Genomic DNA, 69337 nt, shown 5'->3' on the forward strand with positions numbered 1-69337 from the left:
CCTTCCGGGTGAAATAAAAAAGAGAGGAAAAAAAAAGAAAAAAAAATCCTCCACAATTTCACCATGTTATTAGCAGGCAGTAATACCATCGCTGCTTCCGAGAAGAAAAGAAAATGAAAAAAAAACTAAACAAACCGTGCCACTGTGGGAAACATTTGGGATTTGAAAATTGATCTAATTGAATTTGCCTGGCCATACGCGCAAAGATCATATAAGTGAGTTTTTACAAACGATGTTGCACAAAAGTCCCCCTCCTCTCTGTCTCTCACACACTAAACAACACAGTATCTGACCCACACACTGACCCATGCGCGTTACCATTTCCACCTGACACAGAATCCTCTTCCTCCTCCTGATTGCAGCCCAAACTGAACACACACCCCACACGCACACACACACACACGCAGGAGCAAACAAAATGCCCTTCTTAATCTAAAACGCCACTGTGCTTGTTGCTGCTGCTGTTGTTTGCAGCCTAATTTCTGCTGTAGGCTAAACGTTAGTCCCGTAATTACAACGCGAGCAGGTCACTCGAGAAATTTAGATTTTACGCACGTGCACGCGCTCAAGAACACTCAGGTGCGCGCAACCTCGTGCACACACGCACACACGCAGGCCTTCAAATCTCACTCACACGCACTGTATTTCCCCACTATCCATCTCTCTCAAACACAAGTACGCGCGTTCACACACACACTCACACTAGTGGGTGCCATTATATCGAGAGCCCCCGTTTATTTCCAACCGAACATTTTCCACTCAGCTAGTTTCCCCCCGTTTTGCAAATCGAGTCTAAATAATGACAGTTAGCTTTACTGGACAGCTTCAACTGTAACACTCCACAATAATTATTCTCCAGGATTAGGGCCTCCATTATCATAATCTGGACATTGACAATTACCTATAATTTGCAAAGATGCGCTTGGTTCTTGATTGCAGAGGGCTTTTTTTTCCCAAACTCGCCATCACTAAACAGTGACAGTAATAACAGCTAATTTTGCAGGCAATATATAAGAGCTTACCGGGGTGTGCAAACACTTTCCCACCTGGATTTGCTTATTCAACCACCAGCAGTAAAACCGTGCAGAGCTTGTACAAGCGCAGAAGGGTAAGGATGAGTCTTATATTTTCTGTCCTGTGACTAGTCCTGATCCTAGACGAGGCTGTTGACACTATAGGATGTATATACTCTTCAGTTTACACGTTTAGTCTGTGGCAAAGAAATTGGAAACATATTGCATTTGCTTTTTTTTGCACTGGAGAGAATATTTGGATTGTGGTTGTGTTTATGAAGCTTGTTCTGGTGCTGCTGAGGTGTGCATGTTGAGATGTGCAGTGTGATCTTGTCAGGTGCTGTAGGAGCTTTTATATGAAAAGCCTGCTGTATGGTACATCAGCTACTGCTAGAGCTCACAGAGCAAGAAGTGACACATCCCTTTTTGCAACCCCCCACCCCCATATCTGTCACTCAGTTGCACTTTGCATCTCTATCTATCTATCTATCTATCTATCTATAAACCGATTACCTTGAAAAAGGAATGTAAAAACATAAAAAAATAACTATCAATCTTATTTTATATTTGCTTTATATCTTAGTGTTGAGCTTACTTGAAATTTAGCTGTATTAACTTAATCCGGTGAAGCTGTTGTAACTTAAAAATGACAAGTGAAATTACTTTGTTCTTTCCAAGTGTTAGCAACTTCAGTAAACCATGTTAATCTGACTTAACTTGATCATGACAAAGAGGATTTTGCCAATTATGAATTTAGGTGATCTGCGAGTTCTGTTTTAACATGTTTAGGAATAGACAAATATGATTGACTAGTATGCAACGAGCACAATACAGATATATAGCACAGTAAACTTGGTTTACTGAAGTTACTAAAATGTAGAAAGATTGATTTAAATGAATTTGTAATTTTTAAGTTGCAATAACTACACAATTAAAGTAAATATAACTACATTTAAGTAAAATTAATAATTAGATATAAAGTAAACAAATTAAAATTAATAGTTATATTTACTTACATTTTTCAAGGCTATCAGTTTCCTAGATGAAAGTAAAATGAACTTGTCAGATTTTACAGTCTATCTATCTATCTATCTATCTATCTATCTATCTATCTATCTATCTATCTATCTAGTCTTCTCTGATTTTGCTCATCAAAGCCTTTTTCCATTTGCAAAAACATGATGAAACATGTCACTTCTCCTTGCTGAATAACCCAACTGCGTATTTATGAGCTTTGTTGATGTTTACTCGACTCCTGCCTCGGGCTCCCTGCAGCCCACAGATCAGGGTGCACATGGCCCACGAAGCAGATAGGCCCCACGTCTGGGGGGCCCCCAGGTAGACTGAATGTGCGCCAGTGGGACATCCGCGACTTGACAGCTGCATGAAGCTTTTCAGCGTTGTAATTTCAGATAATATCCCGAGCGCTCACTCTTCTCGGCAATTTGTATGTGAATAACCGAATAATTTTCCCTTTTGTTCCATCTGTGCTACCTCAAATCCAAATAAAGATGCCTTTTAGTATTAAAAGTGGTAGAAAATTACAGGTAATTATCTTTGACGGTAAAAACGCTGTAATCAGCGGGCTACATCAAAAATTACCCTAATTATGCCTGCATTTATGAGAATGGAAAAAAAAGCCTCACTTGGATAAAAACCCACAAATTGTCCCAAATATCTCCTTCATATTGAACGCCGCTGCAGCTGGCTGCTTTGTTCAACATCGATCCCGTGGAGCTTGGCATTTAACGGCCTGCATTAGGACGGAGAGAAGGGAGAAAACATTTTGTCAATACTTCTAATAATTGAGGGTGAAATGACAAGATAAGCTGGACCTGGAGCAAATGTCTTTCGAGGTGAATGTAGACAGCAGCGGGGCAGGGTAAGTTAATTTCCTCCGGTGTTGAGTGCATTTGATAAATCTATATACTGTGGCGTTCTTCATCACTGCACTGAGCGCTTTTGGATTTATTTAAAATGTTTAGAAATGGGCTTTTCTGAGAACTGTGTCATTACCTTATGTTCATATTGTCTGCTTGAGGCTCGTACACACCAGGGGGACGGGAAATAGGCCTGTTATAATTTCATGTTGGCCCAATATGAAGCATAAAAAGGCCTGAAGTGATATTTTTTGGAAAATCATGCAACAGCAGGCGTCTGTTTTGAGTCACGGTTTACTCAATCTGACAAAACATAAAAAGTGTATGTACAACTAAAATAGCAGATTATATTTACAGACAGACAATTTGCTTGGTTTTGCATGTTGGAGAAACAACCAAAATAAAAATAAAAAGCAGTCAGGAGTCCACCATGGCTAAAAGGCTCTGTGCGCCACGGAGAGAGTTAAGCAGTCTTTGCCCCCAAAGTGGCTAAAATGTCACTGATAATATTTGGTATATTGACGTTCAGATGTTGACATGAATGAAAGCATAACAAATATGCGAGCCCACTGAACAGCCATGTACGCTAAAAAAAATGGTTAGTTCCCTTTGTTTGTGTCATCACACCGAGGCTTGGCTGCGTTTTTGATCCTCCACGAGGAGCAGCCTACCTCTCCAGCATCCAGTCTCTGCGCTGACACAAATTGTAGGCTACGTTGGGAAACTGCATGGCGGAGATCCGGAGGCCTCCAGACAGCTCACTGACCTTTTGTTGCCTCATCAGTCTATCTCTGCATTGAATCTTGATGTGGGGAGGAATACCAGTGAGAGTAGCCGGGCATGTAGCTGTTGGCCGGCATGTTTACTCCTTTGGAAGAGGCCGAGACGTCCCAGATCGGAGGGATGGTCGGGGAGCGAGGGGAGAGCGACATGGAGCCCGGCATAGGGTCGCTCTCGTGCGGGTTGCCGCCTTGCTTGAGCAGCTTCTTGAACTTTGACCTCTTATTCTGGAACCAAATCTTTACCTGCATGAAGAGGAGGGTGCACGTGATTAGCGTACAATAAAGAGGCAGTGTGGCGAATGTTGGTTAGTTTCTGCAAAATTCGCTATATTAAATGCAAGAAAACAAAACACACAGTCCAATAATAATAAAAATGTTAATATTTATTAGAATTATATACATGATGGTGTCCGCGAATTAATGTACAAATCCAGGGTGCAAATTCCTCCTCACCTGGGTTTGTGTCAGTCCTAGAGAGGCAGCCAGCTCGGCGCGCTCCGGTAAAGCGAGGTACTGTGTTTGCTGGAAACGGTGATTCAGTGCTTGAAGCTGCAAACTGGAATAAATTGTCCGAGGTTTGCGAATCTTCTTGCCTTTTCCATTAAAACGAATTTCCCCGTTTTCAATCACCGTCGTTTTCTGCTGCTCTGCAACAAAAACAACCAATGTTATTATAAAAAAAGAAGCCTGGATACACCTTCAAATTTTCATGCAGGGAAATTCAAACGTGTCTGAATATTCCGTGAAGGTGGTGATAAATTCACATGCGCTGAAAAGTCTAAAAAAATAAAAATAAAAATGACTCGATAAACGCTGACATCTCACATTGCCTTTAAGCGCCGTTGCAGCCACAATCCTCATACGCTGTCATATTTAGGATATTGCTGGTAATGACATGTCAATTAAATGCTAATTACAACATTCAAGGCGTGCGGGCTGCCTAATTTTCACGAGTAGTTGGTGAGGATTGCACGGTCGTGGTGATCACACCCCGGGCATTAAAAACAGGTTTTGTGGGAGGTGAGGGGAAACGGGACAGCAAAACAGGGCTGAGGAGGCTCGAATTTAAATCCGGTGCCGTTTTACGCACGGTTTTCTTCGCCCCAGCTACGTTTGAAAGATCATCCGTCCGAATTTGGAGTGGCCGCGCGGTGACTTGGGCATGACACCAACACTGGCGGGGAGAAAAGGTTTGATTCCCAGCTGTGGGTGCTAAAAAAGAAGGTATGTGGTGCTGTCAGGCACATGACGAGGTGCGTTTTTCCACTTGGCTGGTGAAAAGGGGGTCTCTTACCTGTGCCGTCTAACCTTGTCTGTCCTCCCGTGTTGTTGTGATAGGATGGCAGGTACGGGCTGTGGTGCGGATGGCTCACGTAGGGGTAGGGTAACGACCTGTTGTAGGTGTTGGTCCCGGTGTACGCGGTGTTGTCGTGCTGGTGGTGAGCGTGTGAGCCGGAATGGAGACAGTGCAGCGGGTAGTGGCCGCTGGCCATCGACGGGGAGCTCTGCTGTGAGTGCGACTGCTGCCCAAACTCCATGAAAGCAGACTTGGACGAGTCCTGAGCCTCCAGACCGTCAGCCATCGTAGTCATGGTCATCATCGAATTTTCTGCCTTGAGAGCACTCACCCCCCTCTCTCTCTCAAGACCAAATCGGTTTTCTCTCTCTCGCTGTGCTGTTGTCTCTCTCCCCCTCTCCACACGCGAGCAGATATTGTCCTATTAACACCCGAAAATTTTCCACACGCGTCTTTATTTTCCCCCCTTGTCGTGTGATATTCTCACTCAAAAGTGGCGGAAGCTAGGCATAAGTTAAGGGAGAGATTTTAAGGTGGATTCTGTTAAAATTGAGCCCTTGCTTCCAGACTTGATGCAGACACTACAAGTAAAATGGTTTGTCTCCAAAGGGCAGCGCCTCCCGATTGGTCATCCAACCCAACGTCATCAGTGCTCTGCGCTTCACGGAGACTTGAGCTGGAGTTAACCCACCTTACCAGCTCCCACCACAACTATGGGGGAAATAATATATGGTGGGAAAAAGACGCATAATTCCTACAGACAAGCTTCACGCGTAAAACCAGCTCTTTTGGAATTGCCCGGTCGGTTTTGTTTTTTACCCGAAACCCCCAAATTACGCACGACGCGCAACATATAGCGCGCACTTTGATTTTGCCTGATGAGCCTATATGTGCCTCTTTTTTTTTCTTTCAGCCTTTAACTCCTCCTCTCCTCAGTACTTAATTACTTATAGGGAGGCATTTTACAAACACCCTTTTTAAAAAACATTAGAATTAATTTTCAAGCTAAATACCTAGAAATAAATTACAAGACTGGAAAAAATATCAATTTTCAAGTCATCTGGCATTGTTTAAAAATATTATTTTAAAAAATAAATTCACCAACATGTATAAATGAATGTTCAATTATCCCAATTACATTAAATTTGAACATTTTTTAAAAATAATTGAAACTACGAGATTATCTATTTTGTGGTTTGAACAACAGGTTAAATAGCCTTGGAAATATTTCCTTTTATTAAAAAATGGCTTACAACTCCACTATTTTTTAAAATTAATTAATAAATTAGAACTTTTACTTTTTCCCTACACAATAACTGTTCATTAAATCACTTTTTTTGGCAGTGTAGAATTTGTGTGGCTTAATGAGCAGTTCCCTCTTTAAGCCCCCCTCTGCTCTGGAAAGTAACATATATTATAACTGTTCTCTTCCCCTGCGGGCTACTGACCATATGATTAAGGATCTCCAGACAATTGAAAATACAGTACATGTGACACATCAAATAACAATATGCCTGAGGTACAATAGGTTATTTTGCACATAGAAGGGTGGATACCGTGATAAACTGACAGTGTCTTTTATCCCCGTTGTAATATGAGGCCTGATAGGGTCTTCAGTATATGTAAATTATACAGTTTGCCTCTGAGGGCTGCGATGTTCGATTCGCATATAAGAATAAAAATGCTATTTCCGCTAATGCAATAGGTATTCAAATGCTTTGCAACACTTTCAGAACATTTTTTGTCGCAATGTAGCATTTCGCCAAAAAAAGAGGGCGATGGAAAATAATTATGGTTGCAATCAAGTTACAACGAAAACCTATTTGATTAGCGGCCACACTTTACTCAAATTGCAGCTATAAAATTAAGAACAATTCGCCTGTAATGATTATGGACTGGATTTATTTTGGGAGGGTGGAATAAAAGTGGATATAGCATAAATTATCCCCTAATTATACGCCAGTGTCGCCTCAATTATCCTCTTATCAAAAATGGTTGTCTAAATGCAGCGTTTAGTTTCAATTTTCTCCTTTTCTGTAACAAGAACTTGGTACCTTGCTATTATCGTCAGCTACGGTTGTTATTTACTTTGTGGGATTTAAAAAGTGCACAACCCAGCCGGATAATCATTTTACAGCAGCGGACCAAGAGAGGAGCACAGAGGCTGGGATGTGAGCCGCAGCACATCCACAGTGATTTGTCCTATGCGTCCAGACTGTTAGATTAATTTTAATTTATTTTAAAAAATCAGGGGGCTTTCGCTGTCGTCAGGAGGAGCTGCAGGTAAGAGCTTCCTTTGAATGCTCTTTTCTGTTCACTGACACTGATGAATGGATTTTATTGCCTCTGATAAATTCTGTATTTGAGTGAGTGGCTGTGCAGACCTCAGCACACCTTGGTCACCCCTCACTGATCTAACATAGTGGCCAATTCCCCTGCCCGTGTTCCACTTGGACACGCAGAGGAGAAACCAGATCCTATAGCTTCTCTAATCGCCTTTGAGTGCTACTACAAAGACATACATGCTTCGCAGTAGTTGCTTCCCCCCCTCGGGCTAAAAAGAAAAAAAAAACTCGATTAAGATGAGACATCTTCATTCTTTAGTTTTTTAAAAAAATATTATTTTCAATATCGTCCGTGCGCAGGTTTATTAAGTTAACTGTGCCAAAGTCTTCGCAGGCGTGTTGGGGAGGTTTTTCTAAACGCACTGAGATTAAGTGAAGTGGTGAAAGGACGGATTTGTTTGAACAGAGAGAGCATGACATATTCGACCTTGCTTGCTTTGGAAATGTTTAAGATGTAGCCCTATTGCACGCATGATGACAACCGTGTCTGATTGCAAAGCACATGAAGAAACCATCGGCCTGCACCGGATATTATCAGTGGATCATTTCATTTCGTTTAAAATCAATTGTGCAAAAATGTTTTGAAATGAGACCTTATGCTCCATCATGTTGCACTCTGCCCCTATTAGGAGCTCAAATCCTTTTTTTCTGGTGAGAAATTATTTAATATTTCACATCGTCCAAAAATGTCAATCACCAAAAAATGAACTGCGTTCAGCTGCAAATCTAGAAATCACTTTGTCCCTAAGTAGATGATTGACCTTCAGCACAATCAATGGCCGTGGCGGTTTAACAGAAGTGGTCTTTATTTCCAGCTGTCTTATAAACGCTGATGAATGACTCTCTAAAATCACTCTAGGCCTGGGATTTCCCTGACATCCACTGTCTGCGTCGTGAAAACTGAGAATAGTTTTGTGTTTTGAAGGTGTAACCTGGCGTTATTTTATGGTTAACACAGTCACTGTCTGTTTAAATATTATTAAATTTGTCTTGAACCGTAACCCGAATTGGTAAAAGGTCCTTTACGCACATATAACGTTGTAGATTTATGCACACATTGGCACGGGATCAGTTTAAAAAGATATAAAAATATACTCCTCTCATCTCTCTCCTCCTCTGTCTGTGTCACTGACTGTTTTTAACTCCGCACGTCTTTTCTTGTCTCTCTGGCCACATGTGTTAATCACATCTGAGCGTTAACACTGAGTTCCAGCAAGACACAGGTCATAATTGTAGCGAGAGGCTGGGCGTTTGCGGTCGGTTCCCTCTAACAGCTATTGACTGGCTCGCATGGAAAAGCCACCTCCTTGGCTGCTCAGCTCAGGAGATCCGGGCGGTTTTTTGGGGACGCTGAAGCTTGTCACTGCAGACAGAGACCCGGGAGGCACTTAAACAACATGTCTCCCTTCTCTCTCCGCAAACAGCAAAAGCCACTGGCGCTTCACAGACAGCCAGGCGTCGACGCGGCTCTCCATCTCTGCCGCGTGAAGGGCGGGAAGTGGCGAGTGCAGATGCATACTCCACACAGCTGTCAGTGTAACATCGTTCATTGTAACTAGATTCAGAGGGAGCACCCCCCTCCCCCTCTCTTTCACACACACACACACACACACACACACACACACACACACACACACACACACACACACACACACACACACACACACACCAGCCCAAAATGATCACCGATCAGCCTTTAATGCTCCAGCAGAATTCATCCGTGCCCAAATAGTGGCGCGCCGCTTTTACGCACATAAATTGCGCACAGCGTACTAATGCAAACCCACTTATGCGAAGCTTTGATGTGTTTTTGTAAAAGCGTGCAACTACAGCAAGAAAAATTAGTGCGGTTTTGTCATAAAGAAAACCATGCGCTCGCGGGGCAGACGACTGTTTACAATAAGTTTTGCATCATAAATTAGGATAGCATTATCTCTCCAGTAAATAGCAAAATTGGCATATGCATGGCCCCAGGTGCACGCGAGGGCCCTCAGATGGACCCAGCATAGCGTGTTGGGAGTGGAGTTAAATGACCACGAATAAGCAAAGGGCCTGCACCACTGAGTCTTCACAGCCTCTCATAGACTAATGGATTTAATTTGGCACGACTGAAGCCGCACTGGTCCCTCTCAGGGCTCGAGTCCTAATTAAGACTGCTTGTTTCTCTTGTCGCCTTCTCGCGCTGCATGTTTAGGTCCAGCTGAGTGATGGCGTTGCTCAGTTTCCTGCAGCGGTCATATGGTTTTTATACCATTTCTGAAATGGTGAGACAAACGGAGGCCAATAGAAATCCATTCAGAATAATCATGAGCAGCAGAAGCTATGGAAATGGCATATTCTATTATTTATATTATAAGACAATAGATTGAGATAAGACGGATGTTGTTGAAATGATTGTACTCTTGGTCAGTCTTCACTTTGATGAATTATAAAGTAAACTCTATGAATAATAACAAACTTAATGAATAATCAAATAGACTCGTTGACCCTCAGTTGTCCTCACTTGAATATGTATTTATTACACAAATCTGATCAGAGAGGCTTTTGGCACAACACGTGCATGGGCAGAGACATACCAAAAACTTAAAGTATCATACAGTACATTAAACACCTCATACAAGATCTTGCTCTTGTTGTATCCTCACATTCAGACACCTGGAGACAGTGAAGGACTCTAAGGTCCTCAAAAATATCTAAACCCATAATCATACATCTACATACAATTATTCATGATATAATTAGCATAATTTAATAGTATAAAATAATAAGAGGAAGATATGGATTTTGTCTTAAATCGTCGTCTCATAATGGGATTTTTCACACTACAATATTCTAACTTATGTATATATTTTATCACATTAGGCGCAATGCTATATAACCTGCCGAGCAATATCTAAAAAAGGTGATCTGAATTTTATGTTGGTGACAAATAAGACTATAGCGCCGAGCCGTGCATTGGTCCCCTCTCTATTTTCCCCTCTCTCGACTTAATACGCGACATTATTAGGTCTGACAGCACAGTGGTCGGTCTTGAAGGAGAGGATTTGGTCGATAGATGACAGACAGGAAGGCCAGCAATCATGGGCTCTTTTTTTTTATCAGAATGTACTGTTCGATGCCGTTTATCCCTGATGATAGAAAATTGCTCTGTTGCCAGGACGCTGCCGCCGAAATAGAGGGCAGGAGCAACATTTCCATTTTCCTGTTTGAAAGCCATTGAAATGAATTAGTAAAAAAATGAAAAAAAAAAGAGTAAAAATGAGAAAGAATCCCCTGGTAAACAAAGGAGAGCAAACAAAGATACCATTTTCTTTCTCTTTTTTTGCCGAGAATCCACCCTCCTCATTTTGCCCCGTTTTTTTCTCTCTTCCTGCAGGAGCAGAGTGAGGGTTTTACTTCAACAGTTGCAAATCACATGCTTGGCTTCTAATGTAGTCCAAGGCCCGGGCCTATACTTCAAAGACAATCATTTATTTCCCAACCTCCTGGAATAATTGGAGCGCCTTTTCATCTGTCCTGACCGAGGGAAAAAAAGAGAGAGGGAAACATAAGGAAAGAATACTTGACAAGGATGAGCATTAAACAAACTCCTGAAATATTTAATCATTAAGCACAAATGAACAGTAACCTGTTCTAGTGCGATCAACGGAATGCTAAAGGACGAAATCTGGTTTTATCAGAATTTACAAAGCATTTGGACTCGAACACACGATACAAAATTATATAGTCGTCAGGTTTTTGCACAGTTTGCTTATGGTTTTTGTTATTGTCAATTGTTTTGCGTCAAATTCTTATTATTATTATTACTATTATTATTATCATTATTATTATTATGTTGCATGCTGTTATCGCTATAATCGTCATCGTTGTATTTATCACATCACCAGTTGGTTTAAAGTGTTTAAACCTTGTATTTGGCATCATGCTGCAGACAGTCTTAACGAGTAAATAATATAAATAATAATATAAATATTTAAAAACAGAACTGAATATAACAGAAATCTTATTGGGAGGGCATAATGTCAAGCTAGATGATCTTTTCTGAGATCTCATTGGCATTTTTCCAGTTAATATTATAAACTGCAATCTGAGGATTATTTATCAGTGATACAGACAGATCCTGTGGCGAGGCCATCATCAGTACACGTGGTGGTGGTGGGGGGGGTTACTGTGTGTGTCCGAGCAGGCAGGTGGTTTAAAACCCTCCACAGTGCTCTGAGCGCGCCTCTAGCGCGCGCCACGCTCTGCATGGAGCCTGATAGATGGAGAGATGACACCCGAAGCACTGGATTATTGTGAAACCTGGAAAAGGGATTTAATGAATTGTGCAAGGATACTGAATGTCCCACCACAATGTAGGAGCATAATAACAGGCTGGCATTTTAGGGATTAAAATGGCTGGACTCTTAATGAGGTTACAAATGCAAGGGATAAAAGGATGTTTTACTAAATAATTGAGAAATCAGTTCACTATACTACACAATTCTTCCTTTTACACTATATGCATCCTGTAATATTAAAGATGTAAATAACTAAATAATGCTTTGTAAGGCCTACTTGTCAGCACATTTTATGGGATAAGCCTGCACAAACATCTTAATCTTTACAGGATAATAATGACACTGAGACTTAAAATTGGAGCATATGTTGGATGAATAAAGCCACAACTGACCAATTAAAATCTCACTTAGACCAACATCTAAGATTCATCTGCAAATGCAACCAGATAAACCTCATAAAAGAGGAATACACACTGAGAAACTCATTAGGTGCTTTAAAATGACAAAACACAGACTGCTATTTATCTTTTACACGATTTTACGTTGATAGAAAAACACAGGAAAAATCCTTTTTATATGGAATATTTTGTAGATTTCACACAAGAAAGCGCCCACAGAAAACATATCCTCAATGCACACAACAGTAAAAACTAATAGTGTGTGTGCTTCAACAGGAAAGTCCTGGCCCTGAATGAATGCCCCACTGGAGGAAGTGCTGCACACAATAGCCAACACTGACTGCAAAATAAAAGAGCTTGAAATTTAAGAGCACAGTGTGAACTGGAGTGGAAAAAAAAGTGCAGAGAAAGGGAGTCACACCTGGTGAAATGTGTTGAGGTGGATGGGATGCTGCTCGGGTTCTCATGAGCTGTGGGCTGTAGGAGGTTTGTCAGGTGATAGCTTGTGTGTTACACCTTAAGAGACCCTCCTACCTGAAACTGCATTTCAGATCAGGCTGGGTTTTGGTTTGGTATCTGCCCTCTGTAGTCATCGTCTTGCTCACAGAAAGGTTGGTGTAACAGAGGGAATCGCCTGATATTTGGGTAAAGCGAGGCCTGCAAACAAAACGTTTGAGTCTTCACATTTATTTGTGGTTATTTTGCATGAAATTGAATAGAGAAGGTGGAAATGTTCCTCTCTTTAGGCTCACAAATATCTAGTTAGTAAGAGTGCAAAGACCTAATATCTTATTCAATGAAATGTCTATATTAAAAACTTCTCGGATCACATATGAAAAAGGTTTTTCTTTGTTCCACAATGTAATTACCTACAAAATAATATTAAAGCTGCAATTTGTTGCTTTTACAAAGATTATTTAGATTAGGAAACATATTTTACACATGTCTATTACATATATTTGTACTCAAAAACAATTAAATAACCTTTTTTTCCCCCTCCACAGCTTCTACCTGCATTGTCATTACCGTTAATATTATTGCTATTATTATTATTATTAGCTGGCACTTGATGTTTATTTTGTCGCTTCTGTTGTTGCTGTTGCTGCTATTATCATAATCACCATCATTACATTCATCACATCTCCAGTTCGTTTTAAAGCGTCTAAATCTTGCATTTGCTATCACACTGCAGCTAATCTTTATAACACAAAAATGCAGAACTGGAAAAATAGACGTATTAGAAAAAATGAATATAACAGAATTATCAGTGTAGGGGGATTTAGAAAACAAGCACAATGTCAGAATCTACTCACCACTGAGCACTGCACAGATGTAAAATCCCTTAAATAATGCCACAAGATTAAAAAACCCATAAGGAACTATATTGGCTACACTGATGCACATATAATGCAAACCTTACTTGTTTTTGAAATCAGAAATTCTTGCAGCTAAAAACTAATAACAACAAGATCACCCTTCTTGCAACTTTTCAGGGAAAAAAACCCCACATTTTTGGTAAGAATAAAGAATCAAAACAATTGAAATGTGATAAACAATTTTAAAATTAAAAAAATGTCATTGCAGTAGAATATGAAATATTTAATTCATGAAATAATAATAATAAAAAAACAACCGATTAATCTACCAGGATCATATAAACATTATTCTGGCCCTGATAATTCAAATATCTTCCATATAAACTGCAGCGAAACACTTGTAAGCAGGACAGTCCAGGGTCCTCTTAGTTAACAAACCGCAGCTCACAGATCAGCTTAATAATTTGGCCAGGAGATCATGTCTATAGCCAGCCTCATAATATCACAGTTATTAATTTGTTGGCTGGAAAGCCCTCAGAGGCTTTATTTTCATTTGCTCTGAACTGTCAGATTGAAGTGGGGAGATTTTTTAGGACTTCGTCCATTTCAGTGAAGTGAAGGTAGCCAATTATTGTCATCATTGCCCTTGAAAATCTGTTACGCCTCACCTGAGGGCTCACTCAATCAAAGAGACTGAAGGGGGCGATTAACAGATGACTTCTGACCTTTAATCCATCGCAAAAAATCAACCAAAAGAGCTAGATGGCAATCAGCATTTTTCCTTCACTTTCATGTTGCAAACTTTTCTTATTGCTGACATCTAACCTTGGGCATCATAATGGCAGCCCTCGGTTTGGGACCTTGAACGTTGTCTTCCGTCATTATTGTTTGGAAATGGACTGGCCTCGTTCATGCTTAACCTTGAATATTTTTGAGTCCATCAAACAGACAAATTACAGTTTGTGAATCTCTTTTTATGAAAAATGTGTCAACAAAAATGTGTAAAACTGTGGGGGAGAACGGGGTTAGTTGTCATACTTTTTACTTTCATGTGAATCCCTCAAAAACTGTATATTTAACACATTCCCCCCCTATTTAATGTGCAATGTTAGGAATCGAGTGACCTTACTCACCTCAAGCTTTTTTTTTTTTTTTCAAAAGATGTGTAGTGTTAAATATGTCTTGTGCACTTGTGATAACCATCCCCAAATGTGGGGTTGGTTGTCCCAGTGTTATTTTAATGAGAAAAAATCATTTCAATCTTAAAAAAGGCTTTGAAAAATTTAATTTAATTTTTCTTATTTGTATGCCACAACTTGCATCGGAAGAACATAAACAGGAAAAATCATTATATGTGCATTTTTTAAAATTCTGATATAACAAGAACAATACATGTGACAGCCAGCCTCGAAGAGAATGTGATCCTCAAGTAGGATTTTTTTTTGCTGTCAACTTAACTAACAACCACATTTTGTAGCCTAGCTAAAAAAAAAAAAAAAAAAGGTCTAACCTATAGCTCTCACATCATCTGTTTTAATGGGGTGGTAATCACCAGAGGCCTGTGCGATACGATATTACAATACTCAAGTCACAATACATTATTGTTGTGATTTTGAATGTGTTTTGTTATGCTGAGTATTGCAATAACATATTTTTTCAATTTATATTCACTTGCAGATTATATTCCAAATGGAAAATTCTGTCAAGATCTGTATTTTTTGTAATAAGATAAAACATACATTCTGTTAATGATGTAATATCAGTCATGTTTATTGCAGTAAATTGTATCTAGTGGACTGAAAAAGCAGTTGATTTATTAATCGTAAATGTTTAATTTGTATTTGTGATATATATGTTAGAAAAAGATACTTGGCATTTGTGTATTGATACTACTGTATCAGCTTTCCCCCCACCCCCCTACTTTCTAATAATAGGCGTAATAATTGTTTGATTATGAATCCACTGTGTGAAAAGCGTTGAAGACAAACACAGAACACAGGAAAGATACTAAGTCTTACTCCTGAAATGACCCTGTAGGTGACCTCTGACCCAAATCTATTTAGTCCATCTATTTAGCGTGTAAAAACAATGATTAAATGGCTTATACGTTTTAATTAATGTACAGTATTTGTTGGGGGTGGAATTACTAGAGGCCCCACAATACAATATTATCACAATACTTAAGTCACGATACAGTATTTTTGCAGTTTTAAACGTTTTGTGATATATTGAGTATTGCAATATATGACAATATATTACCTTTTTCAACCTTTTTTTATTATTCTAGGAGGCTATGTTTAATTTGTATTTGCAAAATTAACAGTTTATAGAATAAAAAACGATAATAATAACGGCATTCATGTATCGATTCAGTATTGCCACACAAAAAGTATCACAATACTATGCTGTATCGATTTCTACACCCCCCCCTCGCACCTAGTATATTTCCACCATTGTAATGTCTCCTCTGAAAACACATATATATTATATTATTAAACTCTTTTTTAACTATAATGTTTTTTAATTATATCTGCTTACAGAACCATAATAGTGTGTTGCAAAGCATAAATGTTATATACTGTTAACAGATGGTAAATATGGGAACTTCATGTAAATTGTTAGTGCTTTGAGGTCAGATGATTTAAATTTTAAATAACTTAAATAAGCACAAGGTGTCCACAAAAAGTTTAACCCTTTAAAACCTGGATAGACATTCCTTTTCTTGCACAACTTCAGACGCCTTAAGCAACTATTTAAACCTTTGAAATGTGATTTCGTTCAAAAACATGGAAAAGGGCAATCAATAACTTGGTATGGACTGTCAAATAAATGAAAAATTATCAAATGACGAGGGAAGGGAAAATATATAGAAAACTATATTTATAATTACAGATTGCATTTAGATTACAGAGGAATTATTATTATTATTTATGTTTATTCTTTCATTTTTATTTTAGCACTGTTTTCAGGTCATTTCTGTTTTTGCTTTGTCACTTTTCTTTCCTTTTAGTTTTTTGCTAATATCAGGTAATGTTGTGGCAACTTTTTACAAATGTCTTGTGATTTTGGGGTCATTTTTCATAGCCTTCTTCCCATGTTTTTGAAAGAAATCAAGCCAAATTGCTCAGGTTTCCAAGGGTTAAAATCAAACCATCAATGTGCTTCAAGCATCAAGAAATAACCATCTTTGCAATGGCACCATTATATCTGAAACTACTGTATGCCTGTAGTTCATTGTACATTCTGCCAGGCTTTCTCTGGTGTATTGTTGGCCTGGCATCAGCAGCTTCCTCACCTGGGGGAAGACAAGCACCAGTTAGTCAGGCAGGCAGGCATGTCCTGGTGATGGCCTTTACGCTCATTTATTTCCACCTGAGTAATTAAAATGAGCACTAAGCGGGTGCTGTTTTTAATTTTAACAATCAGCACAAGGTGAAATTGATTTTTGCAGGAAATGCTTATGAATAACTTTTTTTCTCTCTCTCTTTGTCTCCCTGTTTCCCCCTCTCCAATATCTCCCCCTGGCTTTTCCATCACGCCCACCTTCCTCTCATGCATGTCCAGCCATTGGTCTCCATCTCTCCTCCATCCCGTCCCCTTCTCTCCTCTCCATATTCCTCTTCATACCCACTCTACCCCTCTCTTCCTCTCCCCTCAACCGCGCTCCCTCTCCCTAACCCCACACCTCTCTCCCCCTTTTCCTTCACCCACCCCCCCAATAGGTACGCCTTCATCCCCTCTTGGCAGCTCCATCTCCTCCTCACCTCCCCCCGTCATCTCTCCTCCCTCTCCCTGGTTGGTTTCCACAGCTGTGGTGAGTGAGGGGCAGATGACCGGAGAATTGGCCCCTGGGAGAGCGCTGAGCCATCCTGGTGCTATTAGGCTCGTGGCTAATAATAGGTGTTTCAGACCAGGGGAAGATCAATCAGGGGGAATCATGGGGAATGTTCGGAGCAGCGCTTTTTACACATCGGCCCAGATGGATGAAATTACACTTGTCAGTTTTTAGTTGCATTACTCCCAAATTGGTTGTCTACTCTTTTTTTCTCCCTCCCTCCCTCGCTCTCTCTCTCCTCTCCTTTCTCTCTTTTTGCCCTCATTCATGTGTCAGTGGCCTGCTAAAGGGATTCAATGGTGAAATCCCTGTCATTTTTGTCTTTTCTCTGTTTAGCCCTCAGCCAGCAACTCTGTAGCCTGCATATGCACTTAAAGCGAATCAGTGTAGGATCTCGTCTTATGGCTCAGGCGATTTCCATGTTGAAGGCAAGTGTGCAGCTGACATTCTGTATGTGCTCTTCATGTTCAATAAAACAATTTGATTGATTCTCAAACACTTCAAACAATTAAGCAGGTCATAAAAGACTCATTAAGGATTTTTAATTTGCCACCAGGATGCTTAGGATGCTTTTGAGGTGGCCAACTAAAACCATGGACTCCAATAACTAGTAAGCTAGACAGTCATTGTTTCTTTATTCTCAACAGGACAAGACTATTTTGATAATTTTTTAATTATTTCATGGAATTTTTCAAGCTAAAATGCCAGCTTGTAAGTTGAATATTTTGGGGCTTTTAGACTGTTGGTCAGACAAAAAAAGAAATTTGTGGATGTAATCTTACACTCTGGGAAACTGTGATGCACATTTATGCATTTTTCCATACATAAACTAAAGGACGAATTTAGATTAACCTTTCTGAGTTCTGAGTGTGCAATAAATACTTGGAATTATAATACATTTCGGATTCCACAAATTTGTACTCAAAGTAATTGTCGTAGTTGCAGAAAAATCTTGTGTATTTTTAATGTATTTAAACCTGTCAGCTGCAATGAAACCTTCCTAGTGTCTCTTACTATTTGAAACAGAATAAAATCCACTACACAATCCTCCCTCTCTTTGGTGTTTATTTAAACATGTATTGATTTGTCAAATGGCAGCTTACAACTGAACTTGTTGCAGAAATTTTGGAAGGAAGCACACGAACAAAGATTTTCAGGAGGACAAAAAAACAAACAATGAAATGATGCTGCAGGGGGTTTAAATCAGGTAGAAATCAAGGCTTTGAGCAGCGCAGTGCTTCTTTACTATGTTCACTCTAACACTCCTCTGAAGATTGATTGATATTGGCTCAAAAATGTTTAAAAAGCTTTACGAACACAGTAGCTCAGAATATGATACCAGAACCATGCATGTGGTAATTGAATGACCTGAACTGTTGCAGAGAGACAACAAGCCAAATAAGGTGAAAGGGGCTTTATGCCTGGCAGTGCATGCAAGTCATACAGCATATCATCTAAACCCCCTTAAGCTCCTGATGTGTTACATGATAACTAGCACAGCATGTCAGTCTCAAAAGGTGACTACGAAGGCTGAGAGGGATCATTTTGAGGCAGCCACACAACAGCTATTTGTGTCAGTGATTTCCACTTCTGACTAGGCGTTGACAGACTAAAATGTTTAGTGTTTACAATGCTTTCCTTGCAACTTGTCCTCGCATTAACAATTTCCCCTTGATGTGGCGATCAGCTAAAGCCTCTGGCTCAAAGGGGGGGGTATGGCATTGATATATTAAAGTGCTTGCTTGTGTTACTCCTGTGGAAGACAAGCGGCTACTACACCCTGCCATCAAAACACAAGCATGACAATCACAGCAGAAGATTGGTTGTGTTGCTAAAGTAGCTGCTCTGAATAGCTCACTGGGGAGACATTTTTTACCCCCACTGGAAATCAATACAGCTCCCAGATGTTGGGGTCTCCCCGTCCACGCAGCAGCCCTGATGCAGAGATGTTCCCTCAATGTCTGATTGCACAAGGAAGACTGGAAACAGAAAGGCTTCTTTGACTGAAAGCACGGTGACCATGGGGGAGGGAACGAGGGCCTCTGTGAGAGTGAGTCTCCTTAGCAACAGGAAGAAAATTAACATTGACATCCTGACTTCCCAGCAAAACTCGTCCCAGGGCTTCTGCTGGATATTTCCATGGGGCGAGCAAAAAAAAAAAAAAAAAAAAGCGATGTTCAAAAGCTGATATAAAGACACACACTCCCTGCTTGTCTTCCATTTATATTGAAATGAGTTTTTTCCCCCTCAGCTCGGCTCGTGTGTAGTGAATACAGAGAGTCCTAATGTATGTATTTTGCTCATTTTACTGTGTCTGGCGTTTCCGCGCCTCTCCTCTGTGACTCTGTGTTTGCCTCCTGCTGTGGTAAACACAACATTGCTATGATAGCACATGCATTTCAGAAAGCTCAAAACACTACCGAGGAGCCGAAACATTCATTCTCTCTCTCTCTCTCAATCTCTTCCCCCCTCTCCCTCTGCCTCAGCCAGTCCTCTCCCTCACTTCCAGCCAAGGTATTCAGCTCCCATGATTGCAAACACGCATAATGACAGCATCTCCCGGGGGCCAGCGGAGGTACCCCACTGATGCTGAGAGACTCTATCCTGTCGTCACATTGCGGGGAATTTGTCAGCAGTGCACAGCGGAGCCTGGTGAGCTTTGGCAAGGCACAGCCAGAAGCTGGGCTGGCTGTTTTTTGTTAATAAAATGAAGTGCAAATTGTGGCGGGCTCGTATGCATTGGAACAGCTCACTGCTTCCTCCCATTACGAGGCCAGGGCGAGCGCCATGGAAGCATAAGCGTGAATACATTATAAAGTAATGAGGAAACATCCAGGAGAGGGTCACGGGGGGCGTCAAGCGGCTCCAGAGGCCTCACCAAGAGCTTTCAGTATGCTCCGTGATGGATTAGTCATTCGCGTTTGAAGAGCGAGCGAGAGGTGGAGTTCAACAATGTTACACATAGCAACAGTTGCTAAGAGTTGCAGCGAGCGAAGCCTATTCAGTTTGTGAATATGTACAGTTGCAGCAGGAATATAGGTGAATAGAGATAGAGCTGTTTTGTGTATCAATGATGATGATGGTGACATTTCTGACAATGCCACACAATATTCATGAGCATGGAAGCACTGCTAGGACCCATGGGTAGTGGAGGGCATATTAATGTAAACCATTCGTACCATAGCAGCAGAAGAGTGGTTAAGAAAGAATATTTGGAATTCGAAGCAAATCTTGCTTTGTGGGTGTAAAAATGACATCACTGTCCCTGCCACGGCTGCAGCTGGAGCATATGAGAAATGGCCCCCCCAAAAATGAAACCCAAACAGGCTTGGATACAAAAAGCATGTTCTCGAAGGGGTACGGGAATAAAGAAAAATAAATGGAAAAAAATTATTATAATAATAAAAAAGAATACTCTTAACATTCAAAAATACACACCAGCCAAAAAATACTGGCCCACTCCCAATGGTCTGGGGCAGTGATGCTCGACTTACAACCCGCAGGCCGAATCTGGCCCCTCAACCATTTTCTAAATCACAATAAAAATGAAATGATTCACATTGGGAATTATTTTTGAACTTTTAGTATACATAAGGTGCCAGCGTGCATAAAATAGCATCAAAATAGAGCTTTGTTTCCACTATCTTTTTTCTCTTTTTAATTATTTATTTCTTTTTAAAACTTTTTTTAAAATAGTATTATTATTAAATTTATTATTATAAGCGCTGTCAAACGATTCATTTCTAAAATCGCAACCAATCACAGAATGTCAGAAGTTAATCGTTATTTAATAGCATTTTTAATCACGGTTTCAATTCTTTTATTTTGCATTGGAAACAGTTTTGCAGTCTATACTAAAAAGGTAAAGCAATTCTTGCCAAATTGTCTGGATTAGGAATCAAATGACAGCAAAAAAACTGCATGGTACTAGCAAAAAGATGGCATGTCTGCAAACGGGACACTCATGGGTACCCATAGAACCCATTTTCATTCAGATATCTTGAGGTCAGAGGTCAAGGGATCCCTAACCATGCCATTTTTCCATTGCCAAAATTTACTTTGGAGCGTTATTTAGCTCTCTTCCTGAAAAGCTAGCGTGACTTGGTCTGGCTGGATTCTTTAGGTCCTCTAGTTTCATATGATACAATACCATATCATCGCTTTACCTTTAAAAGTCCGCCTGGTGCAGTCTTACGATTACCACGATTAAGACAACAAAAACAAAACATTATATACAAACTTTAATCACATCGCGATTAAAGGCCCTAATTATTATCTATATGCAGTATTTCAGTAGTTCCCAATTGGGGGGTCACAGTCCAAAAGTTGGTTGCAGTTCAATTCTAAATGTACCGCAAATGACACTCAGATATGTCTATATTGTAAAAAACACACTTTTTTTTTTTTTTTTTAGAGTTTTTATCAGGTACAGATACTATTTTAGTGCCCTGTTTAAGGTATTACTTGGCCTATTAACATGCCATGCCTTTGCAGTGTCATTGTCACTGGTCTTGATGCAGTAATATATGCATTTTTGGTTGCAGCGCACTTTATCTACTAAGTTTCATGCAAGTGCACTTTATTCTTGCAATATGTTTTATCTTATTGTGTTCCAAGTCCTTGTGTTGTTCACATTTTAGAAAATAAAATTGAATATGTGGCCATTTCTCTTATGTGCAAACCCTAAACTAATGACTAGGAGAAATCTAGCCTCTCTGTTAAGACCAGTTGGGAACCATTGCTCCTATCATCATTTATATTATGTATTTTTCTCTTAGTTTTATTGACTCAGCTCTTCACTTTCTTCCCTTTCAGCCAAAGACATGCATGCACTCAAACATATGCACACGAGTGCCCTCAATAATGACCCATAGAATGGTAAAACAGCCAATTTGCATACCAAAAACAAGAATACTATTATGCATGATTATCTTTTGCTTGTCTGTTGTTTTGTTTTGTTCTGTTTTGTCTGTATTTCCATCTCCATCTACTCCCATGTTGCTTATGTATTGCCTGTCGTGTCACAACCTTGATTTTTGCACTCGGTATTAAAAAAAAGCATGCATATCACTCTGCTCACCAGCACATCATCCGCCTTACAAGCATGATCAAGCCCTATTTTAAACCCAACTCTCAGTATGTCACAGAAAACATTCAGTGACACATTTAAGCGAGAAAGCCAGCCTTGAGTGCATTACATAGACTCTCCCTGTCAATCATGCATCACACAAACAGTTCACATTCTATACATTCCCGTAGGGTGGGGTGGGTGGTGGCGAGGAGAGGAGGGGGAGGCTAGTTTGAGCCCAGTGCTTTAGAGCCACTTTCGGTTTCTCCACGGTGCAAACACCCTCCCATTGGCATTCAGTCTCTGATGAGCCCGCCGAGCTGCAATGGAGTCGCCTGATGGAACGCCATGGCAACGGCCGACACCTGGCAAGAGTTCATCCCACCTCCTCTCTCTCTCCCCTCCATCATCCCCCTCTCTCTCCTCCCCCCAGATGCTGGAACATATTTCCCTCAGACTGACTGAAAGCCCCTGTGAACAAATAATGGGTGCACGCCAGTCTAAATAAAGTGCGGTTTATGAGTTGCGGTCAGAAACGTCTCCCTCTCTCTCTCTCTCTCTCTCTTGCTCTCTTTTTAATGTTCTGCACAAAAAACAGTTGCCAACATTTTTTTTCCTTTTTTTGGGGCCATATGGCTGGTTGGTGATTATACAAAGCCATTTTTTCCTTTCTCACAGTGAGGCACATAGTCAAATAAAAGAAAGCGGCTCCACACCAGTAGTCTGCAAACCCATTTCGTAGAATGGAACAAGGCTCCCAAGCCAAAACAAACCAGTGTGTCCCTTTGCCATTTTTCAGCCTCAGCTTTTCAATAACATGTTAGACCTTAGCGTTGAATAAATCTTCCGCAGCAAGCTTCAGCTCAGCTGTGTTATCAATTAATCAAATTAATCAAGACTGGAGGGAGTTTTGCAAGGCCCTTGCAATTCACTGAGAGGTTGCATAAATATTCAAGTAAACCACTGTTTGATGGAAACCCCACAAGTATTAATCACATAAACTAAACTTACTGATGATGGAAGATGTTGTTTCAGAGTTCTTTGCACTGAATTCAGGTTTAAGTCTTAGTTATTAGAAATACATTAAATGTGTAGTTCAACATTTTTGGGAATCAAGCATATCTTTCCAAGATTGAGCTGAGAAGACTGATATGAATTTCACGTCTTCTACAGAGCTGGAGTCAAAACATGTTTAACCGAGCTTAGTCTGGAGACAGTTAACTTGGCTCTGCCCAAAGTGAAAGAAATACGCCTACCAAGAATCCAAAAGCTGACTAATGAATTAATTGTATCATTGTATATTTAAGCTGAAGAAGTGAAGAAGGATCATTTATGGTGTCAGGGAGATTTTAAGCTTTCCTAATGAAAAAAAGGAGAGAACTAGCATTCCCTGCTGAACAGATATGACACTAAATCATCTGCTAAGTGACATATGGAAACAGTATGAATTTAACACCACAAGTGAAAATATTGTGCAGAATGTAACTGTCATTAGCTTGTTACTCAAAGCAGCATGGCTAATATATGGGACGTCATTAGCTAGATTTACTTGCATGCTAAGATGAAAAGCAGGAGGTACAGGAAAATAGCATGGGCACTGGGTTTGTGCGTAAACAGCAGGAGCTAGCAAAGCTAAGCTAACAACATCGTTCCAACAGCAAGAAATTACAGTATTCTTATAAACGCTTTTATCGGTTAATCTTTACTCTGCAGGCAAGTAGTGTCTCTCTTTCCTGAATTCATTCATATTAAAACATTTTTTAAAAAAACTGATAGACCAAAACTGAGGATCTGGCAACCGACGCCATAGTCAGAAATGTTATATGTGTATGTGTGACACCAGTGTTCTGCTCATGTACAACTTAAACTAACAAGATACATCAAAGATTTGTATGAAATCCTAGTTAACGGCCTACAAGTGATGTTATGTGCTTAATTTAAGTTGTGCAATTAACATTAAGTTATTTTGGTTAGGTTTAGATATTGAAAGTGTGGTGTATTATGCTTTGTTTGTTTAGGTTCCTATTTTGGTTAGGCAACGAGGTCAAAGGTCTAGGGACGGTTAGACCTTGAAGCCATGCGTACAAAATACCGGCCCCAGGTTAAAAGTAACATGGAATGAGGCTCCTTCCAAATAAGGACATATTTGTGGGGTCTTGTGATTGATCACAACAGGTGAAAAGTTGTTTACTGACAAATTTATCGATGCCTGTACCTATATAAGAGACTTGCATGAGCTGTAAGATAGAGAGATTCGCATTGGTCCTGAATCCTCTCCCAGGCAGACCATGGTGCCTGGTAGATGCTGAACTTTGTTGTAATAAATTGATTATTATGCAACCAAGTCAGTGTCCGCAGAGGTTCCTTCACCTTCCACACATCATTGCTACTTAAGAAACAACGACAAAAGTTACTATGGTTAGGTTTAGGGGGAAAAAAACATGGTGAAAACATACCTTTCAAAGTTCACATGGTTCTAAACACTTGTCTCCCAGGGAAAGTCGTGTGTTTTTGGCTTGCTTCTGTTTTTCACGTGATGCATGATTGCAGCCTTCCAAAATATATGGTTTATGCACAAATTACTGGCTCATCATTACTTGTGATATGTATGAATTTGGTGCATTACTTTCCATAGGAAAACGTTGGAACAGTGCAGTAGAACAGACTGATACCAATCTCACTCCCTGAAAGAAAGAAAATATGAGTATTTCCTAAAATGCTGGATTGTTTCTTTAGGGTGGAAAACATTAAGGTTTTGAAAAATGCAACGCTATCAAATTCATTGAGACTGTGTTAGTTCTAAATATCAAGTGAGAAGTAGCTCATATGTCATCATACAGCATCACTGCTGACAAGATGATCAGTTCACAGCCTTTAATTGTGCAAACAGACTATTGTTTCAATACCTCTGTGTTGAAAACCTTAGTCTGTACTTACAACCAGACATTTACATTGGATAATTGTTAAATCAGGATTTCAAATCTACTGGATAATCCAAAAATGGGGAGATGCCATTTTCAGTGCCACACCCCAGGCACCACAATCTCATCAGCAACAAAGAGACACAGATATCTCTTAAAGTTATAAGTAGTACAAAATACAAATATAAAAAGTACAACATATTAAAGATACAGGTACTGCATCCATCACATATAACAAATCATTGGTTCACCTGGTGTAGGTTGACCATATATGAGTGTGCCAGTTCGTATTTGTCCTCTTTGACTCTGATGAAGACACAGTGGTGTTAGAATGTTAGTCTGTTTGTACAATTAGAGCCTGTAAAGTGATCGTTGTGCTCCTGTTCCTTTTTTCTCCCTGGGAACTCTTTGTCCCTGAGCTAAGAAGCACCTGATTTGGTCGCATGCTGTTGAATGATGTGTGTGGAACCCTGTTTCAGCTGACAAGATGAATCTTGGTGTCAGATAATAAAAACAGGCAGAGGAACGTGGTAACTTACTATTTTCACTTAGTCTCCTGGTGACTGCTTGCGCGTTCATAAATACACCAGCTATCAAGACTTGGTTTAGCAACCTGTGATTAGTGTCTGGGTCAATGCTATAGTGTGGCGAAGCTCCTAGCGTCGATTTCTTAGGGTCTGGCAGCTTTTGTAGTTCTTATTTTGTACCCAAAAAAACAATCCTTGAAGGCCAAATTGTGCTGGTAAGGGAAATCAAGATGGCTCCTGCTGTTAAATCATAAAAAAGGTCCTGAGGTTTGAACAAGAATGGCACTATATTTATAAATGTAACACTTCTACCAGAAATCTATATATCCACCATTTCAACAACTCCCTGTCAGAGTTAGTGGCTAGTATGGAGCTTCTTTTTTTCCATCTTTCTGATGTTCCTGCCGTGAAGCATGTGGCCGTCACCAAATTATTTCTTTGCCAGAGCCCAAGAGGTATGATTTTAAGTGGAACAGCGAAAACTGCAGAGAAACACTGAATGGTGGCTCATAAAATTATGAGACGGAGTAATAATTTTTAAATAGTGTAATAGAGCTATGGTAAATTCTAGCTGGTGATCATGCAGCTCACATTTATGCATGCACGCGAGGTGGAAAATACCTATTTGTGAGTCTATTACGACAGTGCTGTACTAACAATCACTGCATGAGCCTAACAACTTTCAGCAAGTTTGATGTTCGCCTCTAATCCTGGTAACAAAAAACTATTGTAACTTGCAGGAAAATGAACAGAACAACCTGTGCATTGTGCATTGTCAGCCTTGTATAAAATGCTGGAAAAGGTGCGGTAAACTTGAACATAATCTTGCCAAAAAACAGGTTAACAGGTCTCAGTGAATGCTCTGCTTTCAGTTTTTCAGTGACAAATTGTGCTTCATGTGTAGTGTGTGCTAAGTAGTTAAGTGGTTTTATTTAAATACCAGTAGCAGCATACTAACTCCATGTTTATGGAGGCTTAAGAGGGTCTGGATAATATCTAGATGTTGTGGCACTTGCTTTAAAAATCTGCTCAGGTGTGTCAGAATATTACAAACACTAACTTATATATCAAAATGTCAGAGAAATGTTCAGTTCTGCAAAACTCAATTTTGATTTTACTTAATTTTGTTGTTGACCTTTCTCTTTTTAATACACTTTTTAAAAAAAAAGGAAAAAAAAGAATACACTTTTTTAATCTCTCACACTTCAGGTACAGCTTCATGTCAGCTAAACAGAGAAGTAGCCAGGATTTAAACCCAGGCCTGAGAGGAGCCAGAAGTGTTAATGAGCATTAAAAAGCTCTTAAAATGTAATCATCTCCATGGACCCTCGCTCTGAGGTAATGCCTATCACATGGCCTCTGTTGGCACCCTCTCTTCTAACCACAACCCGCTCTCCTCCTGGCCAAGAATCATGAAACCAGAACCCTTGAATTAACCAGCTCACACTACAATGCTACAGTGGCTTTCATAGATGTGCAATATTGTGGAAAAAAAGAAGACAAAACTATGATATTATTGCATTTGGTGCAAAAATCTGCACTTCGATATGCTTAAATGTGACAATTCAGCTTAAAGGGATACTATGCAGATTTTCAACCAGCTTTGTATCGGAACAATGTGGTAGTATGTGTGGATGAACTGTGGTAAACTTCCCTCCATCTAACCATTGCCAAGAATCCCTCCTCCCTCCACAGCGAAACATCAATTGGTGGTGTTTCGTTGGCTCTTGGGGCTGTCACAGCTGATCAGGAGACACGCCAGCCCCTTGCTCTGTCTCTCAAACTTGGAACGAAATCCAGTCAAACAGTGCTGATCGAATATAAACCAAGATTCTGTTACAGTGCTGAATATTTCTCGCCTCAAATGTTTTCAGAAACATGTTTTAGTTTACGGTTTACCCAACACGTTCTCATCCTAAGTTGCCACATGTTGCCCCTTGGCAGTGGACTTCTATGTCTACATATTGCATTTTAGGTATCCCTCTGTGTCTGCTCTTTATGCTTCCAGGATGCTGCAACTGTGATGTCAACAGATGCACATGTTGGCACGGATGATCAGGTTTAAGTAAAAGAGACACATTGTTAGGTTTAGAAAAAAAACCATCACATTCAGACAGGAAGTGAACACCAGATTACTGCATGAAAGTCCAGGGTTTGTCCACATATCAGGCTGAGGTGGCAGGTGCCTTCTGACTTTCTGGCAATCCAGCACCAAAAAGAACAACGCCACCTGTTCCGACCAGCTGCGTTGATATGCGGCAAAAGCAGTGACAGCTGAATTTTACCAGTTCGGAATCAGAATGGGCTGGTTTAACTGTAATTCAAGATCTGTCCAACCAGATCTTCCGCAACCTTGTCCGTTATGTCAAACGGACAAGGTTGCGTGACGTCACCCACCAGCAGGAGCGTTCAGTTGGTCCGATGTATTCTGGTAGCTGCAGGTTTTCCACCTTTTGAGCAAGAGCCAAAGCTGTTGCAACAATTTCAATTTTTTTTTTGCTTTTGCATAGACGGCCTAGTTTTATGTGAGTACTCTCTTTATATCAGTGAAATACTTCTTTGAGGTCAGTCATTCATTGGAAAAACACATCTGTTGGTTGTTCACGAGTTTGTCTTTGTGGGAACAATTATTAGGTAGTCTGTCTTTTGTGTAACTCGATAATCACATATTTGTCCATTCACTGGGTAAATTAATGTAGTTCACAGAAAAAAATGACCCTCCCTTCACGATGCTGAACGGACAGGCTGGGATAGATGTGCATGACAGGTGTGAAGTGGCCAAAATACTCCATGCACAGCCAAAAACAATAGTCTTTGTGTTCGCTGGAGAAAGACGAAACAGGTGACAAAGAGTTTGTGCGTGACACGTTTCATCAATGTCACATTGAAGGGTCTGAAAAAATTGGCGGATGTTTGTTTTTCCTCACATGGACTACTTCTTTCTGGAATTCCACTTAAGAAGGGAAGAATATAAAAAGTGAATACTCCTGTGTTTTACATCAGCCAAACAGCTGTCAGAAAAAGAATGAAAAAGAAGAACTTCTATCAAAATTGTGGATTTTGGCTCTTTTGTTTATAGGAAATATCCTGTTAAATCCTGATTCATACGTGGCAGAGATACCAAGTATTTGTTACTGTCAGTGTTAAAGGGAGATTTGGGAGTGCAGGCCGAGGGGTAGCAGGTAAAGCACTAAGGGAATACAGGTTTTAGTCTCCTGTAGGTTACTAAGCGGCAGTACTGGAGGGTTGCCATTCAGCAAGGCACCACCACCTCAAAATACAATGCTTAATGTAGGGCAAATATATTTTAAACCCCCAAAACTCCCAAGTATATATAAAAGCATGCGCTGGTGCACACTCCATAGGCACTTTTATCAGAGGGGGGCCAAGTATTTTTGTGTCTATATCAAAAAGACAAGAACATTACAAAAATAAGATAATAAAACAAATAAATAAACAAAAGTCTGCAGAATAAATGAAATAAAATAAACAACGGGGATAAAGTAAAGTAAAAAACAATGATTTAAATTTAAACTTAAGACCGTAATATCACTCCAAATTAAAAGCCAGATTAAAAAGATGGGTTCTTTTTTTTTTTTTGTTAAATACAGAGATGGATTGCAGTTCTAATATCCCCAGGCGATGGGTTTCACAGTTTTGGGGCATAAAAACTGAATGAATACGAAAAAATGTCAATATATAAGTTATCATGGCATTAGGGCTATGAGTTTTCCACCACTCCTCAACTGTAAACAGGAAACCTTTCTATACTGTGGCCAACCACACACCTGAACCCCCCTGAGGAAATAAATATGTGTAGATGAATATGTAATTTCAGCGCACGTTGATACTAAAGTTCTTTTCACTTGTAAAGTACATCAACACCTAGTGGGTGTGACTAATTTTCATCACAACAACAGTTACAATAACACTAACTCACACTACCTCTGGGATTTATTAGCTTTCAGTGCAAAATTAAACAAGTCTGCTTTTACGTAACCACCTCAGAATGGCCATCGTAAATTATCATGCGCTCCTGGTGTGTAACAGTGTTAACCAGTGTAACCTCTGCTGGAAGAGGACGCATGTACAGCAAGCACCGGGGGACAAACATCACTCTGTCCTCTTGATTACAACAAATAAATACTACTGGGAGACGGATACATCTTCCGTGAGTGTGAACACGGAGCACAGCACCAGGATGTATTCATGAATTGAAGCAAAGAAAGTTGAAATGTCAATCTCTTCATGAGCAGCAGGGTCGTGATGGTTCGTTACAGAACATTTTCTAACTCACCCATTCAAACTTTGTTTTACAGCGCTGACACGCACTCATGACAAGCAGCTAAAATGCTGCCTAATAAATATTGCCTCCGTTTTTATGCCTGCTTTGAGGTAGCCCTAATTAACCAGGCACTACACGTACTCCCCAGTGACATATGTCCCGGCCCGGGCCAAAAATAACACTGCCCTGAGGGAGGACGAAGGAGGCGAAGGCGTGTGCTTTGTTGTGTGTCTAACTTGCATGCGCAGGTATCTGTGTAAAAAAAAAAAAACTGTGTGTCTCTTTGTGTAGCTTGTGTGAAAAAAAATGATCCAAGGGCCACAGTATCTCAGATTTTCAATTCGAGTGTGTCTGCACATTTGCATTAAGAGTGCAGGCCTGCGTCTCTGGTGGAATCTCCCAGAGGAGTGCTTCAGAGGCCGAGGCCCCGGGCGATGAGAAGAGCCTGCTTCCATGTGAGTGAGGATGGGGTACAGCCACCTGTGAGGAGAAGAGTGGAGGAGGAGGAGGAGGAGGAGGGAATAAGGGAAAGGAGAGATGGTGAGAGGAAGGTATATGGTAATAAATAAAATAAAGACAGAGGAGAAAAGAAAAAATGATTCATCTGCGTTATATTTGTCACTTTGCAGAGGTGGAGGTGAAGCTGTGGTTATAGAGGGCAGAGGAGGGCTGAGCAGGTCCTATAAACCCAATCAACTGTGCAGCAAGGTGAGGAAGCAAGCAATAAGTTACCACAGGGGCCTCTGCACATAAAGAGCAGTGTGTGTGTGTGTGTGTGTGTGTGTCTACACACCTGTAACAACCTTTCTGCTAAATGGTTGTTTGCTCTGCATCTTGTCTTCAACCTCCTCGCTCTACTTTCCGCTTTCAGTCACCTTTCACCTCAGTTTTCTTCTTTAAAGAATGTTGGCTGGCTTTACTCAGCCTTCGTTTTTAACCTTTCACGTTCACGTAAAGTCCAAACAAACGACAGAAAAACACAGGAAAGTTGTAAACGGGGTTCCCACACATTTTTACCACAAATTTATAAAACTTTTTCAATCATTTTTTATAATAAAAATATTTTAGCTCATTTCAATTACTTAATTTGAGTTGTTTAACCCTTTCAGTGAAGAGTTACAAGAAAATTACTTGAAATTAACCAAATAAATACATAAATAAAATGGATAATAAAAGTTACAATAATTATTCTTATTATTTAAAAAAAAATCTGCAACTGTTCCCTACTTTAATTTTTTTTTAAAAAAATCAATTTCTTCTCATTTCTCAGTCGCTCTCTCTATAAAATTAATTTTCAGGTAATTGTCTTGCAATTTGTGGAACATTGCTTGCCAGGGTTCTCATCACCTTTTTAGACCTTTTTTTCCCAGAAGAAATCAAACCAATTTACTCAGGTTTCAAAGGTTTAACTTTATGCAAAAGGCTTCTGAACAAACGGACCTGTTTCAAATGACACATTAGGGAGAATATATAGTGGGCTGGCTGAACCAAAAAATACACTAACCAAGATGGACTGCAACTACTATCAGCACCATCAGTACCCGATCCGTCCCGACAACTAAATACAAAGCAAAACTAATAATTCCCCCCTACAACATGGCAACACATGGTTTGATCCAGTGAGTTTACTGCAGCATTTAAGAGTCATCGGCCCGCGGCCACGCCCCCTGCTCCACCAGGAAGGAGCTTCCTCAAACATCCAGAGTAAGTCACAAAGAAACAAATGATTATTATCACAATTTGCCCGTGTAACCCTACAATACTAGAACGAGTACACACTGATTAGGCAATGGGAGGTTAAAAAATATATACACATCAAACCTAGTGTGTGATGATGACTCTTTTGGTGTAGCTGACTGTAAATGAAATGAGCCTGTGTAGATAAGGAACATTACCACAGTGTGGCTGTGGACATATTTTGTGACTTTTCATTTAAAGACATGTTTAAACAGTAGCCAAAACAATGTATATTAAAAACGTATAAAATGTAAAAAAAAAAATGTATATTTTCCAAAACATTCTGGTAATCCTAAACCATTTCCTAGCCTGGAAAACAGTTTTTTTTTTTTAAATTTATAACTTTCAGGAGTTTCATGACTGTGGGAGCCCTGTGTAAACAACAAGCATTGTACCTTGTGGCCAATATTCTGCATGATGTTAGAGGCACAGCAAAAGTAGCAGGTAAGTGAATATTTATGTTGACATCACTCATGAAAAAAGTGAGGGTATGTTTTACAATTGTTAAGCCTTCATGGCTACGAGTGATGCTACAAACACACTTTATCTTGTTTGCTGTTAAGATGTACTGTTGTTCTCTTAGCCCTTAGAAACCTGAGCTAATTAGCCTGATTTCTTTCAAAAACATAGGCAAAAGGCAACAAGCTATTTAGGAAGAAATTACTACCCAGTTTAGCAAAAAATTAGTAAAACAAAAATTTAAAAAATTAATTTACCTGTAAATCTGCAAAAAAAGAGGAAGATTTAGAAGAAAAGAACAATCAAGAAGATTACCTGTAAATTATAATAATAGTTCTGTATACATAACATAATTTTAAATATATAATTATGGTAATTACAAATTTAGTTTTCTAGAAAGTTTTCTCTAGTTTTTTTTTTTAAATTTTAGTTTCTTAATCCAATAATTTCTTGCAATTTGTGGAACATCACATACCAAGTTGCTCATTACCTTTTTTTCCAATGTTTTTGAAAGAAACTAGTTTGTTCAGAGCTCAGAGGTTTAAATGCGTGTGAAAGCAGCACAAGAAAAGTGATGTCCACCCAGGTTTCAAAGGGTTAAAGAGCAACATTAGCATTTATCTAAAGCTGTGTCTCTGTTCATTTGGCAAACATTAGCTCAACTTTCAGTCTCCTGTGTGCTGTTTGGTGTTGAGCATGTGGTTTGTAGTTGGAAATGTGGTTGATGAAAGTAGTGAGAGTGAACCAAAACTGCACAGTTACATGCTGGAAAACCAAAAAAATGAGCTGAAAGATGTTAAAATGGTGTGTAAAGCTGAGGGGAAAGGGCATGTTTTTTGTTTTATAAAATATATTTTACGTAACTACTGTTTTCAAAAACTTTGACAGCTGTGACAGAGAACTTTATTGGAAAATGGTTGAAATATAGACCTCATAAATTCAAATGTACCCAGTTCCTCAAACTAATTGTAACTCTGCACTGTTGGATTAATATGGCACTGAACCCAAACCCAGGCATCTACCACTAACCCAGGAGCCAAGAGCTGAAGAGCGGATCCTTAAGAGTGATAATTGGTCGCGTCAAGTCTCGACACAAAAGCGTGGTTTCAAGACACAGCTGTTTCTTATACATCACCTACTGTAAAAAAAAAAAATCCACATTTGCACCTACACATGCCCCTAAATGTTCACTGAGAGGCAGAACCTCAGATCCAAAACATTACCCGCTATTTTGTAGCCAAGAGCTAATTGATATTTTTCCACAAACAGCATCCAGTAAAGTTCTCTAATGGCCTTAAATCTTAATCATTGCAGTTGCTCTAGACTAGACATGACATCATGGCAACAGGTAGCCCAGTTTGTTCCACGGGTCTTTAATCATCAAGATTGCCATCATAATGGCTGAGTGGGCCACTGGTTCACAAAAGAGGGCCTCTCTGTGTGGAGGAGTCAGATAAGGTATATGTCTCCGCTTCAAACAGGCTTGAAACAGACGAGAGGAGAACAGTGTTTCCTTTATTTTGATGATCTCGGATATGATGATACTCCAGAACCGTTCCGTTTATGAATACCTGGAAGTTGCAACCATGATGAAAATGAACATAAGAGAATGAGGATGCTTTCTAAATATGCAACGGACTAAACATCCACATATGGCTCTCAGATTTTGGACAGTCAACAGTTATAGATTCAAACCATCACCGATGACCAGACCTCTGCCAAAACACAATCAACTCCCTGTCAACACATTCACTGCACTCCTTCCTCTTTTCTCTCTCCTCTTCCCTGCTCTTCTCCGTAGCCCTGCATGTTGGATGCCTCGGTGTCAGCCACACCAGTTATTCCCCTAATCCTAAACAGATTGGCTTCCGCCACAGAAGAAAACCCTCAGTCTGGCCGTCTCCTCGGCGCTTGCTCCGCAGAAACCCCATTAATAGGCAGCACATGGCGATAGGTTATGGAATGGATTATGGGCCTTGCAACGTATGTGGTCCGCTGGCGGCTCCGATGGTTGCATGGTGGTGTTCAGGGACACACTCCCTAACGAGGAGACAGAATTGATCGGCGCTGTTCTCACTTTTACAGCCGCCCCGACCAAAAGAGGGAGGGGGACAGTTGTCAGTCATTCCTAATAGTTGCTCCCCTCAACAGCAGAGTCAATGGCTTTCTCCCTGATGTGAACACTGCATAGAAACTCATGCGGCGGGCTGAACGTGTAATTATCAAACTTGGAGCTGCTTATTAAGATGAGAACGAGGACAGGGCGATTGTGTTTCTTTTATTTTTTGTTTCTCGGCACAATAGAGTAAGTGGAGGTCTGTGAAATCATGGCGAGGAAGAAGGATCTGAGAGGAGGAGGACAAGGGAGGGAGAGGGGAGGGGGCAGAGGGAGAGAGAGACATGGGGAGAACGAGATAAAGGAGAACACACATGCGTACACACGCACACACACACAATAGTCACAGAACATAATAGTGAGGTAACCACAGTTCTCTTTTTTTCTACTGCTGTGCCAGTAGGTGGTATGTGTGAACAAGTGTGTGTGTGTGTGTGTGTGTGTGTGTGTGTGTGTGTGTGTGTGTGTGTGTGTGTACCACCTCTTAGGGGGTGGGTGAAGTCTCAGAAACACAGCTGCAAGGCCTGCTCTGCCTCTGTCATTTGTACAGCACTAGTCTGCCAAGGGTGAAAAGTGACCAAAATTATCCAAGAATCCAGGGTTAACAGTGTTCATGTGTGTGTGTATGTGTGTGTGTGTGTGTGTGTGTGGTAGGGGGTGTCCTAATTCTGGAGGAAAGGGTGAAAATTACACCTCTGCACACATGTCCACAGAGTGGATCATACACTGGGTGGTTGCAAAGCCCTCTGAAAAGGGAGGACAGTGTGTGAGAGTGTGTGTGTGTGTGTGTGTGTGTGTGTGTGTGTGTGTGAGGGTTGTTCTATGGATCAAACGTTTGTTTGTTTGTCAATGTGATAGCTTAGATTTTGACCTATAATGCGAAAAAGATGCATCTCACCACACTAGCATAAGAAAAAGGACCAGTCAGAGGTTTATCTGCTGCTTATTTGCTTTGCCAAGTCATCAAAAGCACAGGAATTTGACACATGTTGTTCACATGTTGTGTCTCAGGTATTTTAGGTGGAGGCTAGTTAAACACTTGGTTAGATTGGAGCAGGTTGTGGTTTTGTTTTGGTTGGAAAAGTCAGTGACTATTCTCCACAATCTTTCCCAAACCTTTTAACCTTGAAGTGATTTAAGTTGCCAAAACATTACAATAAAAATCTTACCTGCAAACCATCTTATGATGGGATCACTCCAGTCGAGATACACGATGCACAGCATAAAATGACTGTGTGCCAAGGATGTAAATTAGAGGGTATCTGTTTAGTACTACACACCTGTAGAGTTTTGTGACTGCATCTTGCACAGTGGGATGCTATTACCTTGTTTTACTTAAAAGGGGCCATGTACAGTTTAAAACATAAATGTTACTAGTTGATGCACTGTACCAGATTAAATCTTAGAGCTAATTCGCAACTGCAGTCCTTCGGCAGGTCAGAACAAAGAAAAAGTACAATAACGTAATTATGCAAAGATCTACAAAGTAAAAAACAAACAAACAATACCACATGATATCAATCTGTCCATAGACAGACAGACAGACATAACTGGCTACTTGTAATTTTACAATGTCTGTTTTTAAGTAACAAGAAAATAACCTGAAAATAAGTTAGAAATGTCCACAAAAAGTGCTGATGTAAAAAAAAAAAAAAAAAGGAAAAAAAGTTTGTTTTTTTTGTAACATAAAATTTTATTAATTGTAAATATAGTTTTCTGGACGTATAATCCCTCTTTTTTTCCAACTAATTTTGAGGTCAGTAATTTTCCAATGCCCTTCGCTTTTACATTTTTAATGTGGAAAAATGAATGAGTAGTTGATTAAACCTACAAGTAACTTACACAGCACAGCTCACATTCTGTAAGTTAAGAATTATATTTCACTCAATTAGTGTGTAGACTTGGTCTCAGGCATTCACTTGCTGTATGCACAAACCCATGTGACTGGCCATTATGTGTGAGTGTGTGTGTGTGTGTGAGTAGGCCTATGTCTGCGCATGTAAGGCTGTAAACAATGGGACTGGTTCACAGACGCCACTGCAAGCGGCCCAAGGCCAGAAGGACGTCGGCCCAACAACAGCTCATACAGACGACTCCCTGGCTTCTCGCCCATTATCTTCCCCCAACGAGCCAACCAGAGCTACTCTGTGTTCTCTGGCCTTTTACAGACACTAATGAATAGACTAAGTGGCAAAACCTGAGGATGCCTAAAAGGCCATTCTGGGCATAACACAGTTTTTAAAAGACTGTCTACTCACTCAGTGAATGGTTGAGAAGTGGATGTGTCCTCATGTCTTTTGGATGGTGTGTCTTAGAATTACAAAGATATCATCATGCTCATAGTTTAAAAATGACTTGTGATAAACTAGATGTGATAACCCCCTCTTTGCAGATGACAGCCCTCCTTTATTTCAAAGTAATGCACTCTTCTGATGCACCAAAGAAAGTTAAACAGGTTATTTTGACAGATAAGCATGCAAAGTTTCCAGAATAAAAGCAGTGATGTCCCTAGCCTTTATGCCCTTTAGTGTCGAGCAATCAGACATGATTCAAGTTGCTGTAGTTTTTAATTTCATATGAATTTATTACCATCTAGAATCAGCTGTATTTTATTTCATTAGAGCTAAGGGCTAACCTCTTCACACTGCTGCTGTGTACAGATTGCAGTGATAGTGATGATATTACCAGGTATGTTTTTTTTTTTTTTTTTTAATGCTTATTATTCTGAGCTGCGGATGTTCACATAATGGAAGAGAAGAGGTGTTTCACTGAACAGGTCAACTCAAAGTTACATCATTCTAAACTCTTTATCGTCTCTTCACAGAGTTAAAAGCATTTAAAAAAGTGTGCACTCTATTACATGAGAGGATTTTTAGGAAACTACTATAAAACACCTGCATGCATATGGTTGCGTTTGTGTGTCATGGGAAAATTGATTCTGCAGCCTTTTGAAAGAAACTGCAACAATAAAACGCCACTGAATTCTACTTTTTTAGGCATTTCAGCAGGATTTAGGGGAATATATTAGCAGAAATCTAATAATGATAAAAGATATGTTTTCTTAAGTGTATAATCACCTGAAAATGAGAATCATCATGTCTATGTTACCTTACAATGAGCTGTTTATAATGACATAGGAAGTAGTTCATCGTCCATGGAGATCCCTATGTTCATGTTCACCATCAAGCAAACACTAGCTCTAGATAGGGCCATTCACGTTTTGCACTTTTGTGTTGGCCTCCGTAGTCAGCAGCCCCTCTGTGACAAGCCATACGGTGCCAGGAAAACACACATATTGTAACATTAAACTGCCTAATGCAGTGTTTTTTCCTGTTTAAATCCCTTGGTCCATTTGTTTTGGAGAGGAAGAGACCTCTGCTGATTAGTTGGCTCTCAATAAAGACCTACTGAATGTTGTTATCTTAAAGTGTCAGAGAAAAAATGTGAGTACACATTAGCTGGTACTAGGCTAGTGGTCCATCTGCAATGAGCTGGACAGCTGAGAAACACTGATTCATAGTGTGAAATGGCTTGATTTGGGGTTTTTTCTTTCTGTTTTTTAATTTTTCTTTTACCGGTTGTAATAACCTGGTCTTTTTGTTTTGGAGAGGAGGAGACCTCCACAGGTAATTTGGCTCCTGGTACACCTGGTAAACCTTCTTAACAATGATGAGCTGGTTGCAAACTGCAACCCTCACAACAAGATGACACTAAATCCTACACACTGTTCCTTTATGGTTTTGTGTTGCTACAAATACTTTTTTGCATGAAAATGTTTTTCATCAGCTGTTTAGTCAACAGCTACAGAACAAGTATGTTGATTAATTGAGTCATTTTGGATCAAAAGACCAGGTTATCCTCTCCAATCATCTTTTTCAGGCAGGTGGGTGGGTCCCATTAACTTTGCTGATAATGAACTGTAATCTTGCTTAAAATTACATTTAGGAAAATCAGATTGTCCTCTGTTATGATGGTGGAAAAGATCCAGAGAAACCCTGACTGCCCTGAATTTCCCCTTTGCGTGTGTCGAGATCTGTGAACCTCCCACACAAACCCAGACTGCCTTGCTCTCGATCAGAGGTACAGTGTGTTATTAGGCGAGCATGAAACTATGAGAAAGAGGTTCCTGTTACAATAAGCGGGAAGTTGTTTTGGTTCCACCACTGCTACCCCTCCACCATCCTGAACATGTAGTTGTGCTGATCAGATGATTGTGGACATGAGAGCATTGTTGCTGACCTCTGTAATGATCGTCCCTTGAACCCGGTCTTTTTTGTCTGAGTGATGATGACCCTGCATGTATTTTGTCGGGGCATGACTAAGCAAGATCTAACGGTAGATGCTTAGATGATATGATGCACAACACACCATTTGTATGATTAGTAGCAGGATGGATGATAGAGTTATTCCCCTCTCTAAACTTCACCTCTGTGGACTGTAGGACTGTTTAAACCAGCAGCTGCACTTTCAAATCTCATATCCCGGTATGCATGCATGGGAACTTGTCCTTTTTCCCCCACAGTCCGCCCCCTCCTTGCATCCCCCCATCCACTTCCTGCTATCTCCAGGGCCAATCTAAAGCTGCGCTATTACGAGTCCAGTACTCGGTGTGTTGGCGGCCGATTTAGAACATCAACACCATCAATCAACCCGCCGATGGGGCCAACCAGCTGGCTGAACCGTCCTGTCCCACCGCTGGACAATTTGTCATCCGACGAGGCCAAGTTGCGTTCACGTAACTATACCCAAACCTTTCTCCTCCCTGTCTCTCCCCTTGCTAAAAACCTCTTTTGATGACTTTTTCACTTGCGCTTTTAACTACTTCCTTGAAGCCTTGACATCTCAACTCACAACAGCCTCTTTACCGAAAGCTTTGCGATTGTTTTCTTGCTGCTGCTCCATATGACGATAATCAACAAGTAGACATCCATGGGACAAGGCTCACTTTAGTTTTTCTTTACTGATGCTTTTGGGTCTGTTCACAGCCTGTTTTATTCACAGTTTGTTGCCATTACTTTTGCTGGAAAAATAAGCTGGCCATTACAAATGTTTCCCCTTTCGCTTTATGTGGTTCGCTGAGGTGGGTCATTATCCACCAAAATATATGACCAACAAATAAACAAACAAATAAACATGCAATGGAGAAACCATGAGTCATTGTTCTATAAAACATTAAATATGGCTCTATCCCGTTCACATTAACTAAGCAAATATTTGATTTTATGCATGCTTCCTGTACACTTGAGCGATAATAATAGAGTAGAGCTGACTTTATATGTTAATAAAAGTCGGAGACGCGGTCAATAAAAAGGAAGTCTTTTCCCAAACTAATAAAACAGACGCAAGATTTATATTCTAAATTCATGTCATCAACTAATATGTGAAAAACGGGAGACACTGCAGCTGTTTTAGATTAAATGATAATTCTTTGTTTGGTAAATCATAATATGAAATCTGAATTACTGCGGCTATACATGCAACAAATGGCTTTTATAAATTCTCTGTTACAATGATGTCATAGATTCCTCATCACCCCAAAGCTCCTAACACACACACTGGCAGACACACGCACACACACACTTCCCCTCGTAATTGCTCAGTGTTCACTGCTTTGCCTTATTACTTGGTTGCTCTCACTCTCCGGGCCAGCTGAGAGGCCCCTGGGGGCACAGTGGGGGCCTTAGAGTTGTCCAAACACCCCAAATGAAGGTCTGGGGAAGTTCCTTGCTCTTTTGTCTCTGCCGTCTCTGCCAGGGAAACAAGTGCAGCACAGTGCGCAGACTTTGGAGTGTGTCTGCTGGGGTCATGATATGGCTGCTCGGCGGTCCCTCGTAGTCACGCTACTATTTCTCCCCTCTGCACCCCACCACCCTGGCCAGCCAGACAGCCTGCCCCAGCTGCACAACTAGCTGCCCTTTACCAGTTCAATCAGCCAAGGTCACCAACAATCAACCAGTGATGATGCACATCTGTGTGTCTGTGTGTGCAGGCAGAAAGGTATAGAGCAACGTGCCTCCTCTGAATTCTTTAAAGTACCTAGACATGTTTAATAGTCCACTACTATTTTGTTTAACATGGCTTTCCCACGTAATTGTTAAAAAAAAAATGGAAAGGGGCTAGACCCTTTTTCCCCCCATTGATAAATTTCCTTTCAGTAGGTTTCACTTTCTCCTGTGCTGCATGCGCTACGTTGACCACTGAAAAAGCAATGCACATCAGGATGGCACTGGCATTTACGCAAACATCAGAGAGATTCAGCCAGACATGTTTACAGGTGTTTAACCAAAAACCCATTCAAAAAACGTATTGACTTTGAGACGAATGAACCGCGAGTACTGAAATGCTAACTAATTTCCAGAGTTTGGGACTCATTACAGGAGTATTCTATTAGTGGCATACCAAATGCTGCGTTTATGTGGATCCAGAGAGACTGTTAACGGCAATCATTTTAATGGACAAGGGCAGGACTTTTGAATTAGGTGAGGCCAGCAGAGGATACCAGCAATGGTAACAATAGACAGCATTGCCTTTCAAAGTTAAAAGAAAGCTCGAGCAATCCAGACAATTACTGAACGCTACTCGATAAAAAAACATAAAATAATCAACACAAACACAAAATTTGTTTATTTAATATATTTTATTTCATTCTTTGTAAACAATATAGCATCACTATTGCAACATACCATCATGCATGTTTCATTTTACTATCCTTCCCTTCTGTCAGACTGTTTGTTTGTTTTTCCTTTGCCGTCTAGATGGTGTTGTTCATCTACTGTCCCAGCCTATTCTCATTCCAAAGTCTTTAAATATCGCCTCTTTGTCAACAATTTTGGTGTTGGCCAAAAGCCACATTTCGTAGTGGTATGGTACACCACTTGATAAAGTGGGCGGATGGTTCCTTTGATGGTTATATGATACGCCACTGAACGGTGTCAGGTTGAGACACTGCCATTAAGAACCTAATACAAGGAGCTGGAAGGTCTGCATATGGTGGGTGTGAGGGTGCTGGATGGGTCGAACAGACCCCTGACTTTCACCCAAACCATGATGTTTTTTTCTAAACCCATCCACCTATGTTTTTTTTGCGTAATCCTAACCACATGCTTTTCTTGCCTAATCCTAACTATGTGCTTTTGTTGACATCCTGGTTTTGGTTGCGACATCCTGAAACAGTAACAACAGACGCTGGAGGATACCTAGATGTGAAAGTCCATTGACAAAACAGCGATATGTAACGACTTGGTATGAGAATGTGTTGCCGTCACCATCTGCCTGGTTTCGTGTAAATGCAACATCTGAAAAAACATTTTTGAGTGGAGGAAGACTTTAAATAAAATGATAATGTATCTCCCACTACACACACGCTTTTACACATGACTGAGCAACTGTATGCACATTTAAACACATAAAAAAATCATGTTGTTTCCATCTGCAGAGAGCTGTGTTAAATTTAGATGATCAACTTTCAAGTGTGTGCAAAGGATTAACAAGAGGCTGCAGCAAATCACAGGCGACACTTCCAAATTTCAGAGTGAAAATGATTTCTGCTAAACAGAACCATACACCAGAACTGGGCGGCTTTTTACGCAGTCGCACGCAACTTTATTTGCCTGTAAATAATTTTCCAACATCCCATTCAAGAATTGGAGCGTTTGATTTTGGTTTTATGAGTGCATGTTTTACAAATGCTACTAGAGCCAAAAGAAACTGTACCTGGCAGTCACACTGAAAAAGGCTTTCCTCACCTTCTCTGGATATTAATGAGCCCAGAAACAGCTCGCATCCAAAGCCAAAGTAGATTACATACAGTGTGAAGGAGCTGCCAAACATATTGCATGACAAACATTGGTGCATTTGCTGCTAAAAAGATGCTGAACTGGATTCCATCACATTAAGCAGAGGCTGGTTACAAGTTAAAGTTTAAAAATCCAAGTTGAAAATTTACAGCAGCATTATAAAAACACTTCTGGCATAACGGGGAATGTGATATTTTTTGCATTTAATCACATGCTCCCTGTTGCAACTCCTAACTGGAAGAAGAATGTGTTTAGGGCCATAGGGGAACGATTGGAGTAAAATTATAACAAGCATAAATTGGACCCTTGGCATTGGCCTTTCTTTGAAAAGTCTTAATGACAAATCACCACTTTCCCTTTCACCTCCTAGTGTTTCATCTGGGCTCTACCCAGGGTGCTCTGCTCCAATCCCAATTGGCTGAGCCTTTTTAAGCCTCGCCCATGGCCATATTCTCAAGAAAACATTTTTTTGTTTCATACCTGCCTGGACTTCTGTGCTAAACTGATGTTTACTCTTGCCGCTGGCTGATTTGAAAATCCAGACTGGCAAAGTATGTGGGAACTGTGGATTTTTGTTGCAGTGGATTGATTCTGTGTCATTAATATCCCTTGCGGAAAGCTTAAATGATAAATCATACGTGTCGCTTGCAATTTCTGCCTTAGTTTCAAACTAAGGAAAGATTAAAATAGTTTTGCATGTGTGGAGTATATTGCAGCCTTTCCTCTTAATTTAAGATGTTTATTTTCTTTTTTTCTCCCTGGAACTTGTGAAATTGACGATGAACAGGCACACTGTGCATCTTTGTTTAAAAATTCATCGAAGGAGAAGAAACAATTAAGAGACAGTAATGACTTTACCAAAGGGGGGGAGTTCAATGCCTACTCTTGCATAGATTCCTCTCTGTTGTATCATTAACTTCTCCCAAATAACAATACCTGTGAATGGAATTTAAATCGATACCAAGGGGGTAAAGTTAACAAGGACTGAAAATGCTTAATTAAAATTTTAGACTTCATATTGTCCTGTCTTATGGACAAAGTTGGATTGTTAACATGCAAATTCAAAACACACAGTATGATTTTCTGTGGTTGTTAATAATTACGTCTTTTTGCCTGACCAGGCTGAACAAACACACAACCCTTGACCTTAGTGCAGAGGAGAAGATTGTGTCCCATTCACAACATGAAACCACAGTCAGACCTCCAGACCTGACTGATGGTTGAGGGATGCCAAGCTAAATCCAAGTCCAGGTGACCACCAGCGGTCCCTGTCTGCAGCCCTCGTCTTGAGGCTCTAACTACTTAATAAGTGGCTGTCCCAGGTTTCCTGGAGATAGTCCAGACCCACAGAGGCCCCCTTCGAACGGACGCCCAAAAGCATGAGGAGGGCTTCATTTATCAATCAGACCAATCACAGACTTTTCCGGGGCTAGGGATGGCCACATGTTGGGGATTAGGCGCACGGAATTCAGTACAACCAAATTGTGGAGGGTTAGTCAGTTAGAGATTATAGAAAATCAACAATGAAAAGAGTTGGATTACACTGCAGTTGCAGCTGGATCGATGTGCTGTAGGTATCAACTATCAATGTAAACTCAAGACACAGTGCAGCTACATATGACAACACAGGTAGGGCTGGGTGACATGGACGAAATGAAATATCACAATGGTTTTGACCAAAAACCTTCATGTTGATATTCTGATATTGTAGGGTTAACTATTGGTGCTTTCACAAAATATTTAAACGATGAGATTTTTGATAAATCATCATTAGTAATGTGATATAATGACTGTGGACCTGATCAGACAGAGAGTGTTTTAGCAGCCAGGGGCAGCTTTGGGCAATGTTTTTTAAAAGCATTTTGCTCGCTGCTTTTGTACTACTGAGTGCCTCACATTATTCCACTATATGCGCCTTGCGTTTCTGCAGGAGCGTTCTGAATGATATTGCCCCCATTGTCCAATCAGACGAATTGAGAGGCGGGCCTTCTGTGGAGGCAATCAAGTTAGCAGAGCACTACATGGTTTGTGTTAGGCTCACTTTGGCTCACTTTCATTATCGCCGTTTACAAGCTGCAAGACATACCCAAACAATTTGTAGTCTCTGCTACTTTCTATCATTTTATCAACGATAATTAGGCTCGACGATTGACAACTGATTGTCAAATATTCCTCTGCTCATCCTAAAAGAAACCTTGATATCCAGGCAAACCTCCTGGACCAGTTGGTGGTATGCCCTGTTATTTCTCCTCATCTTATGTTCCCACGTGGATTTTTGCATTTTTTCCCACTGTCCAATGTACTATTTGGGAACAACCTCTCACCCTAAATGAGAGCCAGAACAGGTGCCCTCTGTTCATTTTCCATGCAGATTTTAATTACAGTATCTCTGTGTTTTCTTCACAGCATAATAGCAGTTAAGATAAGGACATCATTTGGTGGTTACCTAGCAACAACAAAAATCAAAAAAAGATGCAGCAAGCTAAAAAACCAAGCGTCATCCTGCGAGGCTGTCAAATGCGAAATTGCCAAAAGTTCATCAAAAGGCCAATTGAGGCTGGTTCCAAAACAGAGTAAACCCCATAGACCCCCATGTTAAAAGGCCCAACTTCAGAGCAGAAATAACATGTTCACAGCTGGGGACAAAAATGGTTTTGGTCTCTATTGCTAATTTCAACATGACAGCTGTACAGGGGGGTGTTAATGATTCACCAGTTTACATTTTAGTAAGGGCCAAATGCATGTATATTAAAATGCAGGGCTGCTTGAGTGACAAGGGCTGTCTCAGCTACAGTCAGATCCACCCTTCACTCATCCACAGCGCCAACCCTTTTGTCCAACTATGGTCACCTGGCTCCAAAAAAAACTAAGATAGTGACAGCCAAAATGCTGAACTTTGCCATCAAACCAGCAGTTTGCAAACCATTGGGTTATGTTACAGTGGGCTAAATCCATTATTTATGCTGTCAGTGTGCAAAATGTGCTTTGTCTGATCCGGGCAGACTTGAACAGAAAAGGCAATGTGGTGCTCAACGCTTTTTGCAGGTTGCAAAACACGCTCTGTCTGATCGGGGCCTAAGTGGGTAAAGGCAAATAACCTAACAGCTAGAACAGTGTGGTTTGTCCAGAAAATTGCATCACTTTAATCTAATTCAGCCTATAAAACCAGGAAAATGCAAATATTGAAAAATGTTACAATATCCCAAATCTATAACAATATCTAGTTTCATATCACACCATCAATATTATATTAATATTCAGCCATGCTGTAAATATAAGATACTAAGCTAAATGCTAAGCTTTTGTAACAGCAGCATAAGAGAGTAAAGAAGACTCATAAAGTCAGCAAACTGGCCCTATACAGCAACATTTCTACCTTTTGCTAATGTTAGCAACCATAAGCTACTGGTCATACAAGAGCAAATCAGACTAACAGCAAAACCCTTGAAAGTATTAATTTAAGTAGTGGTGCATTTGATTGTTTTTGCTTTTCGTTAGCAAGAGGGAGAGTTAGTTGTTTCGTCTGTCGAAGGAAACATAACATCTATAACAGTATGCAGACGGATATATCTCGCGGCATAAATTACAAACTCATTTACAGTTTATTACAATCAAACGTGCAGCGGACACCCAACGTGCATGTTTCTTCTGCCACATCCCCAGCATCACAACTCAAACATCAAAGTGAGTGTGACATCACTGCATTGCAAATAAGGCTCATCTGAAAGCTTCAGAGTAGATAATTATCGTTACCCAGCCAGCACACGAGCTGCGAGCTGTGCAGCTGATTTAGAAGCCAGCAGAGAGAGGTGAGCCGTCACCGTCACCTCTGGCATGTTGTGTCACTCCCGCTCATTTCCATCTCTGTGCACAGACGACAGACGAGGCTCTGACAGGTGTCAGAGAGGAGCAGAGCAGGTCTTGTCACTCATTCACTGAAACCCCCCCTGCTGTGTGGGACACGCACACTTTGATATACCATGACTATAACTAGGGAGAGAGGGAGGTGTGTCTGTTTCTGTGTGCAGTAGAGAGACAAAATAGAAAATGACGGGGAAGAGGGAAAGGGAGAAAAATGGGAGACACATGGATGAAGATATATGGTGGCAACAAACAGTATGTAATGATCCTCTTAAAATATCAAGCAAACAGAAAAATGGAGTATGTAAAGTCTGGATGAGGGAAGACGTGTTTGTTGGGTACCTTTCAAGATTTTTTAAAGAAAGAGAAAGTCCAGGTAGCCAAATTTTTCTATGTGTCATCTCTCATAAACCCCTTTAATGGCACTGATCTTGGGACACGTCACTGCACAATAGATGCACTTTAGGCCTAAGTTAGCATAAGTATGAAGGGGAGAGAGCATATGCATCATTTGACCTTTTGGCCGAAATAAATACAATGATATTACCATTCAGTTATTTTATTTTTCAAGTGAACTTATAAATCATCACAGCACTCAGTTATTTGAATATACCAGCATGTAATATTTTGTATCTGTGGGTTCCACTATTTAATTTGTCTGTAATTTATTTGTAGCAGTCAATGAAAATATGTGTCAATTCAACAGGCACCACTGCCAAAGAAATTAACAATGATTTTACACAGAGGACAGCTTAAGCTAATGACTTCGTGTCAGCATGAAGATAGACTTTGCAGATAATGGGTACTTCCAATAAGAGTGCTTTTCACAGAGGGGGTTATCACCTATGGTAAGAGTGTGTGAGTGCTTTTCACGCACAGTATAGGTCCATGGCATTGGACCATGGACACAGAGGTACTACACTATTAGCGCACATTACTGGAAATAAATTAGCATGTAATTTTATGATTTTATTAAATGATATTTTGGAGGTCTAAAAGTACAGCTGCTGTAATTGTGATTGAAAGTGTTGAGCGGCAGGATTATCATGCATTTATGCAAAGGAAATTTGAAATCTAAAATGGTTTGCAAAGCCTGTGTGTGGAATTTGTACCACCTCTGTGTTGCTAACAATATCAAACAGCATTAGAAAATAAGCATTGGTAGAATATTGGGAGTCACATGGTGTTTATTCCAGAGGTGTGACCAAGTCATTGTCTTGCAAGTCACAAGTAAGTCTCAAGTCTTTTCCTCTAAAATCCGCAAGTCCCACTTATAATAATGCAATCTACACCAAATGGAATGTCATTTAAACAACAGTAATAATAAATTTACAAAAATACACATTTAAAATGTGTATTTTTGACAAGTTTGTTTGAAGTTATTGCCTCTCCATCTGTAAAGTTTTTGACCCATAAGTTTTGCATACTGCAAGACTTTGTAGTTTTTGTTCAATAACAAAATTATCTTTGGTATATTTTTTCCAACTAGTGCTCAGGAACATAATGTTAGTTCTTGACTGATGTTGGATTGGTTCAAACAAAGTGGATCTTGGGAGTGTTGACTTGCTGGAAATAAACAGCATTAAGTTGATTCAGAAAATTAAGGAAAATAAATAGAATTATTTGTAATATTATCCATTCATGGCACATTTTTAAAGTAGCACACTTTTTAGTCTTTGTGCTTGGAAGAATGTATCAGTTATTTTTTAAGTGAAAAGGCTCAAGTTCAAGTGAAGTCACAAGTCATTGAGGTAAAGTCCAAGTCGAGTTGCAAGTCTTTTTTGTTTTTGTCAAGTTGAGTCTAAAATCTTCAAATATATGACTGTAGTCTTACTCTAGCCGAAGTCATGTGACACGAGTCCACGTCTTTGGTTAATTCCAACCCTATAGGCAGTCTAACTCCACCAATAGAGGTGTCATTGTTCCTCAACTCTAGATTTCAACTAGGGGCTCAGGCAAAATGGAGCTAGACCCCCCATATTTCATTTCTCCCTTGCTGATAGCATTTATCAGCGGTGTCCTGATAAAAACAAAATATGCAACTTAAGCCCGAGCAGGGCTAAGCCGCCGAGGTGGACAGGATTACCTGGAGGCTAGCCGGGACAGGCATCAGATTGTACTGTCATAAAGGGCCATTAGCCTCTTGGCAAACTGTACCTCAAGCCCAAGATGACAGAGCTTTTCAAGACGGACAGAGGGAAAAATATGAAACTTAAATTCGTCATGACAGACATCTCAATGAATGAGACCCCCGGAAAAATGGCTCCATAGAGTAAAACAAACATAAAAAGATGCTTTTTTTTTTAAAAAAAAAAAGTCCATTTGACACCAACAGAATTGGTTATATTACTAAGCTTGAAATAATCAATACCCACTGTTCCCTTTTGGGTATAAGTATTTATACAAAAAGAGAGAATGGGTTTCCCACAACACACAATGGAGTAGACTGACTGACTGGCTGGGATTAAATTTAATACAGGATCTTGACAGACATATCCTGGAAGCATATCACTCTGACCGCAGATTTCCTAGGAGCAAAGCTTACATGTTTTTCTTGGATTTGCCTCATTAATTGGCTAGGTAAGTCTCCTTAATCCATGATGATCACTTTCTTGTATGTCTTAGGGCATTTCTTTCATATACTTTTCTTGTCTTAATACTTCACGGCTTTGACAACAAAATTAAGATCAAACACAACTAAAGTTTCTCAGTATGCACATGCTCAGTCTTGAGTGACACCGTAGGAAGCCTCCATTTTGAGGCAGGGAAAATAATGCAAAGTGTAATTGTTGGGGGGGGTCTAGACAAAGTGTCCGCAGGTACAAAAAGTATACGGCTAGACAGCACAGCAGACAGCCGGCTTTCTTCCTATGCTCTGTCACTTTCTCTGACATGCGGAAGAAGAGGTCTTGTCTGTTATCTCAGGGAGGAGCTCTGGATTATTTGGTGACACACACATATACACACTTCTCTCTCAAATCTCCACCCATTTCCATCCATCTACCTCTCACTGTGCACCGCCTCAAGGCCATATCATGAGCCGGGCCTGTGATAAAGAGCCAGGTGGGGGTGATGTTTAGAGGGGGGGCCAGACCGTCAGACTGGCCGGGCAGGCTTCAGCTGGAGTCTTTCTCTGTCTCCCCTGTCTGTCTCTTTCAGTGTACTTATAGCGGCTGCCGACCTGTCCTTTCCCAGAGGGCTTTGTGAAAGGACAGAAATGTGATGCTGCTACACAGACATAAGTTGCGCTGGAGTCTGTCTGCAGTGGCCATGTTGTATCTCTCTTCTCTGACCCCCACCACCACCACCTCCTCCTATTTTTACCTGAGCATAGAGACTCCAGGCGCCAGACGCGGTGTAACTGCAGTCTCAGGTATGCTGGGCGGACGTTGCAGCCACTTCCCAGGGCTTCACCTGCGCCTGAGACTGAGTGACACAGGCACCATAATCAGTTATGGACAGTGGTGGCCCCAAGAGGGGACCAGGCAGGGGCTTGCCTCCAAAAACTAATTGGAGGCCGACATTACTGTCTATAATGCTGTGGCATGCTCTTTTTCTTTTCTTTTGTTTTTTTTTAAGATAGCGCAAAGATATTGTTACCTTGCGAAACTAGACATCCGAAAGCATCCATTGGTATCAGCCATGAGTGGTGGCTCTTGTCATTGGTGCTGGCAAGGATGCCATCCCGAGGGGGGCAAAAATTCAGTCATCAGTCTGAAACAATGCGCAAGTCAAGTGGACATCAGAGAACATTTTCTGGCCTTTTACAGCATAACCAGCTATCAGCCAAAAAGCCATTGGAATATATAAAAGAGTACATCTACTTCCTCTTCTGTAACCTACCCATCTGCCCAGTAGAATACCCACCTCTTCAACTACACCTACACCACTGAGAGGGGTGTATGTGGAGAGAAAGAAAAGATATAAGAATGAAAATGGGTTGTATCCATAACCAACTGTACAAATATTAGTCTATACACATCAGATAATTACTAATATGACAAACCAAAGTGTATCAGTATGTCATTACTTCACTCTCATGTTGACACATTTTCAACAATCCTATATACTACAACAGCATAATATAATTCCTGAAATTCAGCTATGACTTTTGGTTCTGGTGTGCCACCCCAAGATTTTCAGTGACCTCATTTGGTCACCCCTATGAATTTTTTTTGCGGGAGTCACTAGCTTAGTAAGGCAGCTCAAAGCATGACAGGCCATCATTCACAATTCAAATTCTGTGACCAAAAATGTCAATGAATTTTCCTCTTTGATTGTCATTTTATAGCTCATATTAGATTTGACTGCACGTACCATTTGAATCCTACGGTCTCTTTAGAAAACGATGACACAAACTTGTTCTGTTGTCAGAGATGTTGATAGAGTTAGGCCATGAGAGCAGCTAACAACTGAAGAGCTTTTATGTAAAGGAAGCTCTGTATATTGCAGCACTTTTGATGATTGATTAATCATTTTTCAGGCAAAGATTGTCAACAATTCCAGCTTCTCAGTTGTAAGGATTGGCTGCTTTTTTTTTTTGACTCATGTTACAGCAAACTGAAAAGGCTTTGGACTGTGAGTAGGACAACACAAGACAGTTAAAGAGGTCATTAAAGGATTTTTGGACATTTTATAACTTAAAATATTGATCAGTTAACCAGGAAAGTTAGAATCAGTGATGAAAATAATCATCAGTTGCAGCTTTAAAAGTATCAATAAGCATGTAAAACTCATTCATTTACTTTTATGAAAACATAAGGAATTTAAATGTATTTATTCTAATTTGTGCAAAGACATGATATTTTGTTTTAAATGCTTTTATGCCTTAAACCTGAACTTATATGTCTAACTGCAATGAGCCTATTTAAACACAGTGGCATTTACTTCCTGCACTTTCTGTCCATGTCTTGTTCCTCTTTCCTCTGCATGTTGTGGCATTGTCATGTGTAAAGGCTTAGGATGATTACAAAATAATTTGAAAATAGAATAAGTACGTAGAGCCTAAGTTGAGGTTTGCACCATCTGTCAACATATGACAGCGGCAGAGCAATTTTCATTGTGGTGCGAGTGGTTTTGTGGTCAATGTGCGCTCTCATTTATCTAAAATACATCCTAAGCTGTGGCTGCCGCTTCATTATTTGAGCAGGCCACATGGGTTACAATGTGCATTTGTTCCTAAATGAAAAATCTTTGCTGAAATTTGACTGACTTGCGTGCATATGTTTTGAGGAAAAAGGGACTGTGCAAGGCTTTTGTGGTGGTATGGGAGAGAGAGAGTGTGTGTCTGGGAGAGAGTGAAACATGCAGAGATAAATTCAGATGGGCAGGGAAACAGTTTATCCCAAATATTTGCAAGTATTTTCAAGGCTTTGCTCCACCCTTTCAATGTCAAACCAGCTGTTACTGAAAACCATCCATGCTGAAAACAAGGAAACAAGCAAACACACATGCAAGTAGCCCTACTTATATCTGTATGGCACTATACTGATGAAGTTCTGCATGCTTTTTAAACAGCGCTTACCCAAGAGGTAACAAAACACAAACTTTCTGCAAGCCAGGGAATTCCAAGGGATATTTACTCCATTTAGTTAACTTTGTTTTTAAGTTCACATGAAATTAAAATAATCCAAAATGCTTTTGCTCCTCACATCTTTTAATTAAAGTGCCTCACAGTTAGAGTTTGACAACAAAATGATGAAACTATATGGTACGAAGCCAGTCCATTGAGATGTGTGCATGTTGAATGATCAGCAACATAATTATATAAGAAAGGTTCACTTCCACCAAATATCACATAATCTATCAATCTGCATGTTGCCAATGATAAAATTAATAATTGGTAAACAGTTTCGAGAAAATAGTTTTTAACTAAAATACAAAATTCTTACTTCAAAAAAGGGCAGTTATTCCACTTACATATTTTCATACACAGCAAATCTTTTACTATCACATCCAAAATACGACAAGCAGGTTAACTGCAGCCCATTGATGCTCAACTTGAGGCCCTTGGTCGAAATCTGGCCCATAATAGGGTGCTTGTTAGCCCACTGACCATTTTCTAATTCACAGTGAAAATAAATGTATTCACACTGGGATTGTTTAGGTACTTTTTAGGTAAATTGGGTGCTAGAGTGCATAAAAAGCATTAAATAGACTTTTTTTGTTTTATTTTTATTTTTAAAAAAGATGTCATGGGAGGATACCCTTGACCCCTCATGCCCTAGATTTAGCCCGTGGGCCATAAGTTGAGTATCAGTACCATAGTGCATAAAAAAGCACAAAATTGAGTTTGTTTATCAAAAAGCATGATTAACATGAAAAACATGAAACAGTTCTGCTTATGCGCCCAAAGTAAAAGTCATATTACCCCCTCCCCATTCAAAGCAGTCTAAGGTCTGATGCATACCAATGTATAGCGCATTGAATTTCCTTGTAAAATGATGTGCTACATACAAACAAGAGCATGCCCTAAAGCATGGTGACTGCTGCGTTTCCTGGCGCAGTTTCTACCCGCTCGAGCAGCTTCAGCGTGTCAATCCTGCGTCACAGAGCCATTCATTACACAGCGGCAACGCAGCGACATCACAACCACCGAAAACATGTCAGACAAGAAACAGACCGTGGATCTGGGCTTACTGGAGGAGGATGATGAGTTTGAAGAATTCCCAGCCGAGGGTAAATAATTCAGATTATATTCGAAGCCATATTGCTGTTGTTTTCTTTTTTACAACAGAAATATGGTGGTTTTCCTGTCTGGGCCCTGCAGCAGTGACTCAGCTAGCCTAGCCATGATAGCCTTAGCAAGCGATTAGCTGAATTGCAGGTAACACGCCACAGCCAGCTGAAAATAACCGAATTAGTCAACTGACGGAGTTATTAGACTGTTATTTACGCAGCCATCGTGCTTTTATTATTTCACATTTTCGTATCTGTTATTTTTCTAGCGTGTCTACCTTAGCTCCCGGGCTAACGTTAATGCTAGACGACAAGCTAAAGTCTTAGCCGTTTATGTAAACAGCTACAACTTCAGCAAAGGAGGACGTTTACCGACAAAACAATCAATGGTGTTTAACGTTGTCTTTGACTGACAATTAAGGATTTGTCAACTGCAGTTTTGTTTTCTAATGCTGGTGATATCTCATTGTATGTTTTAAAGATTGGACGGGGCTGGATGAAGATGAAGACGCTCATGTTTGGGAAGACAACTGGGATGATGACAACGTAGAGGATGATTTCTCAAATCAACTCAGGTAATCTGAACACTATACACAATACGATTAACACCGTTAACCCACATCATAGGTTGTAAGTGTATCTGCTACGCCAAATCAAGTAATCAAGATGCTCAGTCAGTTTGGTTTATTTTCATAGATAGTGTGGCTTTAAGAGGGCACCAAGTTATTGAGGGTTTTTTTGTTATGGACTATTTTCTCCTAAATTACTTGATGCCATACAGGCTAAAGCTTTTTCCATAACATACAGTACACGAGATACACATTTGATTATATTTTTAACATAGACTGACTGGAACCATTGATAACATGTATGCACAGATAAATTAACCCTTTAGTGACAGAGTGACCTTTCCTTCAATAATTTGCACTACAGTAATGATATAATACATTGATCCTTGAAAGATTTCCAAAAATTACTGTATGATTAACTACTTTGGTTTTATGTGTGAGCTGTTATTTTTGTTAACTTTTATGTACTGCGAGATATTACTGTAAAACCAATGGGACTTGTTTGAACCTATTCCTCTCTGTATATTACTTGTGTAAATGTGTGTCATGACATGAAGTTACAAGCATGACTGAGTAAACACAATGTGCTCACATATATATGGAAGCAAATGCTACTGATCAAATTGGTTAAAACAGCAGTAGACATTCTGACAAGTGATTTTTTAAATTAAACTCAGGCCTGTGTGGTTCAAAACTGTAATTTTTCAGCAGTAAAACCACATTTTTACATTTGGCCATGGTTCATACAATTTTATACAAGTAGGAGTTCAGGAGTTAAAACAATTTTATCACGCAAGAGTTGATGTACATTCATTGCTTTTAAATAGAAATTTGCATAGCAGTCAATGGCACAACGCAGAGACATTTATGCTCTGAAGTCAGGATTATTTTTGAAAAATAAATAAAAAAAAAACATACAGCATAATTTCCTCACAGGTCCTTGGAATACGAGAATGAAATTCACTTCAAATCTTACAGTATCTTTACAGGTGAAGGAAGGTTGCCTCTGATATACAGCTTGAATTTTGGGTCTAGAACTTTAAGAAGCTAGATTTTGCAGATGTATTAATGCATCATGCAATTTGGAAATAGCAAGAAACGTGTAGTACATTTGCACTCTTTACAGCCATATTTCAGCTCCTGGCTCATGCTGCTAATTGCAGTGGGCTGCATATTTCACTTCTCTCTGAAATCATGCCATAACAACTGCACATTACACGTCAAAGTTATCATCATTAGGTTAGTTATGCTTATACTCACACTTATTGGATAATCAATAACTGTTAAAAGATATGTGGCTGGTCTGCTTTTATTTGAGTACACTTTAGACAGTAACATGCCATTGTTTTATTTAGGCCAATTATGATGGCCGTGCTATTAAGTTGTTTCATAAAGATATCATTATTGTTAAAGGGCACAGCTGCCATGCATACAGCGTATATATGTGTGTAATCATCAAATCCATAGCTGCATGCATTATGTAATATTTATATATTTCTTCACTCCCATCTCTTAATGGTTCTCACAATCAATAGCAGAGTGTACTTGTGTCTCAACCACCCACCTGTAATCATCTCTACTGACTTGATCTTTCTTTCCTTCTCCTCCCTGCAGAGCTGAGCTGGAAAAACATGGCTACAAGATGGAGACGTCTTAGCGCCTGGCAAGGCCTTTCAGTATTTGAAGACATCAGATATGGACTTTTATATTTGAACATTATCGGTTGACCCCACACACCAACGGAAGAGATGATGTTCATTTGTTTCTCTTTTTTTGTAAGAAATATTGATTAAAAAGTAAAGTGTTTGGAGAAAACAGTTTGTTTTGACTGTTTTTACTTACCAACTTACAATGTAAATGTTAAGAAGACATTTATAGCAGGGTTGCCACATGTCATTGAAATCTTTGAAGGTTTGTGATTTTTTGGGGGGGGAAAAATCATTGCCCATGCAAATTGTTATAACAGTTAGTAACCTTGATCCATGTCTCAAACTATGCCGTAATGTTGGCTCCTTGAAATTGAGGAAAATGGGCCTGGAAAGTCTGTGAAAAGTCCTTGAATGTGATGTTTAAAAAATGTGGGAACCGTGTTACAAATGAAACATGCTATTAGTTACACGTTACGTTTGAGTTTATTTTACTAAAAGGAATATTTCACCCACAAATTGACCATTTGTAAATCAATTAGTCATGCCTTGTTACCTTGAATTGAAGACATTTTCTTCTTGCATGCATTCACAGATGCTGAACATACCGACTTATCGACTGACTTGGGACCACATTTGTAAACATTAAAACCGCATGACTAATTGATTCACATATGGGTCTTTTTGTTTTTGATATATTCCTTAAATATTGAATTAGATCTACGGACTGGTCTAACCTAAAAAAAATGATTGCCTTCCTCTAGTAATTGCAGGAACATAGCTGACATTGAGTGACAATGTCAATGACAATGTGAAAAGTCATAGATAAAAACATAATTGCATTCATGCCTCTAACCCATGGCTAAATTTCACTGGTGCTGAAATGGTCATTACCAAAAATTTAGCCCTTTCTTTCTGTTTCACCTGGTTCTCAGACTCTCAGACCGATGCATGAACTTAATCCATCTTTGCGGTCATTAGGTTTTCTATGGCAGGTGACTCTGGGTTTGGTTCAAACATCCGCAGATTCGTCTTTGTAAGAGCTGTTGATTCTCCTCAAAAGCACACTCGCCAAGTCAACGTAATCTTCCTGTAATGGACGGCTTGTTCTTGCCCTCTGACTTTTTTTCAGACTATATGATTTATTGGAGTCCACATGCTCAACAGAATTTATCAGAGATACTCATGATGATTTTGTAGGAGCCATTCTTTTATGTAAAGCTCTGTTTAGCAAAACTGTCAAAGTGATGCCTGCATGACAGAGGAAGAGAGTAGAAGTGTTCACAGGGGGGGGAATGTACATAAGCTGTGTGCAGTGGAAGTACACACAGTGCAAACAAGTGTGTGTAAGTGTGTTTGTGGTGCGTGCTCCACACATACAGAGGCAGTTCCTCTGCACTGTGCTGTATAACAGCCCCCTTCCCTCTCAGCCCCACAGCGCAGGGCTGAGTCCCTGAAGGAGAGATTATCCACTGCCGTGTTTGTCAGAGGCAGGGAGGGGGTCTCAGCATGGGGCCTCCCAGCCTGCCTTGCCTGGGCCTGCCCCTACTGCCAGCCAGGCCCTTCTCTTCCGCTTGGCACAGCGGGGACTCTTGTACTGAACCAGAGGCCAATTTATCCCCGCCACACTCCCCCGGCAAAATGATTTCTCTCAGTGTTTTGTCGACTCTCAGTCCCAGGGTCCTAATGAGGTGAAATGGATGCCAGTAAGACCAAGGCTGCAAGAGCAGCTTTCATCCTGAAAACAACATCCATCCTCTGCCTCTAGAAGGGGAAAGTAACCTAAATACATTTACTCAAGTACTGTATTTATGTATGGTTTTTGGACTTGTTAGAAATAAATATACAGTTTTTAACCCACCAGATCCAATCTATGTCGCTACTGGTTACTTTGAAGAATGCGATTTTATTTACAAAACCCAATAAGCTCAAATCAGCATGCAGAGTCTGACAGGTTAGTTCTGGTTTCACATAAATGTTCACACTGCTTAAAATCCCTATATTAACAATGCACTTCTGCCTGTTGTCAAATCATAAAAATTGTGTTAAAAGTCTAAAACAAGATGAAAAAGTGCCATACAGTGAGACACATCAAACCTGTTTCCAATAACTTGTCCCAAGGATTTTCCGAAACTTGAGCATCCATATTTTGAAACATGAAAGATTGAGAGCCGCAGTAGAGCCATGAAAAACAAAACTTGATTTAGCAAAAATACCTGAAACAACAATACAAATGACATATTTATTCACCTTGTAATGGTTGTTTTATCATCAACTAATTCCACAAGTTCTTCCAGAAGTCTGGCCTTCTGCATCTAGTATACAATATTGTAAATTAAACCAAGCTGTGTTTCTGTGTCTCCTTTCACATTACTTCCTGTTTCTAAAGGGCACAACAGCACAAGTTTTGACATTACAAATCTAATAAACTGCTAATGTGTTACGATAAAAGTGACTATTCCTAATGAGTTATGACATTTTATAATGTTTTTATGAAGTTCTGCTACATTTAGAATGTTTTTTCCAACACTGCCTTCTCCCTGTGGGTGGCCATCCCTACTAGCTTTTGTTAGTTTCCCCTTGTGGTGCTGATTTACCAGAATCCTTTGCTGTTTTGCATCAGTTTATATTTGGAAAGCGCCATTGTGCACTTCAAAGTGTTACACTCTGATTTTGGCATTAAAGGCTGGAAAAAGGTGGAGGTGGAAATCTGTTAGCTCAGGTCAAGCGTTTGAAAGTTGGCAACTGAAAGCACGCTTACAAGCATCTGACAGTCTCTCGTTCTCTTCTGGGAAAATACAAAATCCCTGTTTACTACTGGTTATTATCCCAATCAGCTGCATATCACAGCCCAACAGCTCTCCTGGGCCCATATTGTGATTGAAAGACAATGCCCCAGCTGCTACTGATATACATGTCAATAAAGAAAATAAATATTTAGTTGGCAAGTGCTGCGGGAAATAAAGCAAGGTCACATGTTTATCGAGTGATCTCAAAGAGCACTGACTCACATATAGGAGATACTCAAATCTGTTTATGCCCTTGAAACTAAGGGCCCTAAGCCAGATGATTATTCTAAGGGTTGAGAAGTCGGTGAAGTGAGAGAATCGATAAGTGAGAGCAACAGAGGAGGACCTGTGACCATTTTGTTTGTGCTGAGAGCATGAGATTGGTCCCTTGTGTTTGACGCCATGAGGGCCTTGATGGGCCCTCAATATTCAACCTCACGCAGATCGCCAGGCTTTTCGCTGTCTTTGTGACTTTAATTTGTGCAAGCATTTTTGTTGTTCCTTTGTGACCCACATGATTCTCCAGTGACATGTACGAGAAAGCTCACTGTGGCTGATACCGAGTGACTTAAAGAGGCGTAAATCAAGGCAGTAATTATAATATTCTCAAAATTTCAAATATCAAAATGCCCCCAGTATATTGATTAAAAATGCTATGTCACCATTATCTGAAATTATTAGCAAATGTAAACATAATCATTCAAAACCTAATAAAGTGACATTTTTAGGAGTATAATTTTAATTATTTAATAATTTTAATTAATGTTATGGTGTAGTTTGTCCAAGTTGTGTTGCAGTGCCCCAGCAGGCATGGCGTTTAATTGCATGGCAACACAAAAATTAACTTTTCCCTGGTTCCCTCAACAAAAAGCCAATGGGATTTTTTCCTAGGATTTTGCATTATTGTAGAAAATAAGCTCCATGGCAAACAAATGCTTATGATACTTTAACATTTTGTAAGGCAAAATGATCTCAAATTAACACCACATGTATGCTTTTTGAAGCCTTAATGCAATCACAAGAAGTACAAACTAGAATTAAATAAAAACTAAATTAGACTTGTTGCAGAGCAAAACATGAAAGTCTCCTCATTTTCGGGTTTAAGGACTCATTCCTGCACCGCGCAGGTACCATACATATATATGGTGTGTATACGATCAATGTCAAGCAATGTAAGCTTCTTTCTCTCTAGTCCATCAAATTTAAATGAAGTTAAAAGTGGAAAACTAAATATGAGTGCAGTGTAGGCTATATCCCTGTCAACTGTGACAGTTTAAATTACCTTCTTGCATTGTTATGCTAAATTCCAGTCAGAATGCTTGCATATACTCCGTGCATTAGCTAGCAAACAGCATTTACATTCTGAGCATTTTCCATTTGCTTATTAATTATTTGCAATAATTTGGCATAAAGTTAGGACCTGTTGATGGTAAACTTATTACTGTAGCACTTCATTTCAGCCAGCACATGCATGAAAACATAATGTTTACATCAGTTAGTCACAACTGTAATTGTGTAAAAATATCCTCCTGGCAGTTTTGATACTGCTAATGTTAACGCCTGGCCTGAATAAGAATCTGTTGGGTGAATATTATGACATTATTGAAGGGTTTCATTGAGAATCTTCAAAATACTTTTACTTTTTAAAGGTCTGCCCGTGTGTTAGTGGCCGCAAAGTTAAATCTTCATACAAAATCCAAGTTGTGTTGGATACTTTCCTCAAATTACATTCTGGATCAGTCTATGTTGTCTTTACTGGATGCAGCACATTTCCGTAAACTGATTCTTGTCTTTTTTAAAGACTAGGTTCTTCAAAAAGCATTTTCTTATTTGCAAATCGTTTTCTTTCAGCCCACGCAGTTCTGAGACCACATGACTCCAAGTGAGAGATCAGCCAATGGAACTGTGGCGACGACTATTTCATAATGCTTCATGTTGGGAGATGGCAGATCCATTGTTCTCAAAGGCCCACGAGCCTGTGGGCGAGAGTCCCTGCTGTGTCTACACTGAGGAAACACACCAGGGCTATATTTTCCTCTCTTTTCGGCAGACACTGGAAGCTTCTGTGACCATTCGAACTCTCTCCCCACCGCTGCAGGCCCTACTTCTCCTCTCTTCAATCCGTTCACCACTGAGCCAGGGAGAAGACGAAGCTGTATCTGCACAGCTAGGAAGCATGCAGCTGCTACTATAATAGCCCTAATTGCACGTTTCTTTTGTTGGGCTGAAATTAGCGGCAGGGCTACAATACTACTACTAAACCCCCCAAAACCTTCAAGTAAAGATGGAGGGGAGAGAGTTAAAAAAAAAAAAAAGACACTTGGGGTGCGTTCTCTAGTGAGATTGCCAACCCACTGCCGAATGGCCCACACCTGCACGCTCGCACCCCCGCTAAAGTAAACACAGATAATAAGGTATAATTACTTTAGAAAATAATAACGAGGAGCAACCCTTCAGACCCCCCTACTCTCGTTGACAAAGGGCTGCCTGTTTATTGTGGGGGGTAAAACAGCCCCAAAGGACGCTGGCGAATGCCCTATCAAAAGACCTGAGGGCCCTACTGAGGGTTCCATATAGGACAGTCATCAGTGTCAAGGAGGACTGGGGCTTTTATGTCCCTTCTACCCTAACTGCCTCAATTAACCAGTATGGATTGACCACAGGCTACTTTTTAAGCTCCATTCATTCTCATCAAAATGATCCTGTCTTGTGTTGAATGGTTCTCCCTCTCTATGGGATCAGAAGAAATATGTATAATCTAAAACATACCAATACTATTATACTAACACTACGTGCAAAGTTAAATCTGCCATCATAGATATTCTCTTGAGATAGATTCATTAAAATACAGACAGACATTTTTCAAGTAGAACATGAAGCCATGGATATAACATGCAGTGTGTATATGAATTACATTTTTACTGATGGTGCTATAGAGTGCCCCAGGGATAACATTTTTCTGTAGGCAAACCCTGAAGATAACGTTGCCCTAGTTCCCTCTTCAAAAAATCTAGGGAATTTTGGATCATTGCAGAAAATAAGTTTCTGATGCTCACGTTTTGTTCAGCAAGATGATCTTCTCAAATGAACACAACTTTTAGGATTTTTGAAGCCTAAATGTAATTGCCAGGAGTAAAAAGCTAACATTAAGCTACTAGAAACTAGATTACAGTCACGCACCCACCACTATGAGGCTGTAAAGCCGTGTTTGGTTCGATGCGATGACGTTGTGTAGTCTCATTTAGCCACTTGTTATCAACCGCCTTTGTATAGACAAGGAAAAGCCTCCAAGTTCCTTCGGTATTTACTGACGTATTTTATGTCCTAGAACAAAACCTCAAAGTCTCATCAGCTTTCGTTAACCACAGACCTGATTTAAGGCTTCTAACCAAAAACCCATTCAAAAAACCCATTGACTCTGAGAGAATGAGAGGTGGTGAAATGCTAACTCATTTCCAGGTTTTAGGATTCATTTCTGCGGTTCATTGTCAGTCATGTTGGTTTTGTTAGTAGTATGATGTCGCCCATCCACCTGAACTCTTGCAGCCTTGTTTATCATTACAATGGAAGTCTTTTGTTTTTTACAAAAACATTTTGAGAAATATGCTAATTCTCTTTTGGGCAGAGAGTTGGATAAAAAGATTGATTTCACTTTTATTTATCTGTCAAATATGAAGTTACTGCCAGGTTAGCTTAGCTTAGCATAAAAACTGTAAGCAAGGACTAACAGCTGGCCTGGTTCTGTTCATAGGTCAGTCTATAAGAACCTTTTAAGCTCACTAATTAAGATAAAATATGTAAAAATGGCTGTTTCCTTTTTTTCTCATGTGGTTGTGGACCAGACTTTTTGCCAGTCAACCGCCAAAGACGGAAGTTACTGGTTGCCACCAAAAGAATTGTCTTACACATAATTGAGCAGAGAATGAAGTCATGCTGACTCCGTGTGTTGTAATACGAGCTTCTCTGAGGTTTTTAGTGGTAAATCGGTTTGGTTGCACATGCATGTGTGTATTGCACTGGCTAGCTCATAGTCACTGCTTTGCACTGCATTCATATGGCAGTTATCGCGGATATCGAGACAGCGTTGTTGTGGAGGTATAGTGCTCTCCCCTGGTTAACACTGTTAGCTTTGTCAACACTGATGCTTTTTAGCACTATTTATGGAGTTAGCACCATCGCTGTTATAGCCGCTGTCTCAGCCACCTCTTTGTTGAGAACCATGTTCAGACAACTGCTCTCTGAAATTTTGTGTAGAGCCCCTTTAATTTGCTCCTTCCACTTGTAATGTCAAGATAACTAACCTGTCACTGCAGCACACGTCATTCCAAACTTGAGCTGAGAAAAGCTTTTTAATTTAGAAAATGCTCATGTTGAAACTACGCTATTACTTTGATCTTTAGAAAACTAAAGACATCTTCACTTCAGAGGGCATCGAGCGCCATACTTTGACCCAAACTTTCATACTTGTGGTTAAGCAGAACATGAATTTCTAAAATGGAAATATTTGACTCCACCTAGATACATATACCTAACAGATACAATATCTGGCTTATATTTTACGCTTGCTCTGAAACCTCTTTTTTTTTTAAATGAGAATCATCACAACTCAGCTGAAAATGAGAATAAAGCCATTTGAACATGTGGACATGACACTGGATATCTGAGACAGTATGGGATCACGCCACGGCCTCACCGTCACTTAAACCCGTTCAGATTTTAACCTGATCTGACATGTTGGCACACAGAAAGAAACAGATGGGTATGTTTCAGTTTAACGCTATCCATGGTGGTTGAATCACTATGAAAACACAAGACTTTGGTTTGATGTCAGGATGGATTATGAATGCCCTGTTTCAGCCGTGCAGTTTATGACAGGATCCATCTTGCAGGACTTTGACAGATAAATGTATAATTTCACAAAGGTGAAAAACAGAGCACATTGAAAGTAGTCTCCTGTTCTCCAAAGCCAAAACAACATTAAGTACAGATCAGAATCTGACCTAAAAAAAAAAATTAAGCCTTAAAAATGTGTAATTTTGAGATTAAAAAAAAAAATAATAGAAAAAATGTGGGAAATCTAGAAAACTGAGTTCAAAACCACACTACAACTGCACTCTGGCTAGTTACAGATAACTTTAGCTAGATAGTGTGAAAATACTTTTTGCTTTTTGCCATCACATGGGTTATTTAAAAATAAATCACATATAAATGAGGCAAGCATAATTGATTCATCTTTCATTGAAAGTATTTTCACCTTTTCGTTGCTCCTAAGCAGCTGTTTAAACTTTTTTGCTGTGGTGATGTCTGCTATCGAGCAGGAAACGTCTGCTATTTGGTGTCCATTCGTTTGTTTGTTCACCATCTGTGCTAAATGCTAAATGAACTTGCTTGATTAACCAGTATTGAGTGGAGGGCCACATATGTATTATATTTTGAAAGACAAGATGGGAGTCATTTAAAATTGGTCCATGGGCCACAATTGGTCCCCGCGCCAGACTTTGGACATGTGTTTGGACACATTTCTTTTACCACATAAATAAGGCAAAATCTAATCATTATGGAGGGAAAAAGTAGTCTAATAGGTCTCCCAGAAAAACTAGCACAGACAAAGTTAACTAGCCTAGCTTAACAGAGTAGCAGTAAGCCTGACCGCTGTCTCTGCAGCCTCTGGTGCTGTGATCCATTTACCTCTGATGCTGGAGGTCGGAGTTGAAAATTACATCACACCTGTTAGAAAACTACGATGTTGTTAGCGATAACATGGAGGACAGTAGTGATCTAAATGTTTTTTTCTGTGGATTTTATGAAAGCTGTGGTGCTTATTAGTAATCCATGTTTTCTGACTCATATATCGTTTACACAGTTTTTTAAAGAGCCTTCAAGCTTCTACCCTTTTTTCTCAACACTGCTGTTTTTGTACAGCTTTGAAGCAGTATGTAAAGTTATCTGCATGTGATCTGCATCCATGAAATATGACACAGTATAAACGTTAATAATACCCCAGCAACATCAGTACTGCTTTATTCATCCATTAGCAACCTAAGTTGGTCGTCAACCACGCTGATAGTAGCCTGCAAGGGGCTTAAACTGTGAAATAATACACCTAAGTGAAGCGGAAATTCACAGAGTAAATGTTTTGCATTAATCCAACACAAGTCTTGCTGGATTCCTGTACTTTTTACCAACACAAAGGGGGGATAATAGCTGCTGTGATTAAGGGTCTAATGTAAAGTAAATCAGTGTTGCATGTGAGTCATGCTCATGCCATCATTAAACCACAATGTGCAACTGAGCTGAACGGCCCTGCGAGGATGGCAGCGTGTTTTTAACTGTGACGTCTGTGGCAACAACACCCCCCTGCTGCGTTTCTTTCCCGTACACCCATGATACCTGGCAATTAGGGTGTTTGTTTTTTTTATTTTTACTCCCGATTTTTACCCATCCCCTCCCAAACCTACAATATTTGAACACACCGTAACAGCTATTCACCTGTCCTGCTGTACTTAAAAGCATTGGACAGTGAAGGAAGAGAAATTAATAGGGGGATGGGGGGGCAATTTAGACACCGGAGAAGCTTTTTCCGCCAGAGCAGTAAAGCACACTTGATGTTATTATCATCTCTGGTGAATTATCAGGCCTCTGATAATTGTAATTAATCAATCATCAGGCTCACTCATGCACTCCCGTAAAACCCAGCATCACTGTAGATCAACCTGAGCAGTGCTGACCTATGAGAAATCAATGTGCAGCCATGATTCAAGGCAATAGCTGGAGCTTCTTTCACTTGGTTCAAGTAATTAGAGCATGGTTAATTAGCTGTCACCGTATCTGCATTGTAACTGTACAAAGCAAGGGAAGCAACTGCAGGAAAAAGTCCATTAAAGACCTTTAACATTGCACAATCCAATTCAAGTGAACATTTAAAGGTTGCAGGACAAATCATCCCCTCAGTTCACATCGATCAATTTCACCGCATTTGACCAAAAAAAACCTTCACCGCTCCACTGTGTGGCTGGGTTCAAAACAATAGCACATGTTTAAAAACAGAGTACAATGACAGACAAACTCGTAAAGTAGGACATAACATTCTCTCTCGCTTTTTCGCTGTCTTTTCCTTTCATCACTCTCTTACTCTCTTGCACACACACACACCCATGTCTGGTAAGGCTGGGTGGGAGGCCTTGGCCCAGCCACAGTCAACTGGTCCCAGTCCCAACAAGGAAACAATTAATCATGTGTGAGCGGCTGTCTGAGTGTCTGCTCTGTGGACAACAACAACACTCAGCCATTTATCTCCCCTCCAGGCAGGACAGCCAGCCAGCACACCACGCAGGCATGCACTCTCTCATCCTCACACACTCACAGATGTGGAGGAACAAAAATGCAGACTCTTCCAAATGCACTCAAATGCTAAAAAATCTGCCAATGAAAAGCGTTCATACACATGCACAAAAAACACATTAATGCAAGCACATGGTCACTTTCAACGGCAGATGTGAGTGACGTTTGCCGATGCACGAACACACACACACACACACACACAGGTGCTTGCTGTTTTGTCGTCCTAATCAGATAGATGTCAGCACTTCCTAATGGTCATGATGACATATACAGGAGCTACATGTTGCTGCCTCACTACAAATCCCAGAGATCAAAGACAGACTAAAACAACTCAACTTTCTTTCATAACTCATTTGAGAGCGATGCCTTTTACCATGGTCCCTTTTGATATTTCAAACTCTGTTTGCTGTTCAGTACGCAAAAACAGAATGGAAGGGCTGAGGTATTTTTCCTTGCACTTTTCTGAGATGATGGAGCAAAGTTGAGTTGACAGTCATTTCATTTCAGGAAATTTAGTCCTTTCTAATTTAACTCTTGGTCTTCCGACGTGGCAAGGCAGGTTAGGAGTGAGCTAAAGCAGGCGAGACTTAGTGAAATGAAATAGGAAATTTGTCGTTTATTCCTCGTTGCTGCATCTACATCAGACAGGGGGTGGTTTGTGAGTGTGTGCACATGTGCGGTTGAGTGTGGCTGAACATCGTGTTGGTTTCAAAGTGTGTATTTTTGGTTAACGTGCGTCTGTGTTAGTGCATGTCCAACTCTGTGAAAAAACGGGCCATAAACCTCAAGTGGAGCAAACAAAGAGGCCGGTGTGTGTTTCAGGATGGGGCATCTGGATGGCATCAGGAGAGGCTGGCAGATTGGTAGTGACACAGGTTACTCCTGAGGTCCCTGGTGAGAAACACATCGCTGTAGTCTGCAGTGGAAAAGGAGCTTTGAAGCGCCAGAGCGTAAAAGGAGGCATCTGCATTACAATGTTTTCATGCAGCTAGTTGTTTTTAGTACACCACCCACAGTTGGCTGAGGATCGAGCTGCAGTTTGCAGGTGGACTAATGGTAAAGGTTAGTTTGCAAATGACGAGTGAAAATCGGTCAAGACAAGGGGGCCAATTCTTGAATTTGACTTCCAGTCTGGTGTTAGTGCATGACCATGGCATGGGTGAGAGATCACCACTGGTACAGTATGTAGCTGTGCAGACAACTGCTTGGAAAAGCGTGAAATTAATATCTTTTTCTTCTTGATCAACATGCCAGCATGGTGAGGAGTTGTTGCAACTGGATGTACAAGTATACCAGAGTTGAGGAATCGAGAAGGAAATAGTGTCGTGCAGCCATCAAGAGGGCTCACATTAACACTGACAGGAGTGTCAACCAAAACAATCCCAGAGTCCTATAAGTCAAATCATATTTATGTCCACTCTATCTATTTCATAACAGGTGAGAATGATAAACAAATCTCATATAGAACTAATAACTCATATAATAATGGTGTAGCAATGATACTTCAAGCCTGTCTGTTTGGTTGCATTTTGGCATTTATTATAGGCCCAGGCTTGGCCAGTTGAAAGTACTTTACTCATACCTGCACTACTCATTTTTTTAAGGTAGCAAGAGGGTAATGGCACCATGTCAAAGTAGGCAACCTGAGACATCTATTATATCAGGCATCTAACCAAAAACCCAGTGACTTAAAGACAAGGGAAGTGGGAGTGCTAAAATGTGAACTCATTTAATGCTCATTCCTGGGGCATTCGTTTGATCTTGTAGCCAGTTCTCAGTCCAAAGTTGTCAAATATCACTGCTTTTGTAGTACTTTTGGTGTAAGATCCTGATGGCAAAAGCTACCGTTCGCGTCTGCATGATGCACCCCTGGATGACTGAACAGAGCCTTTCAAGGGGGATTCTGGTGTTCGCTTCACCCCCTGAATGTAATGTTTTTTTCTACACCTACCCAAGAGCCCTTTTGCCTAAACCTAACCACCCTGTCCTTGCCTAATCCTAAACATCCATGCCAGTATGTGTGTTTGTTGACGTCCCAGCGTTGGTGACTTTAATAGACTACATAAAATAGTTGCTATGTGCTTGTGTTATCTAAACATAACCACATGCCGCATCATCCCACCATGTGCATTTGTTGACATCACTGTAGCGTCATCCTGGAATGTCAATAGCAGACTAAGAAGGACACCTAAAACGTAATATGTAGACGCTGAAGTCCACTACAAAGTCGCAGCATGTGATGACTTGGGATGAGAATGTGATCTAACTCTCTTCAAAAAGTAAACTATTCCTAAGACAGGTATTAAAATGGCAACCATCAGCAGAGTGACAGCTTAGCGTCTTGCATGAAATGTGTTGTTAAGATAAACAGCTAACCCATACAACAAATCCTTCATTTAACCCCCCTGTTTATGTTACATTCTAAAACTTCCTGTGCCAACTTGAACTTTAGTCAAGTCATTTATACAAATGCGACCATCATTCTCTTGCTCCCTCCTTCTCTCTCAGTCCAGGTGGCAGCTTGACAGGAAGAGGAACAGGAAAGGACTTAAAGATTTGCCGCTGCTCTCATTCTCCTTCAAAGACAAATGCCCCTCTGATGATTTCCCATAATGCTCCTTGCATGGAGGCCTCTGTGATCAGTGGTTATGAGAAAGCGCAGGAATCTGACAGATAACTGCCTCCACTAGGGAAAGAAGAAAAGAAAAAACAGGTCCTTTTTCTGTCTCCACCACCTACTCCCCCCACCCTTATTCTCTCAGCCTGGTTGCTCTTTTCGGGAAGCATCTGGGTTCATTTATCCCAACCCAGGCAGCCTGGAGGACCCCTGTGCCCTCTCGGGTTGCAGGGTCTGAGCGTGCTTCAGCGTGGGTCCTTGTTGTTGAGGAAGAGAGGAGCTTGAGCCTGGACCATCTCAAAGCTCCTTTCCCCTGCTTCACCAGGCCCCCTGGCCCATCCCAGATGCCCTGAAGCATGGTTAGTGTAGTGCTTCATCTGAACTGAAAGATACTAAGCAGATTCATCCAGAAGCTGTAGCAAAGACAGCCTGCCTTGAGGTTTAGGTTGGCAGATCTAAAAGAGGGAGAGTCTGCAGAGGAAGCAAAGCTAGTGCTTCAAATAAATGTGTGTGGGTGGGGCTGATATTAACTTCTCGTGCCTCACATGTTTATGAATGCACACGTCAACATTTGCATAATGAGACAAGCGGATGCACACTACATCCACGATGTGTGCGCAGGAAATGCACTCCCATGTCTCAGGGCCGCAGGTGAAATGCCTGAGACGACCATTCAGCCCTACTGTTTGGTATAATCCGCAGTCCACTTCATGCCAAACGTCAGTCCAGGTTATCAGGCTGCACGGCTGAATGGAAGCAGAGTGAGTCTGGCTGCTGGTTACTTAAAGTCATTGAGAAGTTATTCAAACACCCAGTTATTATGGTGTAAACAAAGGCAGCTTGTCACACGCTATTACAGATATGGTGTTTACAAGAATGCCACTTTAATGCAGTGCATGTTATGTATGATGATTAAAGATAGTGTTTGACAACCAACTGATTGGAGAAATGAAAGTAGATTATAATAGGCAGTGTTTTGTTGTTAGACAGACAGCAGAGACTATGCATACTGAGAGAACTCTATTATTTTGCTAATAGGCTCCCTATATGACAGATACAGAAAAGACGAAATAGCTTTTATGTATTAGCAGGACTCTTTTACTTATGGAAGAGGTAGTCTATCATAAAGAAGCATGGAAGAAGCACAAAACATCAGAATAGCGCATAAAAATCTTGTTTTTTGTCTTATATGTAAGAGCAGGCTAATTTGATGGCCCCACCACGCTGTTTTCTTTTATCATTTCTCTTCTCGCCACCTTCTCGTCATTTATGCAAAACAGATTTGTCTGAGTCGTCTAACTCTATCTGGGCAGACTGTTTACTGTGTGGTTTTGGTGACACTTCCAAGTTATATAAAATTCCCACTCTGGCAAGTGTGAAGTTTGCAACGGTTTGTCATTTGACAACAGGTGTTTTCATAAATTTTGGCTCTTACATGAAACATAGTTAATTAGAAGTAATGTGGCTCTAATCGATTGACTGCAGGTATACAGCCACTGTGTGCATCAACAGCCACTGATCCTGCTGATGTGTCCTCAAGCAACTTCGCACCAATAATAAATCTAAAAGAACATCAGCTGATGTACCAAAAAAAACGAGATTCTTGGAAAAATTAAGATGTGGGTTAGGTCAGGGCCATCCAAATTGGGAACATAAAACTGAAAAATGTATATATATTTCATGTAAACATTGATAAAACTTTTGCACCTTAAAAGCAACACATTTATGGTAGTAGGGCCACAGTGCAACAATAAAAATCTAATATAACTGCCACTGACCCC

General features: G+C 40.2%; 1 protein-coding gene and 1 long non-coding RNA gene across 2 annotated transcripts; one reads left to right on the plus strand and one right to left on the minus strand.

Annotated features, from left to right (window-relative positions):
- The first annotated feature begins 2715 nt into the window (after nucleotides 1-2715).
- LOC121957938 lies at nucleotides 2716-17814 on the plus strand. The gene is made up of 2 exons (XR_006106801.1): nucleotides 2716-2895; nucleotides 16876-17814. It is a non-coding gene; the product is annotated as an uncharacterized LOC121957938 (long non-coding RNA).
- dlx6a (distal-less homeobox 6a) lies at nucleotides 3277-5520 on the minus strand. Its single transcript, XM_042506756.1, has 3 exons — nucleotides 4970-5520; nucleotides 4129-4322; nucleotides 3277-3918 (listed from the first exon to the last, which is right to left on the minus strand). Exons 1-3 carry the CDS (start codon nucleotides 5274-5276, stop codon nucleotides 3679-3681), a joined length of 741 nt encoding a protein of 246 aa, XP_042362690.1. The 5' UTR covers nucleotides 5277-5520; the 3' UTR covers nucleotides 3277-3678.
- Nucleotides 17815-69337: the final 51523 nt, after the last annotated feature.

Source organism: Plectropomus leopardus, chromosome 18 (assembly GCF_008729295.1).
Source record: "Plectropomus leopardus isolate mb chromosome 18, YSFRI_Pleo_2.0, whole genome shotgun sequence".
Lineage (NCBI taxonomy): Eukaryota > Metazoa > Chordata > Actinopteri > Perciformes > Serranidae > Plectropomus > Plectropomus leopardus.

What these genes read in the sequence shown, in the direction of transcription:
- dlx6a (XM_042506756.1), bottom strand. Translation starts at nt 5,276, where the DNA reads ATGATGACCATGACTACGATGGCTGACGGTCTGGAGGCTCAGGACTCG. An exon ending in GACAAGGTTAGACGGCACAG is followed by an intron (nt 4,323 to 4,969) that starts GTAAGAGACCCC and finishes TTTTTGTTGCAG; the next exon opens with AGCAGCAGAAAACGACGGTG. An exon ending in TAGGACTGACACAAACCCAG is followed by an intron (nt 3,919 to 4,128) that starts GTGAGGAGGAAT and finishes CTCTTCATGCAG; the next exon opens with GTAAAGATTTGGTTCCAGAA.